This window comes from Abramis brama (assembly GCF_963993115.1).
Source record: "Abramis brama genome assembly, chromosome: 7".
In the NCBI taxonomy this organism is placed as follows: Eukaryota; Metazoa; Chordata; class Actinopteri; order Cypriniformes; family Leuciscidae; genus Abramis; species Abramis brama.
Genome location: NC_139969.1, coordinates 20,142,910 through 20,214,998, shown reverse-complemented (window position 1 = coordinate 20,214,998; position 72,089 = coordinate 20,142,910). Strand labels below are relative to the sequence as shown.

General features: G+C 37.0%; 1 protein-coding gene across 1 annotated transcript; it reads left to right on the top strand.

The window, feature by feature from the left end:
- The first annotated feature begins 13,864 nt into the window (after nucleotides 1-13,864).
- cdh10a (cadherin 10, type 2a (T2-cadherin)) lies at nucleotides 13,865-39,528 on the top strand. The gene is made up of 12 exons (XM_084118880.1): nucleotides 13,865-13,969; nucleotides 25,743-26,106; nucleotides 30,537-30,831; nucleotides 32,485-32,604; nucleotides 33,554-33,721; nucleotides 34,118-34,305; nucleotides 34,394-34,647; nucleotides 35,616-35,752; nucleotides 35,896-36,017; nucleotides 36,139-36,247; nucleotides 36,430-36,681; nucleotides 37,302-39,528. Exons 2-12 carry the CDS (start codon nucleotides 25,885-25,887, stop codon nucleotides 37,790-37,792), a joined length of 2,358 nt encoding a protein of 785 aa, XP_083975006.1. The 5' UTR covers nucleotides 13,865-13,969; nucleotides 25,743-25,884; the 3' UTR covers nucleotides 37,793-39,528.
- The last annotated feature ends 32,561 nt before the right edge of the window (nucleotides 39,529-72,089 follow it).

The following is a 72,089-nucleotide window of genomic DNA, read 5'->3' as shown; positions in this document are numbered from 1 at the left end:
GAGAGGGTAAGTTAAAATGTTCGGTTGTTGGATGCAGTAACCCACACGCTTCATTACACCATCTAATGTAGATTAACTGCTGCGCTTGTGACAGGGAGCATGTTTAACTGAAAGAACGAGCAGAGAGAGAGAGCCGGTCGCGCGCACACTCTCTCTCTCTCTTCGGAGCCAGGCGAAAGTGTAAACAAGACTTCACCGTCTCCAAACTAGACGCTGTCTTGCTCTCTCTCCCTCGCACATATTAATCAAAATAAATCGACACGGTGGTCAAAGGTCGGAAGACCAAAGTTTCATGTGTAAATACAGTAACACACCATTGCGATACATTCATATGAGGACGTTGTTCTGCAGGTTCGTCGTCTTCATTTTTATCGCGCTCCGGCTCCGACTCTGGCTCGAACATGTAAGGCTGGCTGGATAAGTCTTCCGTTGTTGACATTTTGTTAATAACGTGTGAATAAAACGTTTCTGTGCCGCTAGATAATCGTATCTCTGCTATCAAACTACAAAAATGTCCGAACGGGGTGGAGTTGAACCGAGTGTCACCGCTATACATACAACCGGCGTAGCGTCATAGAACGTCTCTGAAAAGGTTCACGCCCACTTTTAGGGGAAAACAATCCGGCGAGCGCCATACACAGTATCAGATTGAGGACGTGTACTAACCCTTACAAACATTTAATTTGTATTTAAAAAAAAAAAATTCACACAGTAGGCTACCCCTATTATGTATTTGTATTTAATTAAATTTTTCCACACAGTATTTTGTATTTTTATTTTATTTTAAATACATTTCCATGTATTTATGCCCATCTCTGCCTGCCATCATCATCAATATCTTGCTGTTATGGAAATATCATGAATTACGGATGATGCTATCGAAAGCTAAATCAGGCTAGTTGTATGGCTGGACAGAAAAGTGCACTCAGTAGCTACTCTAAATATAAAGACATAATATTATACATTTAAAGATGTTTACTTCTTAAAACCGAAGTAAAATCATTCACTGGCTATACCTGGTGACTCGATGAGGTACGAGTAAATGTCCGGGTAAGACACTTCTGGCCAATGGGTGGGGTTGTTAGACCAATTTGACGCTGGTAGAATGAAAGGGACATGTTTTTAAGTTGCCCAAATTAAGTTTATAAATGTATAGTTCACGCTCTATGGAAGGCAGGGTGGACATATAATTACTCGACATATTTCATCTAAGTGATTTCTCAACTTATACACGTCTGCCGGCTGTGTACGGATGTTGTTTTGTGCCGCTATTTTGTATTGAAGTCTGTGGGAAGTCTGGCTTGTTTTCCCCTAAAAAGGGGCGGTTACGAAATTGACAGTTAAGTTCCCAGATGTGCCGGTTGTATGTATAACCTGGAGAGGGGGCGGGGTATGAAGTGTCTCAATTGTATTTAAAGAGACCGCACCAAAACGAGTTGCTCTCAGACACACATCAGAAAAGGGGTAGAAAAGAGGCCTGTGGAGCTATAATAATGAGGAATTCAGACCCAAGCATTGCAGTTCCGCTTTATATAGACTACAAATGTATGATTTATATGTAAAAAGGAACGATTTAAAAGCATGATATGTCTCCTTTAAAAGTTGCTCAACTTAAAAAAAAAAAAAAAAGTGTATTATTTGTAATAATTAATCAGACTAACTTCGTACAAAATAGTTTGTACACACACTCCAAAATAAAATAAAAAATAAAACAAAATTGATGACAGTGTGACTTATATTCTGATGCAGCTGTCGTGAGTCTGTTTTGGTTACTGTGCACTTTAATCTTTACAAAGCCTGTGATTTTGCACTCGTGCTCAGCAGAAATCTGCATTTAATGCCAAGATGTCCCAGTTATGCTATCCTTTGAAGAAATGAAAGTAGAATGTTGTATTGGAGAGCGATATCAAAATCATTTTTTACAGACATTAAATTCTGCTGGCAAGCCTCTTGAGCAGAGCCATTGCTCTGAAAGCACTCTATTTAGCCAATCACTCTGCCTCTCTCTTGCTCTCTCTCTGCCCCTGCACATGCTGTTGAAAAATGCCAGTAAGTGCCTCTAATCAAATTGAGGATATTGTCATTTCTAATTACTTCAGACCTTTGATTGGCTACCTCAATTATAATCTCACATTAAACAGCAAATTCCTGGCCAGACATTGTTTAGAGAAATATTTTTCTTTCCATTTTAAATAAAAACAAAACCAAATGCATGTTGTTTGAATTCATTATCTGCAGTCTCAATTAGGGAATGAAATTTAAGCGAATGAAGACGATCAATATTATAGCATCCGTCATTTCTAATGATGGTGGACTAGAGGCTAACAATGACAACTTAACATGCAAAAGTAACCCTTGAACACTGTTCCCTGTTCCCTGTGTTGTTTTTGAGCAAAATGATTTCTATTAAAGACTTGGATACAAAAAATAAATAAAAAACATACATACACGTCATGATTTCGACACTTATAAAATAAAATATTTTGAGAAAATGATATCTAAAAATTATATTTTTTATTCGTATTATATTTTTATACAATAGATGAATTCTGTTCTGCTTATTTTTATGGTTGTTAAAAAAACAACAGGTTGTGATGTTTTCCATGTTTGCCATGCATATACTGTCAATTAAGAATCTGTTCAATATACAGTATGTTCAGCAAATATGTTAATGGTAAAATAAATAAATAAATGGTACAATGCCACAATAGATTTCTACTTCAAATGAACGCTGTTCTTTTAAACTTTCTATTCATCAAAGAATCACAGTTTCCACAAAATAGGAAACTGTTTCTGAAGGATTATGTGACACTGAAGACTAATGAGTAATTGCTGAAATTTCAGCTTTGCCATCACAGGAATATAATTACATTTTAAAATATATTGAAAAAGAAAACAGTAATTTTAAATTGTACTAATATTTCACAATATTACAGTTTTTACTTTATTTCCGAAGCATAAGAGACACAGCCTCTGTATAAACATACTATACCCATCCTGACATTTTCTGCCTGTAAGAACTGAAAGTCTCCATACTCTTTTAGGATTGTCCTTATCTGACAAATTAATCTGTGCTGCATATTTCCATGCTCAAGACTTCCCACAGATTCAGTTCCATACTGAAAATTAGCAGACATGTGGATCAACTCCGGCTGAAACGCTGCCTATTCGTTTGGCTCTAATTTAATAGAAATCTCACTCTCAAGAAACTTCTTTCCACACATTTCTGACTCTGTCTTCTGCACGGATTGTCTTAGGTTCTATGCGGGAGCGACATCAGAATTTGTGCATTTGTGCAGCTGAGAGGGAGCGTTGTGCATGAACCAGAGACTTAATGAGATCTTCGATCACCATTGTGGTGTTGAAAAGTGCACTTAACCCCAGGACGCTCCAGAGGCGGTGTCCATGCAATTAGTATAATATAAATCACTTTAGATGAAATGCTAATGACAAGTAATAAAGCCATGGAAAGACATATCAGGCTTGTTGGTTGAGAACGGTCCATTCAAAAAAATGTGTCCAACAAGTGTTTTCCTTCCCTTCACATTGACATGATTTCAACCTCCACATTCCTTATACATAATAAACATAATTTTAATTAAAATATATATATATATCAAAGGGCATGATAAACTCAAGCAATTAATGGTATTGATCATCACATACCAAAAGCCTCAGCTCGATAATGCCTTGCCTTCAGGGTGTACTTCAAATAAAAGATAAAGAGGAAAAATAAAGATAAATTACTGGAAAATCCTGATATTCAAAAATCTGCACTGCATGATGCAAACCATCAAGTACTAGGAAAGAACTTATAAAATGCAAGCTTATGTTATACATAGAAATGTTAAGTTAACAATAAATAAAGGATTCTATTGTATAGCTTGTTACGCACTACAAATGCACCACTGTTATTGCAATTTAGTCCTCTCATATAATTAGTCTTGTATAGCACTAATTTTAGGCTAGATTTTAAAGTTCAGCTTATCATTACTAGCCTCATACAGTAATCAGATTTTAAATTAATACTTACACTTTGAAGCTGTTTTAATTAAAACTGGATAGCTATGCAAATGGATAAAAGCTTCTATGTTAATTTATTTAATTTGTAAATAAACAGGTGGAAGAGATTCAATGTAGTCATCTGCTTGCAATACTTAAATGCGCCACAGGACTTATTATGAAGGGTCACTAGTTGTTTTATTCATTTAGGTGGAACAGAATTTAAAATACTGTTTTGGCATGCTAACCTTGAAAGATATACAGGGTTTTGAGCAAGCAGCCCATCTGCAAAGTTTATTATAAAACCTTTTGAGTTTTCAACATAGTTAATTCCTGATGTCTGACCTTGTGCCTCCATTAGGCGAGAAAACTACATTTCAGTAATGAGTAATTTGGAGGTGCAAGCAATTTCATTCTCAGCTGGACTAAGACTGGAATGGTGTGATTATTTCCAGGGTCATTATGTAGTGAATCTTACTATTAAACATAGCATGCATTGTGTGAAATATTGATGTAGGCGCTAACTGGTCTGGATTCAGCACATGAAACACGAGTAACTGGTACAGACTCTTGGGCTGTGTTCGAAATCGCCCTCTAAACCCTCATTAACTATACCCTATCAAGAAAAGATTTATCTTGAATTCTGTCATTGAAACTAGCATGTATAACATCTTAATGAAACAATTTAATAATCAAGTAAAAAAGAATTTATACCTGTATGATATTATACTGTAGCCACATTGGACCAGCGGTTTGTAAAATGGATGATTCAGCTGTGGGCGCCATGTTCTGGTCAGATGCGGGAATTAATTCGGCATGACTCTCACAGTGCATTATGGGTATTCTCCAGCCGTTGAGCGTACATCAGTTGTGCACTCGTTATCGCGTTGTATTGTGGGATTGAACGAGTGCACTCGATAAAGTCCACAATGGTTTCGGACACCAATCGGACACAGTCCAAACTGGGGTCAGTTAATAATGTGGCACTCATTCTTTTGTCGTATGTATTAATTTAATTAAAAAAGGCTTACATTAAAAATGCAATTCCAACATACCATGACAGAATACACCACTTCTATGAGCAGCAAATTTTAAATTTCCGAATTAAAAATCTTGTAACACTTGTATGTATTCAAGATTCAAGGAAAATATGCTATTGGTTTTTCTTTGGTTACATCACATGACATTCTTAGAGTCATTAAATTGATTCAAATACATGAATACAAAGATAACTTTTCTAAGAACTTGCCATTTGTTTTAAATTTGATTGTTTTTCTTTATATATTACGCCCCTATATGCTATTGACCCTGTATCAATTTGAACAGAAATTATGATAACAAGCACAATAAATAAGTAGACATTATCTGCCACCTATCTTCAAACTCCCTTCACGAAAACTCTTCGTAAATGAAGTTTATATATTGCTAAGGACAAAGACACGTAAATTACAGCCTTGGAGAATATAAAGTGGCTTTCCGTTCTGACCCCTAACATCTCAGCTTAGCCGGAGAGCATCTGAAGCGCCTTCAAGAAAGCATCACAACACAGTACAACATCATAGAACATTCAGAGACTGAAAAGGTCAATAACGAAAGATTTCATTCTATCTCTGAGGAATCTCTCATAATAATGGGGGCAAGCATTGCCGGCAGAGCCCGTGGTTCGCTTCAAGTGAGGACATGCTTTTTATCATCCTACGCAATGACTGACACAATAACCTTGTCTAAAAGCCTGAGTCTGCTGAGGAACAGATGACTGCAGAACTCTCTACAAAGCCATCGGTTTATGCATTTGGATGACCCCCTCGACCCATGAAGATGGGTCTGACCTTGCCGTAATCGCACTAGAGTAGGTACTAGAAGTAGGTACCTCCACTTCTTCAAAACTCAAAGTTGCATCTTCCATACCGGACAACCCCCACATTTTACATGAGCCACCATCAGAGCATGCAGTGAAGGACGCTTAGGGCAAGGGCAAGCTATGCTGAACAGCAGATGTGCACAAAATCCCCCAGAGCTCCTGTTGTGAGTGGGCTATGTTGTGATTGCCAGGCTGCACCACCCTGCCTCCATCTGGGAGAACATGAAAATTCCCAATGATTCCCTAAAAGATTGAAAGATTTTTCATGGTTCTGAGAACCAGCAGAGAAACCACTGAGGGATTACCCGCCTTAGTGCCCTTGAAGTTCTCACAAATTCACACATGTAGCCTTTTCTTCACTCCCATGTGCGGCCCACCTTAACCTTAAGCTGTACACATACCTTAATCCCTGACCGTGTGACTATGACCAGAATTCTCTGAGCTCTCACATCAGCGGTAGCATCTGATGGGATTGTATTCCGGATTCAAAACAAAGGCATGTGAGATACCACAGAGAATCTTTGTTGACATAATTCCAACTCCACACAAACAGGTGAACCATTTCAAATGATTACATCATTTGTGGGCTGTGTTCTTCAGTGAGGTCATAACATAGTATTGTGTAAGGAAACGCACAAAAATAAGTCTTTATTAATCAATAATCTGCCCTGTAAATTATCATAATTTGTGAATAGGAATAAAAGTTGTTGCTGTTTAACTCCCACGAGTGCCTATTTCACCTGGAAACTGCAGTGAATTGTAGTTAGAGGCACATTTTTCTAATAAGCCTACATACGTTCTCCATAAAATTCCATTAGACCATTTTAATATACTGTACTGATACTGCTCTTTTCCTGCCATGAAGTACCTGTATCTGCAAAAAGAGTGCTATTGAGTGCATCAATAGATGGAACAAACCATCAGCCCTGAACTATAAAGAAACAGCAGTAGAAACTATCTGACAAAAATAGCTATTAGCATCAGATTCAAAGCTGGGCAAAAGAGAGAGGATTGATCGACCACTAAGATGCTTGATTTAATCACTACATTACACACAGCTCACATTACCCTACAACACAAGGGCACAGATTATGGGTATACAACTTTAAGCATTACATTTTTATTGCACCTTGGGCAGAACACAGTAGAGTCAGATTGTCCAAACACTTCTGGTAAATGTCACGCAAATGACGCAACTTTTCTATTAATATATTTTAAAATGTAATTTATTCCTGTGATGGCAAAGCTGAATTTCCAGGAACTATCACTTCAGTCTTCAGTGTCACACAAACTTTTGAATGGTAATGTATACATAAGAATTTAAATTGTATGAATATACATACATTAAACTGTATATGAATATTAATATAATCATAACATGTTACAAAGAAGTCACAATATTGCATCATCAAAAAAAAGAAAAAGATTGATCTCATCTAGACTTTTGTTCAATTGTCTTTAATCCACCATTTTGTTTACAAAAATAATTTGCGACAAAAATTCCACACAAATGGTTATAAATCATGGGAAAAGTTCCATCCCCATTTTAAATTGTTTAACACAAGATCTACAGGTCTTTCCCTAAAGAGTCTTTCTCCATTCAAATGTCTACATGTTTCCTCCTTTCAGATTCACCTAATTAAAAGTCCCCAGCACTGCACTCCCTGCTGTGTCCATACTGGAAATCAACATGAAATTGACCCTATTTACTCTCTTAATACACTTTCCAGGTCTTATTGTGCATAATTCATCAGTGTATGTTATTTTAGAGAAAAAATGCCTGTCTTCGTACTCTTTCTTAAAAATGAACTTACTTCACTTCTGAATGCGGATCCTTTATAGGTGACATTACCAATCCTTTTAAAGCCACCCGCTCCATCCACCTGGCTCCATTCTCCAAGTAAGCCCACTTTTCATGATTCAATCAATTACAGACAGTTCCGCTCTATACTCTTTTCTTGAGTATCCTGTGCCACTCAGAAATATATCAGATTACAAGAGTAAAATGAGTCTGCCAGGCCCTTTCATCTCCTCAAAACATTTTCCAGCAGTTTCAGGCATACAATTGAGCAGCAACAGTTTATATCTTAGTATATTACTGATGTGCATTAAGTGTTGTGATATTCCATCATATTTTCAACAACATCGAATAGATTTGTTATTAAATTACTGTACCCCTCACTGATGAAACTGTAACCACAATCTGTATTAAAAAGCCAGCGCTGGCGGCACAGAGAGAATTCCTCCAAAACCCTCCCAAATGGAGCATCCATGATGGCCACGCAGACTGTGTGGAGGCCAAAGCCATCTGTTGCTCAAGTGTTAGTAATTTCCTCACCAGGCCTGTCAGCTGGAGCACTGCCTTGATTGGGCAATTCTGATGCTCATGGTAAACCACCAAAATGTCACTGCACCTGGGCTCTTTCTGCAAACAGACAATTATCATTTCAATCAATGGAGTATTGGGATCTTAGTGGGGTTCCTCTGTGGTGAAAGGATTGCCTCAGATTCTAATATAATTAAGCCCTGGCATGAAATGTCAAATTTAAGCGTCAAACGTAATGTAGCCCAATGCTCATCAGCCTGATTTATGAATTTACATCTGTAATTGGTTGTTCACACCAAATATTAAATATCTGTATTACCTTACAGACGGCAAACATTACGGCATGAATATGAGAATCGAGCAGAAGTAATCTGGCAGTAACATTCAGTCAGTCTGTTCGGAACAGCCTCACGTGAAGCCCTGCAGGATGGAGGAGAGAGACAGGGTGAGTCAGATCCACAGCTAATGCTGTGTTTCTGGAGAGGAAGAGGTCTTGTCAGCAGGATGCTACAGCGGTGCTGATAAATCGTGCTGCGTGACTGAAATTCACTAATAATAACAATCAGTCAAAATCTTCGACACCTATTGCCAGGCGCCAAACACGCCTTTGTCTGTGCACACATAACCGAACGCCTCTTAATTTGCTAATCAATTGGCCATGTCTGCTAAGCCTTGCAATTTATTATGCAAAGCCGCCACAACCTGTTGATGAGAAAAGCTCAGTGTCACATGAGAGCATTCATTTCCATTCCGGCTCAATTTTAAACTGATAAATCAAGACTATTGATTTTTAGAAAGATAATGTTGGACGGTAAGAATGATAGATGCAGGGTTCAAAACGGCATCATAAGGGGAATTCAAAGAGAATGAACTGTGCCGATGGCAGCGCTGTTTATTTGCACGTATGCTCTATGTGCTGTTTGAATGTCCAATTCAATAAAGGTTAATCGGGTAATGGCACAAACTGCGGCTCTGAGATCTGTGTTGAATGAAATTTGCATACTGCAAATCCTGATCTTGTACAGTGTACACAGGACGACCAGACATCCAGACTTATTTTTAGTGTCTTGACTTATCATGAAAAAAATAGTGGTTTTCCCGTATTTCTTTTTTCATAAATTGTCGTGTGTGTACATTTAACGAGGATCTTCAAAAAGAGTTTATCAAGTTATTATGCGCAATATGTTGTGAAAAAAGATTTCGATGATTTCACAGACAATGCGCAATCCCACATTCAGTTCTCTTTGCGCCTGGATGGCCAAATACAGACACAGTTGTCAAAATGCCCATCATGTGGACTATCTCACGTAAATACAGTCAGTTATGGTGAACGTAAACAGCTCGGTGAAAACCGGATGTGTGTCAGTATATTATTCATTCACTTAAAGTGACAGCAGCCTAAAATAACTGTCTGAGTCATTAATGTTATTCAAACAACAAAATATGTTAAATAAATGTATATGTTAAATAAACATAATTTATTTAATTTGTATCTCTGTACATCATGTACAATGTCTTTATACATGAAAATATATAGATGCCATTATATTTTAGGATCCCTTGCAAGATGATCATCACATTTGGGGGTCCTTGGCATCAAAAAGTTTAAAAACATCTGGTCTAGATCATGAAAAAGGGAAGAAAAGACTATCGCAAATTAGACCCATTCCCGGGTTAACATATTTTGGAACAACATTCCTGTCCTAAAAATTTAATCCTAACCATATCCCTACCCCTAAACCTAACCCCACCCATAAGTTATCCTTAAAATCAGAGGGAAATGATAGGTGAATTATACTGGTGTAGAACCACCTAACCCTGGTTGTAAGCCTAAACTTGACATAAACTTGTCCCTCAAATCTGATTGGATGATTGGAATGTTGTTCCAGGATCAACAAAGATGTTGATCCAGGAACATGTTGTACTTGGTGAAACTTCCGTTTCATGTCAACATAATAGACAAAATATGTATCTCATTTTATGAGTCAGATTAAGCATTTTGTGATGTGCTGGTTTTTTTTTTTTTCATGTTATTTACAAAGTACATTCACCCTTATGTGCATGAAATGAGAAGAAATTCATGAACAAAATCGCTTTTAGTTTTAGAGTTGTATGCACAAAACGAAGTGCTGACTTAACATTTTCGCTGACAAAATGCAACAGCCTTCTGTCTTAATGTGTTTGAAATGCATTAAAGTGCAATGATTAATTCAGTCCACAAAATTAGTCAGGTTACACTTGGAAACCCATAATTTAGAGCATTCGTCACAAAGTGTGCAAATATGCATTGGCCAGCACTCATATGAGAGAACAGTTTGAGGCCGTGTTAGTGAAGCTGTTCATGAGTTTGCTTACAATATGGATGTGTTTAGAATGACATTGCAATAAACTGCAAAATGTGCAAGAAACATGAGAGAATGCTAATATTATGAACGTACTGTATATCTATGCATTGGCTAGAAATGTTAACAGGTCCATGGGTGTGAAAAAAACTGCCCATGTGCAATCATTAGTCTTGGCAGAAGAACTGGCTAAGAGTAATGTAAGGGAAGGCACACAGGGAGAAAGACAAGGAGGTGGAGGCGTGGTACTGTCAGGAGGAAAAGGAGGAGGCGTTGTATGAAATAACACATGCTACAACATTGCAATATGCCAAGAACCAAAATAAGGAGGGATATAGTTATTATTTTGCTTTTGTTTTCTCTACACATTTTGTCTTTCTTTTGACTTTTAACTATGACATTCAATCATTTTTGCAGTTGATGCTTTCGCATTGCTATCTCTGTAATGGTGCCCAGACATGGGGTAAGCAGTTTGAATCTATTAACATTTCATTCACCATCCATCTGTCATCAGTTCTTGGTAGCATGTTTCTGCGCTGACAGCACTTCCAAGAGAAAATGAGCTAGTTACTTCAATCTAGCCTAATAAAAACTAAACCTTAAGTAAATTGTCCAGTAACATTACAGCAGTTTATAAAATGATGTAGCATTACCAGTAACAAGCTGTTTTTGCCAAGATTTTTTTTTTAAGTGCAGACCCAACTCCACAGCGACAATCGAGTCAATTCATCTAGATCAGTGGTTTTTTTCGTTGCGCACCCCACCCCAGATGAAATTGTGCATCACTTGGAAAGCATGTTTTGTGTATGACATTTGCCTATAAATATTTGTACATTTTTTTCACAAGTTTCTTTTTTTTTGTCCACCACAATACAAGTTTATCATTTAGTTTTGCACAATACTCCATCCTCTCTGTAACCTTTAGAACTAAAGGGGCCCGTTTTTGCTAAGGTAATTTATGCATAAGTCTTATGCATCACCCTCTTCATATTTGAAATGAGTAAAAACACTTTCTCACGGGTTGCAGGTTTGCCGTTGGGACCAATAAACAGTAGCTGGCACTGATCCATCCTTTAGTACATTGAGGCAGGTCCACAATGCAATCGGTGCTCAAATATGCTAGAAAAACTGTTGTGGGTTGACTGAAATGATCAGGGATATTATAAAACATAAGCTGTATACACTACTACCATTCAAAAATTTGGGGTCAGTAAGATGTTTTCAAGGAAAAAATGATCAAAAGTGACAATTAAGACTAACATTTTAACAAAACAAAAAAACAAAAAAAGAAAAGAAAAAACGTTCTATTTATCAAAGAATCCTGAAAAAAATGTATCATGGTTTCCACAAAACTAACAGGCAGCATAACTGTTTTCAACATTAATTATAAGAACCGTTTCTTGAACACCAAATAGCATAAAAGAATGATTTCTGAAGGATCATGTGACATAACCTTGAGACTATTGATATAGTGAGGAAACCATTGAATTGATACAGTCCTTGTATACAGTTAAATCAATGTACAAAAGCAAAGCAATAAATAAGGAGCAAGGTTTCATTTGAATCAGATATTAAATCAGTTACATTAGCATCTTTGAAGCACCTGGATTGTGGCAATTATAGTTTATCTGCGCTCAAGTGCGTACAATGATCCTTATTGTTGCAAACTGCGCAATGCGCATAGAGTGAAACAGAAACATACATTCTATTGTAAAAACATTGAGATCAAAATCAAGGCACATCCTGAAGGCACATCATCATTGAAGACACATCTTCACTCTTTTAGGTTAGATATAATAAATATTCTGGTACTAGCAAGCTCTGTTCAGCTGAAATACGCATCCTTTGAACTTTAAATGATGAGACTGTTAAAAAAGTCAAAACAAATGTTAATCTTGGCACGTTACAAACTTATTTGTTTATTATTTTGCAATACACTGACTGGAATTTCTCCTAGCATCGGTGCCGTAGGACAGACACATCAGTGTGGTCTTTGATCCACCTCATATAGCACATCAAAGCAGGGCTCAAATGAAAAGCTTTATTTGCCATCCCCACCTTGGCTCTTTCTAGCTGAGACAGTCAGAATGTATTCAATGCGCTCTCATCTCCACCACTTATCCATGGTGACACTTATCCTGAAACTGCATGCTATATATACAATAGAGGACTTGTATGTAAAATTTAAGCAATTTTGTACAAAGAAAGTGAAAAGCGGATCTGTATGAATTATACTGTTTGTAGTTGGAGAAAATCTACATACAGTAGACGCACGGTTTGATGCAACATTCTTTCAATTTTACATTCAGTTTTTTCATATTACCTCAGTATTAGATATTATCCTCATAGTTTTATGCTAAACATTCAGCTCAGATTGAATTCTAAATTCTATAATTGCACACATACTCTATGTACATATATAGGTAACATTTTACATTTATGCATTTGGCAGATACTTTTATCCAAAGCGGCTTACATTGCATTCAAGGTATACATTTTCAGCATTCCCTGGGAAAATCATCTAATGTTTGACCTGTAGGCTCGGCTTTTGAGATTTGTAGAATATTTGTAATTTTAAATAACTGTTTTATATTTTAATATATTTAATTGATTTATTCCTGTGAAGGTAAAGCAGAATTTTCAGCATCATTACTCCAGTCTTCAGTGTCACATGATCCTTCAGAAATCTTTCTAATATGCTGATTTGGTTTTCAAGAAAAAATTCTTATTATCATCAATGTTGACAATATACATACACACACACATATGCATACACACACATATGCATATACAGTATACAGTATATATATATATGTGTGTGTGTGTGCGTGTGTGTATTGCCCTTTCTGCATTATGAGTAATCTGATTTATGTATTCAGCAGAAAAATCCGACAGTTATGTTTGCTCTTATGTGTGCTATGAAAACAACTGCCCCTACAAAACTTTGTTAGGCTGATTTCGGATTTGCCATTTTTAGCGTGTCACAGATATGCCTCGGGTTCCTGCCCTTTACCAATGTTTTTAGTCCAAGATTTAATTCTTGAAAGTCATCATGCCTGCTGTGTTAAACCCACTGTCCTCATTTCAATGCCCTGGTCTGTAGCCAACACTGGTCTCCCCCCCTCCCCCCCAGTCAACTCCATCCCCAATCACAATCTTATGAATGGCAGCCAATCAGAGCCTGCTCCCCTCTGCAAACTGCATCCTTGTCCAGCAGAGCAAGAAAGAAAGGATAGAGCTGGAGAGAGAGAGGGCTTTATGTGTAAGTGAGGGAGAGAGAGAGAGAGAAAGAGAGAGAGAGAGGCAGCTGGAGTCTCACACACAACTGTAGTCAGTCTTGGAATCTGAGCGCTGCCAAGAGGCGAGCATAGAAGCCAGCGTCGTACTTCCATGAGGATGACATGCTCTCAGAAGAGCACAGGAGGCTGTTTTGTTAAGGTAAGAGCCTTATGCTTTTTACTCTTCAGATAACGCCAGCTAATCTAAATAGCATGGAAAAAGCATTGCAATTTTATTACTAGTTCCAAAATGTTGCCGTGGAACTGACAACAGTCGAAACTCAAATCTAAACCACAATACTTTGGAATGCTTCCATCTCCATTGAATTACATTTTTCCATTTTAACAACCTCAACAACCTCATCATGGACTTGATTTTTAATGTAATAGATTTGAATAGCTTTTGCCCTCTGTCATAATGCCACAGATCTGCCATATAATCTTACATGTCATATGATCTTACATGAAATGCCAGTCATCTGCCCCTTTGATTTGTGCTCTATCTATCCATCCATCTATCTAATATGTTTTCTAACCGATTTCATTTGTCATTGTAATTTGCTGTAATTAATTGGATTATATATTCAAGTATTGAAAATGAAATGCTGTTTATACTTGTGTGTGTGCGTGTGTGTGTGTGTGTATATATATATATATATATACATATATGGATGTATAATTACATTTATTTATGTGCAAACAAAGCGTGACATTCTTTAAACCAATGCACATATAGTTTAACTTTACCACCCACAGGAGTCATCACTGCAGCTAAAGTTTCTAAAAATCCTCCTCTATCCCTATGCGTTTAATCACCCCGTCGCTTTTTACAAGGTGTGCACACGTGTTTAGAGGTCTGTGTGCGGATTTGATCCTTGACATAAAACATATCAATGTCAACGCAGGGAAATTGCTTTCATGCACCACTGTCTCTGTTTGTGATCCTTAACCCAGGGTTTTAGCTATAGCGGTGCAGATTCTGGAGTGTGTTGGCAAAGCTGGAACACTAAACCTGCATAAGCAGCGCTCTGTGTTTAAAGTGTTCATGTAGGATGGACAACCATGAGCGTTTTGCAGCTTTCATTTCAATTGTGTGTACCACTTGTGACATTGGAAGTCAAATGTAAGACTGTAGACAAATCACTCTTGAGTGCAGTATCGCCAGTAAGGATTGTTTCTTGTCTGTGTGTACATATTATTACCTAAAAACGCCCTTGCACATTGACTATGTAAACCACTCTTGTTGTTAGACTTTAGTTTAGATCAGATTTTTCAGGTTTTGGTGCTTCTGAACTCAAGCCAATATGCAAACTTTGATTTATACATCTGACGTGAACACATAATGGCATGACTGTTTCACACAAATTAAAGCGCACACTTCCTCTGAGCCAGTGTCACATGTATAATTGCCTTTCAACACAGAGATAAATCATGAGATAAAGCCCCACATGCTTCCACTCAGGGCATCTCTCTCTCTCCCTCCGTTTCTGTCTCCTGATATCATCTCCCTCTATTTCTTTCCGCCTCGAAATGCGAGGCAATTTGCCTCATAATGAGGTGAAAGATCCAACCAATGTATTTCTTTTCAGGGAGGTACTATAATAACATTTACACCCTGACCTGAGGAAGTGACCTATAAAAAGGCATTTTAGGAGGTCAAGGACTGTTCTTCTAGTCTGAATACATCTGAATTGTAGTGGGAATGTCATAACAGTTAAACCTCTAGCACTGTTAGTGAGCATTTCTAGTATCCGCAACTGTGTATTGAGCAGCCCTCCCTTCCTTTTTGCCCTTCTCTGACAACACGCATCATTTTTTTAATCAGACAGGACCTCCGTCAGCTCCTGCTTTTGAATTCATTACATTCTCAGAGCCACACGAAATCAGAGAAAGTGTTCTGTCTAATAACTCAGAGTATAAATGATTGCCTTGAGTCTGTGAACCTGGCAGAATCAAAGCCGGTCCTCCAGGCAGGCTATCAACATGGTGCATATCTGATCTGTACCAAAGTTTCAAAACAAAGAAGACAGGGCATTAATATTGCAAGGGAGAGGCCAGCTGTGAGAGCCGTCCAGGATGAGGTATGGAGTGATGGGGAGATTCATACAGGGAAGAGAGGAGAGAAAAAGGTCTTGGGCTCCCCCAAGTGGAAACTGTTGCATCTGTGGCTTGTTGTTAGTGTCAAATGTTAAAGTACTGGATAAGAGTGCCTTCAGTCCTTGTAAATGTAAATATTTCTTACTAATGCTTAAATATATGCAGTTATGTAGGTGATTTAGGCTGCTGAACATATGGCAAGGACAGTCATGGGCATACAAAATTGCATTAGATTTCCATATGAACTTGTATAGCACCAGAATTCAGGCAAAATGAAAAAACAAGGCATTATGTGTCATTAGAGAGCCTAGATTTGGTTCCACAATAGCTTAGATACAAGGACTAAATGTACTTGACTCTGAGCTACGGGCATTAATGCTAATTAATAGGTGATATATGACACTGACCGAGAGTGTATCTAATGCCCATCTTTCTCTTTCCCTGGCCAATTCACTGACCATGTATACCTTAAAATTCATGAGATGTCAAAGGCTGCTTATTATGCGGTGCACATCTAGAATTAATATTCTAATAAGGTTCATGGAAAGAGTTGAAATTATAACTGCAGCATTTAATCATAATAATAATCAAAGTGGATTACATGTTACAAAACAGAAATGGTTTTTATGCCAGCCGGGGGCAAGAATAACAAGGAAATACACAGCACTTTATTAAACGATATTAAACAGTCAAATACACACACAGCCATAGCCTGATGTCATGCTGAATGATGAGTATAACGTGTAGTTTTAAGCACTCTGCAAAAATGTTAAACTGGAAGCTATTTTATTGAAAATTCCTTTCATATTGACAGAAAATTGGTTGATCTGAAATTACAGTGCACAAAGACAAAGGAAGTTGGAATGTGATGAATGTTCTGAGATGGTAGAGGTCAGAAATGAAGCGAATACCTGCTTCCGATTGGTCAGTCGAGGCATTCAGAGGATTGACATTTCCATTGCAACAGTCGGGTTCCAGAAGTAAAAAAAAAAATGCATTCATTTGCAATATGAATATATTTATAATTGATTTTTTTAACAATTACTTGTTAAAAATTAATAAACCTTTAAAGACAGACCTAATGAGAGTTACAATGTTGTTAATCATTGACATATGCTTTTGTTAAAGCCATCACAGCCTGCATTATTTTAACTTATTTTTTTCAAATAATCATATTTAACAGTGCAATTCCTGGTTGAAAAATTACATTAATCACGATTCTGCAAAGAAATGTCCATCAATCAGAGATTTGCTACAATCAAATCACATCTAAAGAACTCTTTAGCACCTGCCCACTCCCATGAGCACTACAAATAATGTAATAGTCTCCCTTTGCTCTCAAGTTACTTACACATTTGTGTGTGTGTATGTATGTACACTGTAAAAAATTTCTAACCCTCCCAAATCAAAAATTTCAATATATATATAAAATATATATATCATTACATCATTATATATTAAAGACTCAAGCCATTCTGCCACAGATTATTTAATACATTTTATTTACATTTTAACAATATTGTGAAAATACCTTAAAATGGTAAATACGGTGAAATTGTCTGCACAGTAACTTAAAATCATGCATTTAAATTTAGTATTCTCATCAAAAAAATACCTTAACATGCAAGTAACTGGAGAGGGTTAATTCAAATGTTCAGTGCAACTTCAATTGAATTGTTGTATTTTCACAAGAGGTACTTTGAGCACATGAAACTGCATATGAACAGTTTAACATCCAAAACATTTACAAATATTTGAAAGATTGCAAAAGTAAAGAAATAAAAATAAAAAAGGAAAAACGAGAAGTACTTCAGGGTTACTTCACTCAGTGTTTAGTGTAATTTCATGAAACTACATCTTACACTTCAAATATTAAACATGTAAACACATTTGCAAATATTTAGAAAGCTGCAAAATAGCATTCTCACAAAAGGTACTTCTCCCCTAAGTGATAAGTGAAATTTTACTTAGTTTTCTAATAATTTGCTCCTCAGAGTTTGCACTCTTTTGCTGCACTCAGTTCCCATTTTCAAAAAGACCTTCTGAATGAATTCGAAGGTACATTTTAAGTCCTTGTTGTATTCCATGTTAAGTGCGTAGAGCAAGCCAAAGAGGACAATGAACGCACTCACAAAGTCTCCCATGTTTTCCAGGACAACTTCCTCTTCAAGGACAATTGCAACATTTACCACATTGGAGAGGGATCTTGAAGTTGAACTGTTGCTGCTCACCACTTCAATAATTCTCATTTTCGTTGCAAATTTGTGATGCTCCAATGCCTCTGTACTCTGTAAAAAGTATAACATAGCAACATTAATACTGTGTCAACAAATAGTGAATAAATCCAGAACATCTTCACTGGCCATATCCTCACTATTTAAATTTTTTTTTTTTTAAAGTTCCAACTTTAATATATAGTATGACCTGCTGAAACTGATTTCTAAGAACTATACAGCATATACAAAAAAAACTACTTTCCTTCAATGTAAAATTTCATTTTCATTAAAAAAAAACTAAAAAGTCAATAATAAGATGAGAACAAATAAACAAATCGCAAACAACAGCACAAATAAATGCAATAGAATAAAGAGATATTAAATAAACAGCTTTAAGTTTTTCAGGTGGGTTCAACAGTATACGCAGGTAAGAAATACTACAGAAATCAAAGTAATCAAATGTAAAATAATTCATTGTAAAAATTAAATACAGATGTATGCTTACAATTACAAAAGTTATTCAGTCAAGAGCAGAGAGTGATTTTCTTTGTCCTTTGCTCTTTAATTATCATGACAGACAGCAGCAGGAATATTAGGCTGCTGTCACAAGAGTTTATGCACAGCTCCAATATACTGTTACATAACATGCGTTATATTTCTCAACCATTTAACTGACTATTTTAACTGACTACTCGGCCAAGACAGGTGTTTGACATAATTTTGTGCGTATTTGACCGTTTAAGCAGAGCAAAACACTCATTTTGGTACTTGCAATAATTTTAATATGATATAAAAAGTTAATTATGTCCACTGACCTACAGAATATGACAATATGGTTGGCAAAGGTGGACTATAAGGTTATGAAATGAAATATTTTACATTACCAACCAACTAACCAAGGAGTAACACAAAATGGCAGACATCAACTTCGTATGCAGCCTGAATTAACTTACGTTACACTGTCACATGTTTTAGCGGTCTCATTGCGCCTCAATAAAGAAACTTAACACAAATTACATATCATAAGAGCTAACAGTATTAGCCACAAATAAGGAATGAACAAATGCAATAACAACTCTTGTTAAATACTCACTGTGAAAGTCGTAACGTTAGTGGTTCCGTTTTCTTCACGAAGTTAAATGATACCTGAGTCAGACCTACCGATGCTACATTGAGAGAAAAAAAAAAGTTATAACAGAAACCTATACCTATGTCTCATAAATTTAATAGAATCATAATAAAGTTCGATAAAATTATTATGTTATGTAGGCTATGTAAAATATACTGTGTCCTAAAGTAAAACATTCGGAGAATCGTTCTATCGGTTTTATGATGAAATTGAGACCTGTCCAGCACTCAAATTAACGTACACAAAGACTTAATAACTACAGAGTTCAGTACTAATATATAAATTGTCTAATACTCACCATAACTTAAATGATGGAAATTCTGTCTGGAAATTCTGTTCTGTCGTCGTCCTTCAGCATCGACTCCTCTGCGTGCTCCGGCGCAATACATTTGAATCCACGGTTTCTCTTAGGCGCATGCGTATAAGTTTTTTTTGTTTGGTTTTTTTTGGGGTTTTTTTGCAAAGCTTATTTGGCAAACACAGATTTTTCACTTCTACTTGATAGATTGGCTGGACACAATTTCTTATGTTCAGTGAATATATTTTTTTAATTTTACCTTCAGACCTTAAGCTAAAATTACCACAATGCATCTTTTTGTTTGGGGACAATTAGTTGGAAGCAATTTGTTGAGTCAATATTTAATTGTATGTTTCCAAAATTGTTCAAAATATATATTTTTTACAGTGTATGTGTGTGCGTGTGTGTGTGTGTGTATTTAGTGTTGACAATCGATTAAAAAATTGATTAGTCACACATTTTTCCGTTATTAATCGCGATTAATCACAGCTAACATTAAAGTTTTTTATATTCTAATACTTTCACACTGAATCTCCAAAAATAATGTAGAAACAATAAAGTAACATAAACAACATAAAATATTACACTTTTAATATTAAACAAAAAATATTTAATGCCATCTTTTTACAAAGCACTATGAATGAAGGTGCACTGGGGTGCACTTATAATGTTAGTATGATTTTTACATAAACAATTGTCATAATTTAAAAAAAAAAAATTCCTACCCTGATTTTAGTACTCGGATTTGAACGGTCTGTTTGAAGGGGCGTGTCTGCTTTGAGTCCATTGCTATGATTGACTAACATTTTTGCATATGAAAAGCTAGAATGTGGAACTCTCTCAAAAACTTTTAGCACGCTTTTACTATTGCAGCTCTTAGTCAAGAGCAGTGAGTGATTTTCTCTGTCTTTTGTTCTTCGATTAACATTAATGAGAGCAGCAGGTTTATTAGGCCTGACGCACATGACGTGGATCTGGCACATCCTATTTTCTCAAAACTCTTTTCGTTCATTTAACACTTTTTAACTAATTTAAGACACTATTTACAAGGATACTCAGCACAGTCTCCAAGACGCTTGAAGTAACCTACCTGAAAAACTATGTGCAAGTCACGTGTACCAAAGACAAAAGCTTTTTAACCACAAAGGGTGGTCACTAGTGATGTTCAGTTCTTAAATGAATCGTTCTTTTGAGCCGGTTTATAGGAAGTAACCAGTCGTGCCGGTTCATGAATCTAACTGAATCAAGCTTTAGTTCTGGGTTGATGACGCAAGACGCACAAGCCGAAGTAGCACATCCGACTCAAAAAGACCCGAATGAGCCGGTTCAACCAGAGGAGTCTGATGAGCGAGTTGGCAATACTATGCAAGCCTGTGGCACGTATGTTATTAAACAAAATTGTATTCAAACGTGCAAAAACCTTTCTGATTAGAGATGTATATAAATTTTACTATAGTTTATTGTGCATTCAGATTATATTTTAAGTTAAGTAAAATCAAGGAGTTTAAAAGACTGGTTTATTCTTTCTATATACTTTAGACATGTAGAACATATCCGTGTTTATGCATGTCTGTAATGTGTTCTGTAGGAGTGAAACTTTTACGAATCTTATCCAAGATGTAGGCTACTCAATGTTGGTCAGTCATATCAGACATAAAGGATCCGCGAAAGAAACTGTGACCACAAACACCATTAACTTAAGTGAATGACAGGCAATAATCATCCATTTCTGTCAGGACCACTACTATTATCAAATACGATTGACCATTAGCATAGTTTGGATTGGCGGTATGGTTCTGTTCTGGGCGAGAACTCCCTACGCATCCATGCAGCCTAGCATGGATAAGAGCAGGGAGAGCAGCAAATAACCCCCCTTAGGGTAAACAGAACAGAACCAACATGAATGTATTGCAGATATCATTAATGTCAATATTTTAATGTACAACATAATTCGAGAATTTAGTCTGATTCAAAGGGGAATCAGAATGCCAAATCCTGACTGGACGAGAGGAGGAGCTGGGGATGGAGGAGGGTAATTAGCTCCTGAGAAATAGCCTGGTAATACCAAACTCATACCAAAAGTCTCACATGGCATAATTGAAAAGCGTTTTCTTTCTCGCGGAGGGGCACTTGTCTGAAGTTTAAAATCATTGGTTACCCGTAAGCCAATCACATAACGTTTGGTTATGGCGTGTGTTATGCGCATGCTCAGCCGCATCTAACTTCCACTGTAAACACATGTATGATGCGAAAACAAAACCATCGAGTGAAATACCGGAGTGAACATGGCTGTGAACGACTTTTGCAGACTATGTGAAGTAAATCTACGCATCCACGGTACAATCAGCGTCTACGTCACGGCTCTCAGCCCGCCCTCTGTTCGTTGATTGGCCGGCTGTTTTCAGGCCGGAGGAAAACGGAAAGCTCTGTCTCAGACTGAGTACAGAAGCAAAATGAAATTGAGCGGAAGTACGAAGTCTGACGTAGTCAGGCTACCTGAGAAATGCGATAGATGTTGATAATACTGAAGGAGTTTATATATGAATATGGTGATAGGCGTCGTATTCCTATAGGTAGACGTGGATTAGCTGAGAGTCAGCTGATGCGAGCTTGACTAACGTGACTTGCCAGAACTACCGCTATGCTTGATATGCGTTCCACAAATAACGTTTTATTTGAATGTTTCAAAATGCATTGACACAAATGACTTTATTTGAATGTTTCATTGATATAACACGGCACTGAGTTGTTAGAAAAGAAATGTGTAGTAACATCATTGTTTGATGATATAAAGAACCGATCGGTTTTTGAACCAGTTCATTGAAACTAACTGTCCGAAAGAACCGGTTCACAGAAATGAATCTGACTTTACATCACTAGTGGTCATGTCACACCAAATATTGATTTGATTTAGTTAATAGAAGTTAAATTAATAAATAAAATCTATTTTTGACAGCATTTTTGCACAAGTGCCTAAAACTTTTCACAGTACTGTAGCTTTGAGGGTAGGTTTCTTCAAGCGTCTTGGAGACGTTGCCACAGTTCTTCTGGATTTAGTCAGTTGTTTCTGTTTCTTCATAAAATCCCAAAAGGACTCGATGATGGTGAGATCATATCTCTGTGTGGATTATACCGGCTGTTGTCAGACTCCTTTTGCATAAAAAAATCTCACTGGATTATTACAATTAATGGCAAAAAGAATGTTTGGAAATGTAAACTGATATTTACTACTAACACACTGGGGGGTAAAAATACTAATGTGCCTAAGACATTTGCACAGTACTGTATAGGCCTACTGTATATACAGCACACAGTTGTAATATAAATTATTCAACCCCCATTGCAAATCAGGTTTATTGGCAACATTTACAGACTTTCAGCTGTTTAAGCAACACATAAGCACATAAGTAACAGCTTTAAATCAACAGTTTTATATTTCTCCATTTTTATTTTTATTATATTGTTCACAGTGCTTGATGGGATTGTTGTTCTTTCTCTTGTTAAAGCCATTCAGTACATAGTCTTGTGCCTTGGTCTTTTTGTCCGAGTTTCAAGTTTCCTATGTTGTGATTCACCTTGTTGGTTGGTTTTGGTTCATGCCATATAACTATTTCACAAAGAGTTTTTAAAATATTTAGGGGGAAAAAACTTCACCTGTCATGACACATCATGTTTTCCCTCAAAATCTGGTCTCCATTAGGAACCCAAGCGATCCCATTGGCTTAAAGAATTCTCTTCAGCGCCCGATTACTTAATACCTACAAAATGCAGACTTGCTCTCTCGTTAAACACAAATGCAACTGGCGCCATCTTGCCTCAGCAATCAATTGTAGGACTTTAGTATTAATGTTACTGTAATATTGTTGCTGTGTTTGTATTGCAGCTCGGCTGATAAACTCAAATCAATATTTACTGTACACATATTTATTTATTTATTTTGGTGTGTAGCATGTACCTTGACAGCTAAACTGAAGCCTGCTGGCCATGTTGAACACTGATGTGTATGCTTACAGCGGTTCAGAAAAGTAATAGCGGCGTTAAATATCTCTCGGGACAGACATTCAAACATTTAAGGACATTAAAACTCTGTTTGCTACATTTAAGGAGATGCTAGTGAAAAATGCACTCTAAAAGGTGAATAGGAGGTGAGTAATGTTTCACTTAATCCCAGTTAATTGAATGCATCTCACATCGGCTGTCATGCTTAAACACTCAGCCAGAAAGCTCAGGAATAAACATGGCAGGCCACTCTGCCAGCAGCAATCACTATTTGAGGCAGTGAGCAAGAGCTTTTAGGTCGTGTGACCAGCATTTGAATCCAACCCTAGTCATTCTGTGACATATAATCAAGGTCTGCTATTGATCCCGCTACGTACGTTGATTTCTTTTGGCTCTGATGTAGTTATAACACCCGTACTATAGTACTCCCTCTGGAAATCGATTTGGATGTGGAACATATTAAGAGGACAAGGGAATAAGAAGATACCATTGGAATAAGAATCAATTTGTGAATAAGGGTTGTTACTTCATTCACTTGCACTTTGTTGAATCATTGTTTGTGACTGCAGAAAAAAACAAAACACATGAGATGCGAACGTTATCTCGATCAATAATGATGATGCTGAGGGTCTCGACCGAATAACAGGAAAATAATTGGTCACTGTCACCGTGAAAGATTGGGTGGTCAAATTTCCATTATGTCATTTTTTCCATCATCATTTTTATTTTCCCATTAGCCTAATTGTTATTTTGGCATCTTTATTAACTCATGTAAATTTTTTATTTCATCATTTAATATTGTGAACGCAGGAATACGAACAGTCTATTCATCTATATACAATCACGACTGAGCGGGCAAGACAGGATATTATCATTAATTTATATTTGTGGTTTGCTATTGCTGTGATCTCATGTGAGTAACAGGTTGTCCCACCCTCTGGCCAGTAAACAAGTCATCAGAGAAGAGATGTTGCTGCGAGAGGGAGAAGTTAGTTTGATAAAAGATTATGAGGGCACATGAACTTAAAAAAATAATAATGATGTGCATAGATAAATCATAATAAGTACTGCAATCTTCCATAAAAAATAAATATTGTCATCTTTGATTTCATGGCGACAACACAAGTTACGTCACAAAACTTTGTTCAGTGAAATACATTAACAACTTTTACAATGGGAATGCTTCTAATGTAGAAAAACACATTAGACAATATATTGTATTTTTATCAATCGAACTGACAGACAGCATTTTTGATAGGCTACTGAGACCGCACTAGTAAAGGTTACAGTGAGCCTTTGAATTGCAAAATTATTCAGTTTCAAAGCGCTCAAAGCTTCGCACACTTAAGACATCTGATGGTTCAACTCATATGAATGCAACGAATGCATGTGAAATTACATGTTCTGCAAAACAATTGCAAGTGTCTTCATTCATTTGTAACCTAAAAATGTAATCTAATAACAGTAAATACCATTAAATATTAATTATCTATATTTAGGTTTGGGTATTGTTTGAATTTTAGCGATTCCAATTCTGAATCTGCAAATCGATTCTGATTCAATCCGAAGTCAAACATTTAGATAACAAACATTTATTCAATAAAAGTCAAATGTAAAATACCACTGCAGAGTTTTCTTTTTATAAATAAAATCTAGATTAATCCTTATTAAAGTTACAAAAGTTATTCAGTCAAGATCAGTGAGTGATTTTTTTTTTTTTCTCTTTCGCATCTTGTTGCGCTTGAATGGTTTAAACCCATTAAAATGTGCACACAGGAATCGATAGGCAGAGTCGAAATTTTAATTTTATAACAAGTATCTGATTCCAGAATGGGAATCAATTTCTATTCCCAACCCATATCTATATTATAATATATGTAGTCTTTTATTTTTGTTTATCCATTTTCAGTTAACCTATGATAACAGTCTGCCCTGTCTTTAACCCAGACCTGGTGCAGTCCAATGCAAGCATTTCTGTTAATTGCACGGGCATGTTATACTGTATGCAACGTTTTGTGTGAGGCTACGTGTTTGATCTTCTGTGAATAGAATATTGTATGAAGGCCCTGTGGGATACACTCCGCAAACAACAAAAGGATTACAGTAGAAGAAACGGGTGTTGCATCTTGACAAGGGCTGCAGTGACCTCCAACACACTGTATGTAACTTTTTTGCTTTGATTATTTTTTTATAGGGAATCAAAGGAGGATCAAAGGCGATTCTACAATGTCAGGGTTGCTGATGTTGCCATTTACATCACTTTCAATTCAGCACTGCCCACCCTACTTAGCTTATTCATAAGGAGTCGCTGTCATCGTGACGATCGATTGGCTGCAATGATGATGAATCACTTATTTTGGCTGCTTCCACTGGTCTTTCCGCACCTGAGCTCTCCAGTCATATTGCTAGAGAGGAATGATGGGAATCTCTTTCACAACTGGAACCATCTGATGGAAGGAGATAAAATTGTGCTGCACAGATCCAAAAGAGACTGGATGTGGAGGCAGTTCTTCCTGTCGGAGGAATACACAGGAAGTAACTATCAGTATGTCGGCAAGGTGAGAGTCCATGATAACACAAGCTCAGAACGAACGAGCCTCCTTGGCTAGCAAAACTGGGCTTGGAGGAGATGCAAATGCCTGATTGTTGCATTCCCATTTCGTTTTCCTGAGCTTTATATGGTTTGACACTGGATTTGAACACGTTCATGTGTGGCAGGCACTTCGGAAAAATTGATGCCATCATCAAAGAACATAAAGTAGCACAAATATGAATTACACACTCACTGAGGCATGAATATTCACATCCCAGAGAGACAGAAAGCGAATAAGAGTGGGAGAGAGTCGTTTCGAGACAGAATACTTTGTACCAGGGTTTAGTTTTTACTGCTTTCATTTCCAGGACAAAGTGGCTCCGCTGAGACCTGACAGGAATCAACAATTATGGGCTATTTCACTCACTCTTTTTCATTCACCCCATTGACTTCCAACCCATCTGCAGTGGCTGTGTGAAGGAAGGGACTGCAATTCATCAAGTCACAGTTCAGAGGCATGCTATATTTATGCCATTGCCACATTAAACATGAAAGAGGAGTCCATACTGACATTCAGCTGCACAGCCCCTGTTATTAAAACACTGACTGGGTTGTATACGTACAAACTTTGGAGGACATGTATAGAATAGACTATGACAAATAGGTTTAAACCGTACTATTTTTATTTAAATATTTTATTCTTGTTTAGCACATAGGCTACTAATAATGCTACCATAAAAGAGTGCATTTGCATCACATAGTCAAAAGTTTAGCTGTGCACATGTACACAGTTGGAAGCTGTCTACTAAACTTTGGGCAAGTTAACTTGGATTAAGTGGACTTGATATGGTAATTACTGTATTTGGCTAGTGCAAGTAGACAAGTGAGATCTGAATCAGTGGGAGTGTATAAAATTAAACTGCAAAGAGAACAAGTGTGCATCGATATCTCTTTCCAGTCAGTCATTGCAGTGTAAAGGAGTCAAGAGTCCAATGTTTGTATTCAGGTTGCCCACATCACATGCATTAAAGGGTTAGTTCACCCATAAATGAAAATTCTGTCAGTAATTACTCATCCTCATGTTGTTCCAACCGCGTAAGGCTATGTTCACACTTAGCGTCTTTTTTCAAACTGCCAGCGTCTGTTCTACATTATAAACCTATGGAGTAAACTGTTTTTTCAAAAAAGTCCTGCAGCTCAGAGCGTCTTTTTAAGTTGAAAAAAGTTCAACTTTTCTGAAAAGAACGCCCTACGTCAAGCGCCTTTTTGACAGCTGACCAATGACAAGCGAGTAGCGAGACCTGTCGTTTCCATAACAACAAGAACAACGGTCTCCCTGAATTTTGTCTGCGTTTTTGCAATCGATGGTGCAATGACTTGTAGCAGGTCTTCAAACTGACTTTTGTGTAGTCTAAAATATGCCACAAACCGTGCATCATCCAACCGGAGCTCCTGGACTAACTTGTTGTAAGCACCATACAGTTTCCTTCCCCGTATAATGTCGTGCACCCACAAACGTCTTTGTGAACCGACATTCTCCTCCCCGGTAACTTCAAAAGCCAACGCAAGAGCCAACTTTCTCTTTCTCAACATTTTTTGCATCACACAGCACTAGGCTACTGTTGCAGCTGTTGTTATAGCAACAAAAGAGGCGCTCGGCTGCTATTTGTAACCGAACGCTGCCAGCGTTTTTTTTTTTTTGCTAAAAAAACGCCGTTGTCAACTTTTTCTTGTCAAAAAAGACGCTAAGTGTGAACATAGCCTAAGACCTTCGTTCATCTTCGGAACACAAATTAAGATATTTTTGATGAAATCTGAGAGCTGATCACTTCTCCATAGGCTGCTAGGTGACCGAAACTTGCTGGCCCAGAAAAGTTATTAAAGAGATCGTTAATATACGTTAGTCCAAGTGACTACAGTGGCTCAATCTTAAGTATATCAAGCGACGAAAATACTTTGTGTGCGCAAAAACAAACAAAAATAACGACTTTATTCCACTATTCATTTCCTTTTCTCTGGGCCTCTAGTTGGTTCACGTAGTGTTTTTGCGCTGCGCGTCTGTGTTACACGTCACCACGTAGGCTCACAATTGGCCGACGCTGGTCATGTGTGTGATGCGTGATGACGTGTAACACAGACGCGCTGCGCAAAAACACTACGAGGCCCAGAGAGAAGGAAATGAATAGTGGAATAAAGTCGTTATTTTTGTTTGTTTGTGCGCACAAAAAGTATTCTCGTCGCTTGATATACTTAAGATTAAGCCACTGTAGTCACTTGGACTATATTAACGATCTCTTTAATAACTTTTCTGGGCCAGCAAGTTTCGGTCACCTAGCAGCCTATGGACAAGTGATCCAGCACTCACGAAGGTCTTACGCGGTTGGAACAACATGAGGGTGAGTAACGTTAATTACTGACAGAATTTTCATTTTTGGGTGAACTAACCCTTTAAGTAGCCTATAATACTGAATTTAGGTTACGATTCGATCAGATAAAGGCAGTCACGATTCGATTCCAGAACGATGAATAGGCCTACGTTTGTTTCCTATTGAGTAATTTGCCGTTAAAATGCAAAACGCTAAATATTTTGTAAAAACCGAGTTGACTGCATTCAGGTGACTGACGTCGTTTGGTTCGCAACACACAAAATGTCACTCACCTGTGCACTAATAGTGACTTCGGATTCCGTTGTAATGTAACGTTACGTTTATGCATCACATATTGACAGCCTTTTTTTCGGAAAGATGGCATCGCGGTGCGGTCTCACTGAAATAGAATCAACTCACATCGAGTCCCACTCTTTCGAATCTAGAAGCTTCAATCGCATGCTGACGACATCTGGTGTTAAATGCAACAAAAACACAGAAAAATATTTCACATTTTACAAATAAAGTGTTTTCATTAAAGTGTAACTGTAATCTAATAATATATAAAATATGTAGTCTTTTAATAATTTTGGTAGTGTAAAACCAATGGAGAAAAAAACTATGGCGTAGGCAACTAAATAATCCTCGTTTACTCAAATCACGTGACTTGGCCAGTTTGTATGAAACAGAAACAAAATTAATCAAAAAAAAAGAAAAAAGATTAAAGGTTTGGAAGTAATATGAACAAATTAAGTGTATTTATAAATACATTGTTTGAAATAAGTGCACTGCAACATACATAAATTGAGGGGGAGTAGTGTATGCAGTGAACACTCTTTAGGGTCTCTGTGGATCAGAACAGCTTTTATGTTAAGGCAAATAAAATGCTGCTTTTGTAACCTTTCTCTTCGTGGTGTTTTCCTATGTAATATCAGTTAGTGCGGATTATATAAAGTGTTTGTTATGAGATCCTGCTGACGCGCTGAGTGTGTTTGAGGGGTCAGCAGGTGGAATCAGACCATTGGCTCTTTCTAAAAACAGACTTTAGAGCCCAGGATAAATGCATTAAATGGCCATGACTCTGGCCAGATGCTGGACTGCACTCATAAACGCATGAAACAATTGCTTATTTGATTTTTTTTTTTTTTTTTTTATTCACTGAAGCCTGTTGGAACCCATATAGTCTCATCCCAAAGGTTAAAATTGAATTAAGCATCAGGCGGTGACAGTTGAACAGCTTTAGGGCAAATCAACCCATTTAAGGGAAACTAAATGACCCAACCGGCACTGTTGTGCCTGAACGCGTTTATTGAACGATATAGTTCATGAATTCTTTCATATTTTGGGCGAACGTGAACTGAACGTAGCCTACTGTATTACTGCCTGATGAACGTTACTGTGAACTCGTTCATTCTGGTGTCTGTGAACGGCACGCTCTCTCAAATATCCTAAAGCAAAATTTTACCGGTAAGTGTTGACTGACTACAAGCGTTATTGATTTGTTTTCTAACAAGTTACCAACAACAATCACTTTGAATGTTATACTATATAGAGGACAGTGATGAGATCCAGTTTAAATGGTAGGATGACAGTGTGGGCAAAGATGGAAATAATTACAATTCACTACTAAAATGAAAAGTCATGGAAATCATTCATGTACTAAAAGGCCTAACATTTCATATTTTTAGAAATGCAAATGGAAATGCAATAAAAACACAGTGGTAAAATCGGACTAAAAGCTTCATTAGTATTTAATGGAATATGTTCTAAAGACTTGCACTTTGAAGACTCTTTCTTTAAGATGTCTGTGGCTTTTATGAGTTTCTATTGTCCCTAGAGAGCTTTCCCTTTAAAAGATTCTTTTTCTAAGCTGCTAACCATGATCGAAAACAAGACTAGCTGAAGTTCACTGGTTAATAAAACATGGCAGCATATCATATTAACATTTTGCTGAAGGAAGGACTTTTATGCTACTCTACAAGTGATTAGAATGTTTGATTTAAAAAATATCCACAAACGATGTGGCAAATTTCAAATCTGTGCATTGCCACATGGTTAAGTCAAGCATGTCTGCTTTCTGTCCTTGCAGCTTCGTTCAGACAAAGACATAGGGGACGGAACTGCCAGATATGTTCTCTCCGGGGAAGGAGCAGGAACAGTATTTCGTATTGATGAGAAGTCTGGGGATTTACATGCTACTCAGAGACTGGACAGAGAGGAAAAGGCCTCTTACACACTGCAGGCCCAGGCTTTCAACAAGATCACGGGCCTCCCCCTGGAGCCTGCCACTGAATTCATTGTCAAGATACATGACATCAATGACAATGAGCCCAAATTCACCAGGGCTGTCTACTCTGCCAGTGTACCTGAAATGTCAGACGTCGGTGAGTGAATGAAAATTACTTTTTCTCCCGTTGTTGTTATTTGAAGTGCATTTACTGTCATGCTGGAATACTGCACCAGTGTGTGATATTCCTGTCACTGCAGTGTTTTTAAGGTCAAGGATGGTGCACTGCTATTGGTTGGAGTTTTTGAAGCATGTATTGTTATGGAGTGTGGCATTTAAACAAGTGAGCTGAACTTTCTAAATGTTTTGCCTGGCTTTGATTTAAGTCTTTATCATATTAACCCACAGTTACTCAACATTTTGTTTATGAATTATTTTATTTTATATTTTATTTTATTTAATTTTGTGTGCCCCTGTATTTAAAAGTGAAAAATGGGGGAGGGGGTGTTTAAGTACTGACATTTTCTATTTATTACTTGGTGTTTGTTGCACATAAGTAAATACAAATATGTATAGCAAATTAAACTAGTGCCATGGTTCTGTTAATAATCAGAAATAACCATATTACCTAAAAGTAGCAGTTTTCTAGGAATGTAGTACAGTTAATAATAATATGTACTGTAGGTAGTCAAATGCAAATATATGTAATCACTAAAAGCAGTGCCCGCAAGGATCTGCCTCTCTTGAGTCCTGATGTAGTGTCTAATGGAAGAGATCTTATCACATTTTCTATTTACATCTAATTCCCATTCGCACATCATCTATCACCACTGTCTCACACAATCAGTGGCTCTGTAGTGACACTGCACCATACATATTCACAGCGCATGAATATTCAGGAGATTCATGCTGTTTCTCAGTAATATCATAATAACCTCTGGTTATCCCGTTTCCAATCAAGTCAGTCCTCAAGCAGTCTGTTTGGTATCGTCTCCCCAAAGAAAATCTAATGATGTTCTTCCCTCTCTCATTTTCAGCTGGAATCTAATATAAGGGACTGTACATCGTATTTATGAAATTATTGCCCTCAATCAAAGTGAAAGTGTCATCATATTATGAAGCACTCATTACCCTCTGACACACAACCCTAGGACAAAACCAATTCAATATGTATTTTCTAATAAAAGGAATGGTTGTAAATCTAGGTTAGATGCACTGTAGCCTTTGAACCATAACGAATGCTAATAATTCAGTTCTGAAAACAAAATAATGACCCAACTATTTATTTTCTTTTCATGACTGTACCCCTTTTTTTGAGAGCTTGGTTCTTCACATTTGAGAAATTTAATATTATGCAAATATATTGCCAAACACACAACCCTTCCTTCCAAAAAAGTATTATATGGGCTCTAATCGGTTAAATCGTAATACTAATTAACTGTATCTTCTCCGCTGCTACCCAAATTAATATTGTATTGCTGAGAGGTTGGTCTTTCATAGTTCTACAGACCCAGTTGTGTTCTCAATTATGCTTGATTGAAATATTAACTTATCAGATGCTTATAAATTCCTTAATTTAAATAAATATTGGCATGCAGTATGATGATGCAAATATTAGAGTTCATACTGTAGTTACTTATTTCTGATTGCAGATTTTGGTATTTTGGCAAATCTGAGGACATTTTACAACATTGTTGATGTTTTTATTTTTTTTGTGTCAGCATAAAAGAGAAACATATGCATATCTCCATTTGCTCTCATCTCCATTCTCAAAACTCATTTATGTTTTTTCTTATAAATTTATTTATAGGTACTTTTGTAATAGAAGTCAATGCCACTGATGCAGATGATGCCACATACGGAAACAGTGCTAAACTCGTGTACAGCATTCTACAAGGGCAGCCCTACTTCTCTGTGGATCCTGAGACAGGTGGGTCTTCCAAACATTTTGTTGAAAACATATTCTCTGCTGACATACTACTATGATGTATGCCTGAGGCCATTTGACAAGGTAAGGCAGGGATGTTACTTTTTATGTGGAATGTCTGAAGCATGAAGATCACACACTGCTGTGCCTGGTTAAGATCCAGCTAGAATATTTGCTTTACACAAAATAGAATAAATCTTTGAAATAGAACAAATTACTAAGGCTTGTATTATTGCTTTTGCTGAGAAGAATGCAAGTTAAGCTTGATAAATGTAGCAATATAAAGGTTACGGATGCAAAATATTAAGATTAAGGCATAATCGCAAGCCCAAGCAGGGACAGAAAATACTGGCCCTTTAAAAAAAAGTAGTGCTATAAATCAAATAAATTAAAAAATATAAATTATTATATAAAATGAAAAATGGAAGTATAAAATTCTTTTTAGTATGCAATAAGTTCCCTGGGACTGAAAAAAAGCTGTCCTGTATTAAACTGTGAAAAATTTGTAGATAAATGAATAAACATTTTCTTAGAATGAAAAGGCAGAATCAGAAAATAAGAAACATTTAAAATTGTGTGTGTGTGTGTGTGTGTGTGCGTGCGTGCGTGTGTGTGTGGCCATTAGGCTACTCCAGTCTTTAGTGTCACATGAATCCTTCAGAAATCATTCTAGAATGCTGATTTGGTGCTCAAGAAACTTTTTTTTAAACCGTAATACATATTTTTTTCAGGATTCTTTGATGAATAGAAAGTTTAAAAGAAAATAATTTATTTGAAATAGAAATCCTTTGTAAGATTATAAATGTATTTACTGTCACTTTTGACCAATTTATTGTGTCTTTGCTGTATAAAATTATTTTTTAAACAGATTAATATTAATACATTTTACATTTACACTATGTTATTGATATGTTGTTTTATGATTGATGGTTAATCAGTGTTTTCTGTGCAGGAATTGTCAGAATAGCCCTTTCCAGTATGGATCGGGAAGTGCGGAAGGAGTATCAGGTGGTTATTCAAGCCAAAGACATGGCAGGACAGATGGGTGGTCTGTCTGGAACCACCACGGTCAACGTTACCCTTACAGATGTTAATGACAGCCCGCCACGTTTTGCTTACAGTAAGATGTCACTAATTCATAAGTGCTTTTAAAGTCAAAGTGAATTGCAACCCATCTACTGTTTGAATTGTATTTCTGACATATTTCCAAGAAAGAAGGCATATTTAACAAGAAAAAGTGTATGGTGGGACTTGTACAGTAAATAACATAATGGAATGTGAGTTCACTATATTGCTGCTATTGGTTATTAGTTAGTTATTAGAAGTTAATTAAAATATAATGAGGATATTTTTGTGTGTTAAGATTAACATTAGCAGAACCAAATGCATTAAGTAATCAAATAGGGTCAATGTTGACTTTAAAAGCCATAAAAGCCTTAGAATTAAGACTAAAATGGGCAAAAAACTAAAAATACTGCATATGGTTGAAATAAATGTAACCTCTTTTCTTTTCGAGGTTCTTACCACCTAAGCACTTATGAGTCGGCAGAAATTGGATCAACTGTGGGCAGAATAAAAGCCAATGATGGTGATGAGGGAGAAAATGCTGAAATGAAATACAGAATTGTAGAAGGAGACGGCAAAGAATATCTAGATATAATTACAGATGAGATATCCCAAGAGGGTGTTATCGTTGTCAAAAAGGTAAAAACCTGTATCATTATTTATGAATAGGTTATGATGTATAACGCAGTGAAAATATGTACAGCCACTCTTTTTGATCTTCATCCAGAAACTGGACTATGAAAGCAAGCGTGTGTACACTGTGAAAGTGGAGGTGACTAACACACACCAGGACCCCAACTTCTTTCATCTGGGCCCATTCTCTGACACAGCTATCATCAAGGTCACAGCCAAAGATGTGGATGAGCCTCCTATCTTCAGCAGGTCTCAGTATGTCTTTGAGGTCAATGAGGACACACCTAAAGGAACAGCAATTGGAACTATTACAGCCTGGGACCCCGATGCCACAGATTACCCAATTCAGTGAGCACTTGAAATATTTAATAATTCAACACTAACTGCAGGGGATTCACCAATGTGGTTTGCACCTGCTGGCAGTATTTTATTTGCACACACTGTCTGCATAGCACCTGAATCATTAAATTAATTATGCAAATCAGATAACGGCACAAACACGCCCCAAAAAAATCTGTTGAATGCAATTTGCATGCTGCAATTCTCAGTTTTGCATGCTGATTCTGCTCTAGGTTGTAGAAGGTACAGCAGATTACCGGGATCTGACATACTTCACTGGGGCTGCATTGCTCCAGCGCCTAAATCGAGTCTTTAAAATAACAAAAATGCACTTGACTGCAAAACTGCAAAAAAAATATAAAAAAAATATGGACATATGCCCAGTTTACACTCTTCTTCTTCATTTGATTATCATTTGATGAATTACTGCTGCCATGATGCCTAGAAAATGTACACAAACCAATAGTGCTGACTAAGTCTAATCTACATAGAAAGATTTGTGTGCAGTGAAACGAATGACAATTTAAAAACACTTGCCACAGTACTATATATGCAGATAGTGCATAGTGAAACTGGATTGTGGGTGGCTAGCAAATGAGATGCAGGTTTTTGCACTGAAATATAATGCAAAAATGGGGTGTAAACTGTTTGGTGAATTTGCTCCAGTGAGTTTAATTTAGTTTATAGCACAGTATAGTGCCCACTATTGGTTCTAAAAACTTGAAAATACTTTAAAAAGGTTACAATAAAAAAGAAAAATCACATTGTGAGATGCAAAGTTACAATTGTTCATGGAAATCAACATGATGAGAAATAAAAGTTGAGAAGTCATATTTTATATAGTCACAGTGCATTTCCTGGCAGCTGGCTGATCCAATTTATAACAACTGCTATGCAATGACACCCCTTCTTCAGACTTCAGGGAATGTCAGTGACTATTCAACTTATTTTTATTTATTTCTTAAACTTGCCCATAGATATGCAGTAGATCACCACACAGACCCAGAGAGACTCTACCACATCGACCCCAAGAATGGATCCATCACAATTCTTAAGTCTCTTGACAGGGAAGTGTCAAAGTGGCACAACATCTCAGTCCTGGCCAGTGAGATGAGTAAGTAAATACATGCATAAAGAAATAGCATGCCTGGTGACATATCACATATGATGTGTTACCAGGCTATTTATTTAAACCTAAATAAGTATGAGAAAGAAAATATCTTTCCTGGCTATTTTACACTGTGTCACTCTCATCAGATAACCCTCATCAAAGAAGCCGTGTTCCTGTCTTGATAAAAGTTTTGGATGTGAATGACAATGCGCCAGAGTTTGCCATGATTTATGAGACATTTGTGTGTGAGAATGTCAAAGCTGGGCAGGTAGGTAAAATTTATATATGCTTTTGACTGTGTGACCATGAAATGGAATTATTACATTATTAAAATGGTTGTAAACAGAACATATTATTCTGCATATTCAAAAACATGTCTTCCATTTCAGCTCATACAGACTATCAGTGCCATCGACACAGACGAACCGCTTGTGGGTCACAAATTTGTATTCAGCTTGAGTTCGATGAATCCAAACTTCACCATCTTTGATAATGAAGGTGAATAAATCTTTCCTTTGACCGAAAAATCTTGAAGCTTATGGAAAACGCATATTTAATATTTTTTTCTATTTTGGCACTAACAAAAACAGCTTTATTTTTCCTGTTGTTTGACTCAGCATGAGATAATATCTCCAGCTCTGACTGTTTGAATGTTCTCTTAACCCCCACCTCTCCCAAAGATAACACAGCCAGAATCCTGACCAGAAGAAGTGGATTTAACAGGCGTGAAATGAGTGTCTACTATCTGCCAGTAGTTATCTCCGACAGCGACTACCCCATCCAGAGCAGCACCAGCACTTTGACCATTCGTGTGTGCAGCTGTGACGCCACCGGCAACATGCGTTCCTGCAGTGTTGATGCGTTGCTGCTCTCTGCTGGCCTCAGCACTGGGGCGCTAGTGGCGATACTTCTCTGCATCCTTATCCTTCTTAGTGAGTTTTCACCCACTGTGTTACTAGCTAGCAAGTGGTACTGTATCCTTCTATGCCTCTGCACTTTACTCACGATTTATCTCAACAAGGGAACAGGAGAGCTGTCAGTCAATAAATGGGAAAACAAAGTAACTTGCATTACTTATTTCAAAAAGTAACCCAGATATTTGGTTGTAAATTTAAAAGTAATCCATTACTTTACTCGTTATTAAAACAGTAATCTGATTATGAAAGTCACATTACTTGTAATGCATTACCCCCAACACTGGTAACGGAATTAGTGACAGATCTTTTTTTCTGTATTGTGACATACATCTGAGTGTTGATTGGTTGTTGATTGGATAAAGGCAGATTTAATGTGAGCTTGCAGTCGATTGAGCTTGCAGTGTTTAAACATACTACATGATTGGTAAAGTCCTGCATGCGACACCAGAGAAAAGTCTGTAATTTCTCCAGACAGTCCAGTTATGACTAAAAATTACGAAAAAAAAAACATATGCATGGATGAATCGTTCACAATAAGATAACATGCATTTAGAAAAAAAAAAAAGATTTTAATTTCATGCCAGCTTTAACAATGATGATACTGACCACGGTCCCATCTGTTCACTCTTTTCCAGTGATTGTGGTGCTGTTCTCAGCTTTAAAGAAGCAGAGGAGGAAGGAACCGCTGATCATCTCCAAAGAAGACGTCAGGGATAACGTAGTCAGCTATAACGACGAGGGAGGCGGCGAGGAGGACACGCAAGCCTTTGACATCGGCACACTGCGCCACCCGGAGGTGATCGAAAGCAACAAGCTGCGGCGCGACATCATCCCTGAGATGCTGTTTCCCTATCACAGACCTTCACCCATGAAGGAGTGTGCGGATGTTAGAGACTTCATTATTAGCAGACTGCAAGACAACGACACAGACCCTTTCGCACCTCCCTATGACTCTCTCGCCACTTATGCTTATGAGGGCAATGGATCAATCGCTGAGTCACTGAGCTCTCTGGAGTCCTCTGTGACTGAGGGAGACCATGAATATGATTACCTCTCTAACTGGGGGCCGCAGTTTAAAAAACTTGCTGACATGTACATTGGAAAGGATACGGGAGTTGCCAACTAGGCTGCCATTCAATGACATTCATATTCTCTGTATGTACGCTTGGATCGCACTCTGGGCGGTGAGGCATAACTTGAAAGAAGAACAAAAAAGGATACTTCACACATGACTTATGTTTTCTACCAACACAAGCGGAATTTCACTTTTATGATGGATTTTTTTTTGTGGACAGTGTTGTGGTAAGGTGATTTTGTGTTAATTAGAGAAGTGATGGTGATTTTTGTTTTTTGTTCACTTGCAGAAAAAAAAAAAAAAAAACTTGACAGAGGAGCAAAATGAATGAATGAGTTTGTGACTTTAAAAACATGGACAGTGACAAGACTGCCTTTGTCTTATGACAGATTGTAAAGGACTCTTCCCTGTTCCTCTACGGCCCTGTCCCAAATGGAACCCTATGCCCTCGCGATCTTCCTCCAAGTCACACTTTTATGACGTAATGCCGCCTTGACTGTTGGGTAGACGTCTTGCTTTAGTGCGGCTTCGGTAAAAGTGTGCATCGTGAGCACATATCAGCCGCAAAGGGGACCCTTCTGAAACCTAAAATGACAAATGGGACAGCCTACGGTCTTGTGGACTTAACGGACACATGTTTGCGGCAGCCATTGTGTCCACAAGACCGCAAGTGCACATGAAGTGTGCCATTTGGGACAGGGCCATCCTTTGACGATGGTGGCGTATCCAGGAATTCAGCATCACAAATCACATTGTGCTACAATGCCATGTTTCATGGTTCCATGTCATCATGTGAAAATTAACTGGCGAAAAAAAAAAAAATGGGTGTATTTAAGTTCTATAAAGTCATTCTTCAGAATTTATGTCAGTCATACAGGTTTTGAACGACGGAAGGTAAATGATGACAGAATGTTCATTTTTGGGTGAACTGTTTCTTTACAGGACTTTACATAGAGGGATTTCAGTTATATTGGCTACAATTGAATGTGAGTGGAGAAATGTTACATCACAGACTCGGCCTCTTTACACATCTTGTGAAGTCCTCCCTTGTTGAAACATAATTGCAGCATTATCATTACAGCACTGAAAGATTACAGAGGAACAGGGGAGTATTTCTACATCTGTATGAAACGTTGTTCAATTCAACTTCATTTGCTTGTGTGAAGTTTGCTTAATTTGCAAAACTGCAGATTACACTAAAATCAAATAGAAGTGTCACAAAGAATGCTGCAGCACACTGAGCTTGTATGAATTAATATTGTCAAAGTGTTTTATATACACATTTTTTAAGTATATATTTTAATAAAAAATATGAATGCACTTCTGGTCGCCTAACTTTTTTAGGTCTCTATCTCTTTCTCTCACAAAAGCAAAGAACTAAAGATTAACAGATAATAGAGGATTGCTGGGAAATAGAAAACCTGTCACATTTTGAGTTTATTTGTTCATGTTTAGAGTTCATTTTTTTTAACCTCTTTTTCTGTTCTATTCATGTCTGTGTTTCCCGGTTATTCCATCTGGTTCAGTCTTCCTCTATCCCCTGCCTGTTTGTCTATTTGGTTACAGATTTGATTAGAGTCCTTAGTTCATGTGTCTAGTTAGTTTCTCCCTTCGTTTTCAGAGTATTTAAGCCCTGTGTTTAGTCCTGTCTAGTTGTCTGTCATCGTTGCTGTTTACTGGTTGTTTCTGGTCTTGTTTTTGGTATTTCTGAGAAGCCTGAGTATTTCTGTTAGTTTGATTTTGTTTTCAATAAAGACTGCTGCACTAAGATCCAGTTTCACCCTTTCTTGCTACCGGGAGTGACACAACCAGGGTTCACTGTTGGGGATCTTCTGAAAAATCTTTTCCATTGTGGCCTGCCAAAGTCTGCAACTTTGTCTTAAACTGGATCTTAGCTGTGAGAATTAATTTGAATTTCCCCAGTGGAAACTTAACACTTTCCGCATTGTCTAGAGCAATTACTGTATGTTCAATGCAGAATTTTTGCAAATGTTTAATGCCAAATGCTGCTGTTGTGTAATGATTCCTTTGTGTTGTCAACTTTGGTTTCACAAAGGCTTTTGTTCTGTGTCTACAGCCAACTTGGAACACAGTAAGATCTCTCTTTATCAAATATTATTTCATATTATTTGTGATGGTTTATCATATAAAGAAACGGCATGCACAGTATCATTCTGTTTCAATAATAAGACTTTGTTTTGAGGTAGAATTATGCATACTTTAAATAATTAAATTTCTGCAAGCAGTTACATTGCTGTGGTAAATTTAATACAAAGAAATAAACAACATTGCACATCCATTGTTTGCAATGATCCTACAATACCGGAGATTGTTTCAGGACGTCATTTGTAGGACCCAGGGTTATTTTTGTGACAGCGCCACCTAGCTAATTCTGCTCCATCAGAGGAGACCTGATTCAAACCTTAAAAAAAATAAAAATACAGGTGCAAAGACTAAACACACAGAAATTTTGAATTTGTATTTTCTGTCCACCATATTTTTATATAAGAGTGGGTGTGGCCAAGTCTTCCAGTGTCAGCTGCTTCCAGTTATTTAACTGTTTAAAAACCATTCAATTTAAATGATTAAAACTTTAAATAATTCCTAAAAAATAATAATACATAATTGAATAGTAAGTGCTATAAAATTTGATAAACCATTCCTTAAAAAAACTTCTTTCTTATACTCAATAATACACAAGAGGTCATGGTGATGGAAAACCACAGAAATTCAGTCCATGCCCCTTTTCCAGGATTTGAACCTATAACCGTTACCATGTCTATAGAGTTTGAAGCAGTGTTCACATTGACATCAATCTGCAGTGACAACGCAACCAGAACTCATTAACTTTCAATGAGTCCTGATGGTTTCTAGCAGCATAAGCATCAGTGACAGGATGGTGCCATGTCCAACAACACAACAAAGTAGATAAAAGATTAACTTTATGCAAATGAGCTGTTACTCCATGCAGCGAAAACCAACAGGAATAAAAGACAGTATTGCACTCCAGTGATCCATCTTTTGTGGGACACCAGTAGAGTGTCAGCAAGATGAAGATAATGTTACAGTGAGTGATTTCACTGTTCTATATGATTTGTTTCTACCCACATCCAGAATATAATAACACCATGGAAATCCGAGTCAGAAATTGTTGGGAGGGAGTTTGATTCGTGAAATCTTGTTCATGATGTATTATGCATCACTGCAATTTTTGTGCAGTTTTTCTGCAAATGCTTCCTTCTGAATAATATTCATTTTAAGCAGCTACTTACTTCTCCTGCGTCCTATTCTTCTGCAACCTAGATTGGCATCTTTGTTTGAGCAGCCTGAAGCTTATTTTATTTAACTTTTGGTGTGAAAGGGACTCTGCATTTGGCAAAACTAGAAGTTTTGAAGATGCAAGTAGACGTATGGCCGTTTGGACGGAAACTAGAATTTTACTTTGTAACGTGTTAATATGTAATATATTAATATTTTTCTTACATAAACTCATCGCTCCTCCCGGCATGGCTTTCCCTGATCCCCCTCACAGTGAACTACCCACCTCAGGTACACCGGATATTATTCCATTGGTGCCGTTAGTACGGAGTCTGGACGCGTGGCTAGCACTTCCCAGCCCATCACGCTGCCTCATCAGAACGATCTGGTTCGGCTATGCGATTCAGTTCTTCAGGCGCCCGTCCAGGTACAGCGGCAGGCTTCTTACCTCAGTACGAGGCAAGAATGTCGCTTTCTTCCAGGTGGAGATAGAGCCTGTCCATCTGGCTCAGATGAAAAAGGGGTATTACAGCCCTTGCTTTATCGTACCCAAGAAAGGAAGTGGGTTGAGACCAATCCCAGATCTGTGAGTTCTGAATTGGGCCCTGAACAGGCTCCAGTTCAAGATGCTCACATAGAAGCACATCCTCTCATGTGTTCAACACCAAGATTGTTTCACGGTGATAGACCTGTCTCATTGCGTATTCACGATTTTTCGCCATTTATTAAGCCCTCGATCAGACCTTACGTTTCTACGGACAGGAGTTCCCCTAGAAAAAGTGTAGGCATGTTGTTGTCACAACAGCATCTCCGAGACAGACTGGGGCACTGTATGCAATGGGCACACAGCCTCAGGCCCTGGACAGGGCTCCATCTGCACTGGCACGCCGACTGCCTCAAGTTGTTGGCAGTGCTGTTATGCCTGAAGAGGTTTTAACTGTTGATTCAGAGCAAGCACGTGTTGGTCCAGATGGAAAGACAGCAACAGTGGCATATATATCGCCAAAGGGCGGCATCCGCTCTCGTCGCATGTCACAACTTGCCCGCAATCTCCTCCTCTGGAGTCAGCAGCAGCTGAAGCACCTCAATCGTGCAGCCAATGCGCTCTTGCGACAGGTTATACTACATGGAGAGTGGAGACTCTGTCCACTGTGGTATTCCCTGACCAAGACCCCCTTAGCATGGACACACTGGCTCACAGCTGGCCCCAGAGCCGGCACAAGTATACGCTTCCCCCAGTGAGCCTTATTGCACAAATACTGTGCAAAGTCAGGGAAGAAGAAGAACAAGTCCTAATGGTTGCACCTCACTGGCCCAAATAGACTTGGTTATCAGAGCTCACACTGACGGCATCGGCTCCCCTGAGGAAGGACCTTCTTCTCTGGGGCAGGGCACAATCTGGCACCCGTGCCCAGATCTCTGGAAACTCCAAGTCTGGTCCCGGGATGGGATGAGGAGGAATTCAGAGGCCTATCACCAGCGGCAATTGACACAATCACTCAGGAAAGAGCCCCCACTACTAGGCAGCCCTATGCTTTGAAGTGGTGCCTCTTCACTACATGGTGTTCTTCCTGAGATGAAGACCCACAGAGATGTGGCATCGGGTCTGTGCTTTCCTTTCTCCAGCAGAGCCTTGGGATGTGCCTGTCAGACTCCACACTGAAAGTCTTGGTCACAAAAGCGTCTAACCGTGACATGGTGGGTGGCAGGTCCTTGAAGAAGTACGATCTGATCATTAGGTTCCTGAGAGGCGGAATTCTCCAGGACCTCACCTCCTCCCCTCTTGGGATCTTTATTTTGGTCTTACAGGCCTTACAGAAAGATCCATTTGAGCCTTAACAAGTAGTTAATCTTAGTGCCCTCTCTACGAAGACAGCCCTCCTGATTGTCTCACCTCCATCAAGAGGGTGGGGGACCTACAAGCCTTCTCTGTTAGTGAATCGTGCCTGGAATCAGGGCCGGCAGACTCTCACATTGTCCTGAGACCCAAAGTTCCCACGACTCCCTTCAGGGACCAAGCATACGCAGAGCTTCAGGTGATCTGAACAGAACTACTGATTTGAACTTCTGCTTCAGAGGTCAGCAGAAGGGGAAGGCTGTTTCCAAACAAAGAATGGCTCACTAGATTGTGGATGCCATTCTTATCTTGTTATTCTCACAAGGTGTACCGTGCCCATTGGAAGTGAGAGCTCACTCCGTGCCCATTGGAAGGGTATCGCAGCCACATCGGCTCTGGCGAACGGTGCTTCATTAGCAGACATATGTAAAGCTATGGGCTGGGCTACACCCAACACTTTTGCAAGATTTTTTAATCTCTGCATGGGAACAGTTCCGTTTAGTGTCTTAGGTAATAACAGGTAAATCTTGGACAAACTGGTTGGGTGTAGTGCTTGCATTAGTGCCTTTCCCCTCTCTGATGTGATAATGTGTGTTTTTTCAGGACCAGGTAGAGTTTCCTTTGAATGGTGAACCCCCGGCCACCTTTCTCTATCATTCAGCACTCTTACGGTAGTCCTGGTAGTGAGTACAGAGTCCTGGTTGTAAGTTCATCTGCTGAACTCATCTACCAGGCCCATTACTCATGGTATGCCCATTTTCAGGTGAGCCCTTGTAATCTGGCTAGTGCTCCGTATGTACTGGTTCCTTAAAAGTGATCCCATGTGATGTATTCTTCCACTGTTCAGTTTCCCTGCCAGTGAATCCAGTGTCTTCCCCTGGATGAAGATAGCTCCGTCACCAGTCATTGTGGTCGGTAGTCTCCCCCTCGTCAGGTGGAGCTCACCCACACTTTCTCTTACCTATGTAGTACCTTGTTTGGAACGCGGAGGCCTGGCATACAAATTTCACACGCCAATTCCATTGGCCTATTCTGTTTGGGTTCCCAAGTGCAACCTCTCATTCTACACAATGAGTTTCTCTCATTCTACACAACATCTCGTTCCTTCCAACAGGAAACGGAGTTGCAACGTTTTAAAGTATTGTAAGCTCTTTAATAAGCCAAAGTATCCTAATATTGATAGTGTTAGGCCTATCAAAATGTTCATTGTAAAATGCATATTTGTTGTGCTTATTTACTCATAATTAAAACAACAATTACAACATTACTGTAAATAATATAACCAAGGCAACATCTGTGGTATTACTTTATCTGGAAAAAAGTTAACAGTGACAGTCAACAGAGAGCTTACATATCATTTATATAAAGCTTGAATGATCGGTATCGGCTGATCATGATGACTTAAAATCAGTAGTTGGTATCAGCTGCAAAAATCCCTATGCTCCGATTTTTGCAGCTGATACCAACAGCCGATACCTTCAGCAATCAAATCACTGTCTGTGTGAACAAGGCATCATGTATAAATGTTATAAAATAGGTGCTTGATTCACTGAACTGAACTCACAAGCAATACTGTCTTTGTTCTTTATGGTCTGTACAGTACAGAAGGTGGATCAGCCTATAATATTGGTCAGCTAAACCTGATCAACAGGCCCATACAGAATCTGCTCCCACAGAACTCAGCAGAGAGCTGAGCAGATTTCTGAAAAATACCTGACACAAAGTTTTACATATTATCCAACATGTGCATATCCATCCCACATAATTACAATCACATAAGCCTTTGGAAACTCTATAACAAAACTGAATTATCTTGTTCTTTTTCACATACATACATTTAGCCCATACATGAGCAAAAGTTGAATAGCAAATATGGCCAAGTCTAAAGAGCTCTCACAAAAGCTATAGAGAACACATTGTTTTATTACATTAGAAAATCCATGGCTACAATGATATTTCCAAAACACTAAATGTTCAAAGAGCCACAGCTGGCAGCCTTATTCATACGTTTACATTTTGTTGTACCAGAAAAGCTTTGAGGGTGTTGAAGAAAAAACACAATTTCATAAATGGGAATAAACTGTTTAATCAGAGAAACTGAGAAAATACCACAATTTACTGCCAAAGACTTGCACGGTGACCTGATGAAAGGAGGAAAAAACATTTCAATGCAGAGCATAAGAAGAACACTAGACAAGCATGGCCTTTACTACACAGATCCGTAGCGAGATGGCTGCTCGGAGGTAGCTGCGTTTGGATTCCCCTCCTGCATGATTTGGTATAGCACGTAGTCCATGTGTTAAACTGACTCAAGTAAACTGCGGTAAAGGGCATATTTTGGAGACAGTTTTTTTTTAATGCTTTGGGGTATTTTTACATTGCATATGCCGCGTCAAACCAAAGTAATTCCACGACCTGCCGCAGAGACGGATAACACAATGGCGTCTACTGAAACGCTAACTTCACTCATCGAGACGCCACTTGAGAAATACTTCTCTAAAGCAGAAACAGCATCAAAGGAAGGATTTGATCAGTTGGAGCAACGTTTGGACTCACTTCGAGCTGACTTCTCAGAACTTGAAGAGGAAACAAAAGACAAGTCCTTCGACAAGACAAGAAAGACAAGACAAGAAACAAGTCCTTCTGGAGGCAAACATAAAATCAATGGCATGCATCGTAAGTGTGGAACAGACATCAACAGCCTTATCAGAAACAATGACAACAGTAGAGACAAAGTTAGCTGACCTAGAAGATCGGAGCAGAAGAAATAACATTGTTGTCCATGGCCTTTGTGAGGGAAGGGAAAATTCAAACGCCTTACAATACATCATGACTCAACTACCATTATGGTTTCCTACACTGAAAGACGCGCCACCGGAGATCATGAGAGCACATCGGGTAGGACCCCACCGGGGAAATGTGGCTTCAAAACCGAGGGTCATGATTTTTATGTGCCTCAGATACACTGACAGAGCGAGGATTTTGAAGGCAGCAAGGGACTCACCACTTGTGATTGGCGGAAAGGATATTCGCTTCACAGCTGATTATAGCCTGACAACACTGGTCCGGCGTAGGTCGTGTTATCCTGTCATGGAAAAGGCTCGGCACACTGGTTTCCAGGCTTTCCTACTCTACCCAGCAACCATAAAAATATCCAGAGGCCATGTGCACAATTTCTTTGATGATCCAGCGAAGGTGGAGCTGTTCCTCAAGACGTACGTTCAGGAGAATGCCGACTAGAGTCTATTGGAAAACTCAGTCGCTTACAGAATCACTGTTAGTTCCTTGTGATGACAAGAACTGTTTTGGTTACGCATTGTTGGTCGCGTGATGAATTCGTAGACGCTGATCACTGGGTGAGTGTTCTACGTAATGGGGCGCAGTAAACAGGGAAGCCAGTAAGCGGTGCTGTTTTGTACTTTTGTACTTTTTTACGATAGAATGTACGAGAGGGAGTGCACTGAATCTATTTATAAGATGGACTAAAATAAACTTCTCAGCAGGACTATGAGGGGAAAATTACTGTACTCACTTAATAATGGACATTGGGGGTGTGAATGGGTGGAATGAATGTGTGTGGATGAAGTTTCAATATTTAGAATTTTATATGTTAAGTCCTGGTTTCTATGAATGTGGAGATCATAATTATTCAATGGCTGAAACAATAAATGGTAATATATTGCAATATGGATAAATGACAATGGTGCTGTTCGCAAAATTGCCTAGGAAGGGACTAAAGTTGGGACATTTAAATATTCGTAGCCTCAGAAATAAAGTAATTGATATATCAAACATTCTATTAGAGGGTCATTTACACATATTAGGAATTACTGAGGCTCATTTAGATTCCACATTTGAAGATTCATTATTGCATATCCAAGGGTACAGCATATATAGGAAAGACAGGTATGTAAGTGTAAGGGGTGGCGGTGTTGCTATATACATACAGGAGCATACCAGTTAAACTGAGAATGGATTTAATGACATCTGAGATTGAAGCTTTATGGCTTCAAGTTCATATCCCACATTTAAGGCCCTTATTAGTCTGCTGTTGTTACCGTCCACCCAATGCCAATTCTGCATATTTAGAGAATGTATGTGCCATGATAGAGAATGTGTGTGATAGTCAAAACGAAGCATATATTATTGGAGACCTTAATAAAGATCGGAAATCATTACAATGTTCTTCAAGAAACAAGCTTTACTCTGTAATAGAGGCATGTGGCTTGGAACAACTTGTGACTGATCCTACTCGAATATGCTGTAGGAGCGATGGATCTACAACATCTACTCTAATTGACCATATGTTTACAAACTCTGGTGATTTCTGTAGCAAAGCTTTATCATTTCCAGTTGGCTGTAGTGATCATAATTTAATAGTAGTGGTGAGAAAAACTAAAGTTCCTAAGGGTGGACATAGTATAATTGTAAAAAGGTCATACAAACAGTTTATTGAAGATGACTTTATAAGGGATCATGTCCGTAGTATCTGTTGGGATGAGGTCCTGATGAGTGACAATCCTGATGATGCTGTTAAAGCATTTAATAAGTTGTTTTTAGAAGTGAGTGATAAACATGCCCCTTTAAAAAAGAGAACAGTGAGGAAAGTTAGCGCAGGGTGGATTGATAATGAACTTAAGGAGTGTATGCTAGAGAGGGATGTAACTAAATTAAATATAAAGAAAAATAAATTGTATTATAAAAATTTGATTATAAATGAGAAGTATGACAATAAGAAATTATGGAATGTCTTAAACAATATGTTGGGAAGGAAAGCTAAATCTATCCCAGCATTTATTGAATCAGAGGGTTATTTCATTACAAAGCCAATGGATATTGCCAATCATTTAAATAATTATTTTTGTGATAAAATCAATAAACTAAGGGGTGATATGGAGCAAACTGGAAATATAAAAGCAGAGGTCTTAATAAGGAACAGCATTATGCAGGAAAAGAACTGCAATTTTCAGTTTGGGAATGTAACAGTGCAAAAGGTAGAAGAATTACTATTGGAATGTAAGGAAAAACCTTCTGGTATGGACAATATTGATTCTAAGTTGTTTAAATTTGTTGCTAGTTTAATTGCTGTCCCTATTACTCATATTTTAAATTTGAGTCTAAATAAAGGGGTTTATCCTCAGGCTTGGAAAACAGCCAAAATTGTACCATTACCAAAAAATACATCTTCAACTTTCTGTGGATCCAACTGTAGACCGATAAGTCTGTTGCCTGCGTTAAATGGTTAGTTCACCCAAAAATGAAAATTCTGTCAGTAATTACTCACCCTCATGTTGTTCCAACCATGTAAGTCTTTCGTTCATCTTCGGATCACAAATTAAGATATTTTTGATGAAATCTGACATATTTCTCACTCTTCCATAGGCTTTCAGAGGGACCCAAACTCGCCGGCCCAGAATAGTTGTTAAAAACATCGTTAAAATAGTCCAAGTGACTACAGTGGCTCTACATTAAGTTTATCATGCGACGACAAAACTTTTTGTGCGGAAAAACAACAAAAATAACGACTTTATCCAACTATTAGTGTTCTTCAATGTGGGCCTCTGACGAGAGTTCACGGGAACACCAGGACGCATGCGCGAGAACTGAGATTACCGCGTTCTTCTTCTACTACTTGTTACTGGCTGCTCACTCCTTGGGAGTATTACCGCCATCTACTGTACAAGATGACGTCCCGACATTGCCGGAAGCGCAAAACGGTCTGTTTATAAGCAGAGGAAGACGAGCACTGTATATAAGCTATTGAATTCGACACTTATTGTGATTTAGGTCTCGATGATGTCGGGACCAAACACCAAAGTCCTGCACGGGTCCGATTTTGTAAATCCGCACCCGCCCGTACTTCAAACCGCATCCGACCCGTTATCCGTCAACAGCACTAATTAAAATCCGCACCCGACCCGATTAAAATAGAACCGACCCCCGACCCGCACCCGAAATAAAATCATTTTAGCCAATCACATTATAGACACAATTACAATTATTGCCAGGTCATACAGAAGTTATAACCACAATTAACACAAGGACAACTTAAGCCGAAGCTGTCAAAAGGCCGGTACATGAAGAACATGGCTAACGTTACCACAAAACTGAGTAACCTAACAGACGCGGCTACAACACTATATCCGCCACGCAATTTCGTCTAGCCTACATCAGACAATTTTGGGTTCAAACACGCCCTGCACACCACACATACTTAACAGTGTTACATTTGCAAAATACTGTTCGACAGAACTGCTTGGTTTGTTACCAGTTATCTGCGTGCTTCCTCGGCGATGAAGTTCCACATTTGCGGCTATAATCCAACACGAAACTGCATGCAGCAAAGCCTTTCACAATATGTTTTCTTCAGATAACTCCAAATTTCTCCACACACACTGGACTTGACTTTTGATGACGTATTGTTGACAACTTTACAATCTCCACTAGCTATTCTTTTCTTCAACTCCTCAGCATCCATCTCGACGACTGCAGTGCAAGCAGATCGCGCGCGCGGTTATGAGGACTTTTTAAAACTGAAAGTAGGTAACGTTATAGATTCCTGGAAGGCGTGGCAGCCTAACCCGTGCAGGACTCTAGTCGGGACATCATCTTGTACAGTAGATGGCGGTAATACTCCCAAGGAGTGAGCAGCCAGTAACAAGTAGTAGAAGAAGAACACGGTAATCTCAGTTCTCGCGCATGCGTCCTGGTGTTCCCGTGAACTCTCGTCAGAGGCCCACATTGAAGAACACTAATAGTTGGATAAAGTCGTTATTTTTGTTGTTTTTCCGCACAAAAAGTTTTGTCGTCGCATGATAAACTTAATGTAGAGCCACTGTAGTCACTTGGACTATTTTAACGATGTTTTTAACAACTATTCTGGGCCGGCGAGTTTGGGTCCCTCTGAAAGCCTATGGAAGAGTGAGAAATATGTCAGATTTCATCAAAAATATCTTAATTTGTGATCCGAAGATGAACGAAAGACTTACATGGTTGGAACAACATGAGGGTGAGTAATTACTGACAGAATTTTTCATTTTTGGGTGAACTAACCCTTTAAGTAAAATTATGGAGAAGATTGTTGTTGAACAAATTCAGGAATATTTTTCTGATCATAATTTAAATACAGAATTTCAACATGCCTATAGAGAAGGTCATTCGACCACCACTGCTATGGCTGAAATGACAATGAAATGATTGGCTAACAGCAGTAGATAATAAAAAGTTGGCAGGAGCTGTACTGTTAGATTTTAGCACTGCTTTTGATTTGATTGATCACAAACTTCTATTAAGCAAATTGCACTGTTATGGTTTCAGCTCAACAGCAACAATTTGGTTTCAGAGTTATTTAGGAAATAGGAGGCAAACTGTTTTTTTCAATGGAAGTTTTTCACACGAAAGAGCAGTTGACTGTGGTGTACCACAGGGAAGTTGCCTAGGACCACTCCTGTTTTCTATATATACAAATGACTTGCCATTGGTCTTAAAGAAAGTAAAAATAGCTATGTACGCTGATGACTCGACTATCTATTCATCTCAAGAAACAATTGAAGAACTAAAGTCTGTAGTAGAGTGGGTTACAAATAATAAGTTAGTCTTAAATGTTGGCAAAACAAAAAGTATTGTTTTTGGTACCAGACACATGTTGTTGAGTGAACCCAAATTGAATTTAGTAATTAAAGATATGTATGTTGAGCAGGTACTACAGACGAGGCTTCTGGGTATTGAAGTCGACAACCACTTATCATGGTCCAAGCATATCAGTATAGTTGTGCGCAGGATGTGCAATGGTCTTTTTATGGTGAGAAGGTGTTCTCACATGCTGCCTTTTAACATGAGGGCAGATATTATGAAATCACTTGTTTTGTCACAGTTGGACTATTGCTCAGAGGTTTGGTCATGTGCTGCTGTGACATATATAATAGATTTACAAATGGTCCAAAATAGAGCAGCGCGATGTGTACTTCAGTGTCCATTCAGAACTAATGTGAACACACTGTCCTGGTTAAAGGTAAAAGAAAGATTTACAGTTTCCTTGCTAAATTTAACAAGGAACATTATTTCAACTAAATGACCAAAAGTACTTTATCGTAGGCTATGCTTTAGTTCTGATGAGCATCATTATGCCACTAGACATGCTACAGAGGGTAGGTTTATACTACCCAAAGTAAAAACAAATTATGGAAAGAGGACTATGATGTATAGAGCCATGTCCGGTTGGAACATTTTGCCCAGAGACATTGTTAATGCACACAGTAAACATCAGTTTAAAGTCCTTTTAAAAAGGCATTTGATCATAAATTAAAATGTATTGCAAATGGTAAACTGTTATTCCACTATAAATTCTTGCTTATAGTATCATGACCAAATTGTACTATTGTAACATAAGATTATATTTTATAAGATTATGACTAAACTAGGTCTGGTGTATATGAGTGTGTGTTTGGATTTGTATGTAGGTATGTGTGAGTAGGGGTGTGGTGTTTTTAATTGCATTAGTGTTTTGTTTTGCAAAATGTAATGTATTGAATATTGGTGTAAAAGTCTTGTAAGCGGCATGTTGGATTGTATCGACTCCAGGAAGAGTAGTTGCTCGTGTGCAGCTAATGGAGATCGAAATAAATAAATACAAATAAATAAATTCATGTTGGGACATCTTGCTGAATGCCACTCTTCTCCAAGAAGAACATAAAAGGCTGACTTGAGTAAGCTAAAAATCCTTTGGATAGATCTGTGGAGTTCCGGAAGAATGTTTTATGGATGATTTGACCAAACTGGAAAATTTTGGACCCATGGATTAGCGGTACAGTATGTCTGGTGCAAAAAGGCAAAGCTTATAAGCAGTAGTTGTAGTAGTAGTAGCAGTAGTAGTACACCATCTCCATGGTCAAACATGGAGGTGGTCCAGTCTTATAGGGGTGCTTTGCTGTTGCAGGAAGTGGAAATCTTGACTGTATGAAGGACAACATGAATTCTTTAAAGTATCAAGCCATTTTGGCAAAGATAGTAATGCCTTCACTGCAGAGATGATCAATGGACTTTCCTGCAGGACAGCCATCCCAAAGTATACATCCATCTACTTAAGCTTGGTTCAGTGATCAGTCTGTTCTTGAGTGGCCTGTGCAGTCTTCAGATTTAAATCTCATTGAAAATATTTGGTGGAATTTGAAGAAAGCAGTTGTAATGTGGAAACCAAAGATGATCAAAGATCTAAAAGCTTTTTCAAGTGACGAATGGGCCAAGATTGCAGTATGAGAGGTGACAGAAGCTTCTAAGCACTTACAGGCAGCGTTTGAAAGTTATAAGGCATAAAAGATGCTGCCCAAAATTTGACTTTTAAGGGTTAAATAATTTTGTACATGAATGTATAGAGAGCCAATTCGATTTTTTATTTATTTATTTTTTTTCATCAACTTTACGTTCTCAGAATCACTCAAATGTGTATTAATAAACATTATATACTGGTTTACTGATGCTTTTGTTGAATGGTTTTCATAAAATTTTGCTCTTGGCAGCAAAATGTCTTGCAGGTTGAATAATTTGGATTGCGACTGTATAATATAACACGCACACATACTATATATATATATATATATATATATATATATATATATATATATATATATATATATATATACATATACACACACACACACACACACACACACACTATAGAGCGTTTGAGTGGTTGCTCTGATGGAAATGTAATCTCTTTAATTAATTATAGATTATAATGTCATGTTGTGGGATATGTCATTACATGGTTTGCAGATTTTTTTTCAAACAGAATGTGTAAAACTAAAAGCTAGAAGTCTGCTGTACAAAGACACAGAACATGTTGCGTAATCTCCATTAATGGATTACACAAACATACTGTACCTCTATGTCTGATTATATGGAGTACAGTATTGTGTGTTGCTCTTGAAATCCAAATGACCACTTCAAAGCAATGCAACATTTGGCGAAACCTTTTAGAGGAGGATAATTTATAATATCTGTGGATGACAGTTGTGCTGTACAGCATGTAGATAGGACATTTCAGAAAAATACAGTAATTGAGATGCTGTAGGTGGGATGGACTTCACTCTCTTTCAAACGATGCTCCATAAATAAAACCCTTCAGCTTGCTGTATGAAGTATCCTTCACAAACTTTCAATACAAGCTGCAGCTACCAGCACAATGCTATAATCATGTACTGGGACTTTCAGTATTAATTTGCAAAATGCTGAAGATTAAAGCAACTTTTAAAATGAGTGGGAAAAAGACCTTAAATATAATTTTCCTGCTACTTTATATAAATATATATATATATATATAGTTGTTTGCAATTTTTCCTTCTTTCATTCTTGGACTGAGAATGAATAATAGACCATCACAGCGCCTATATTTGTTTAGAATAGGATAACAAAATATGAATGGTAAAAAAAGGACAAATAAAAAGTGATTTGTTTAGAATAGGATAACAAAATATGAATGGTAAAAAAAGGACAAATAAAAAGTGATTTTGACATCTGCTTCAACTCCCCTTGCTGTGTTTGTGTGAGTTATATATATATTAGGGGTGTAACAGGTCACGTTTTGGTACCCTGGAAATCCAGAGTTCTCGCGAGAGCACAAGTTGAATTTGCTCAGCGAGTTACTCTGGTGTTGAGTAATGATGCTCATTAAATATGCCCTTGTATCCGAGCTGCACCAATCACATCGGGTTATCTGATATAGGCGGGGCCAGAGGCGAGCTAAACAGATGACGACAGCGCTGTGATGTCGAAGTCATTAGTAAACATTGCGAGATGGCTATGGATGTACACCAGTCGTTTGAAACGGCTTTGGCCGTTACAATGAACAAGTTAGACTTGGGTTTTTATCTAAAACAGGAACAGAAGACGCCGCTCGAATCGTTCCTTTGCAAGAAGGGCATTTTTGCTGTTTTGCCGACCGGATACGGTAAGAGTCTAATCTACCAGTTAGCTCCGCTGGTAGCTAAGCGTATGGGGCTTGTTGTGATTGGTCGTAGTGTTATCCAATTGCGTGCAGTGAGATTTTCAAATGCATGCTTGGTGCCGCCCCTCGAGCTGGACGATTTTCATTAGTCGATGCCAGACCATTAATCTTTCAGAATTAGGTCTGGATTTCCAGGCTAACATTTTGGTGCATGCATTCAGATGACGAATACAGTCAATCAAAGGCGATCCACAGTCCAATCCAGAAGAGGGTGCGTGCGGCAATGCAAAGCTGTTTATTAACCGCCAAAACAATAAAAAAAAAAGAGCAGAAGAAGAACAGCGCAAGTGTGAATAATGGCTGTGTCTGAAAACTGATAAATGCTGCCTTCGGAGGATGCATTCCAAGGTCGGAATCATCATGGCACGTCCGAATGCAGTGTTAGTTTCACTTCCTGTCTCCTGAGACATCTTCATCTGATCAATTTTTGAAGGCAGCATACATGTATCCTTCTCTGCCTTTGATTGATCCATTCATTGACAGTTGAGCTAGAAAAATAATATATATATATATATATATATATATATATATATATATATATATATATATATATATATTTATTTATTTTTTTTATTTTTTTTAAACCTACTTAAAAAAAATGTACACTGAAATCTGAAGTAATGACTGCTGAAAATTCAGCTTTGTCATCACAGTAATACATTACATATTACAGTATATTAAAATAGACAACATATATTTATAAAATGTATGAAATTCATATACTTCTGTATATATAATTCAATATTTTTGTTTCACTATATTTTTGAACAAATAAATGCATCCTTGGAGAACAAAAGAGACTTCTTTCAAAAACATTTAAAACATATTTCAGAACCCCAAACTTTTAAACTATAGTGTTTGTTTGTTTGTTGTTTTATTTGACAGCTCCAGTTATTATTCAATTTCAGTATCCTTTTGAATTAATAAAATAATAAAATCAATAAAAATAAAAAAATAAAAATAAACAATATGTACACACAGAACGGAGAGCAGCCAAGGTCTAAAGTCATATCAGAGCACCAAGTAATAACAAAAACATAAACATTACTGGTTTCATTTAAAGTACATCACATTTTATATGACAAAGTATATAAGAAGGCAACATAAGCACAGATGAACTCTGGGTGGCAGTATTACCTCACAAGTATTACGTGATTTTTGAGACCATTCAAAATCTGTGTTGAATAACATAATTGTTCCAGTTATGAAAAAAAAAATTCACTATTTAAATTTTTGTGTTGGAAAACAATTCACCCTACACCTCTTGAAGGGTTCAGAAGGGTTGAGCCTGATCAGTATGGGAGACCCCATTTAAGTGTTTTAGGGTCCAGCAGGGGGTGTTCTCCCTCCAGTCTGCATCACGGTCCAGTTCTGACAGGAACACTGTATAAAATATGTGTATAAAAAGGCACTGTCCTTCAGATGAGATGTTAAACTAAGGTCCTAACTGTGCCAATTAAAATCCCAGCAAGCGAGTACCTCCAGCCAAATTACCCCCATTAGTTTCAATTCATCACAGGTTCCTGATAATCCACACATCTAGTGCATGGATGCTGTTCACACAGATTTCTCTCTTGCTGTAAAACACTTTGAATGGAAGTATCAAGTAAAGTATTATACATGCAAGTAATTATAATGTGCACGTTGTTTTGTTTGGTTAGAGTGGCCAACACATTCTCATGGCATTTCATATCTATTTTATGTTTTGGCGAATTGGTGTCGTACAATTTCATTCGCATATAATCTGTTTACACCGCAGTGACAGTTATGTTTTGAGGGGGTGGACCATCATGCTTACTTTTTTTTCTAAAAATCGTATGTTTCTATATGATTCACAACGTACAAATTCATACAAAAGTGAAAGTGACATGTGAAGGGTAAGTATGGTAACCCATACTTGGAATTTGTCCAAGTTAGTGCATTAGAAGTAGTGAACACACACACCAAAAGCAGCGGACAGCCATGTTTGCTGCAGCACCCAGGGATCAATTGAGGTTATGTGCCATGCTCCTGTCAGTAGTGAGAATAGAACCAACAACCTTTGGGACAGCAGTCTGACTCTCTACCATTAGGCCATGATCTGAAGGTGAATTTATCACCTTGTAATATAGTTTTATCACCACCTCTTTTTCCCGTGAGATTGGGTTGGAGTGGCAGGCAATAAAGCGTAATGTTTGAATTAGAAATGAAATATTTCCCCCAAATCAATGCATTGATTTTTTTAAATAGGATTTTTTTCTTTTTTTCTTCCATGAATGAACTACTCACTATATGCATTGGTTATAGTGGGGGACTATGGCATAAGTGTCAAGATGAAGATGAGACATTAATGTGAGGCTTTCACTTGAGGACAGGAACAACAGCCCGACTAAAGCTTTACTGCTAATTAGAGCTAGCTTCAGCCTCATGGTGACATATTGATGGACATGGATGGGACTCTCTGGAATAAAAGTATGCTGTGAAAAATGTGTTTCTTGAAGTGATAACATTGATTGATTCAGGGTATGCACCAATGAAGCAGGCCTGCAGGATATAAACACTATAGCTTAATTGAAATGAGATTTGTGCAAACATGCTGTGTTTTAGAAAGTCACGTTATTGGCAGATTATCTACTGCACTAACAAGATCAAAGCTGCAGTGAAGTTTGTGGCAGATATTCAAAGAAACCTCTCTTTAAAGCAGTGACGGGTCTCTAAGAAATAAGATATGGATGTTGTGAACTATATAAGGGACAGCAGCGCCTACACTGCAAAAAAAAAATATGATCATTAGCCTAGACAAGACTTTGAACTGTTCTATAAGTCTTAGATTCACTGTTGTCCTTTTCCATAAATTGCTGGTTTGGTAATCTTAATGTGAAATATAAAAATATTCTATGAATTCTTAATAATTATTCATGCCCCAGTGCATGATGGGAACACCAGTATTAGAAAAGTTGAGTAGGTTTTACTTAATTTTATATCTTTAATTTCTACAAGCCTGAATGAGTAATATAGGATTTACTCTTGCCTGAACTACCTTTTTCATGTAGAAATTATATTTGGTTTTTTTTCCCCTGTAGCATTTACTTCACCACAGAATATTTTTTATCAGTTTTTATTTTTTATTTTTTAAATTGTTGTGTGCGTTATTTGTATGTCTATTACACGTTATTTATATGTCTATTATGCTGCATCCAAATCAAGTTTACTTGCTACATGTGCACAATAAATATAAGAAAAATACTATTACAAAATAAAATACAATCAATTATTTGTATCATCAGTTAAATATGTAAATATAGGGCCTAATTTAGTTAATTTTTTATTACATTTTTACATAAAAGCATATTTAATTATGGATGCTTGTCAGCATGCAATATATTACATACATATACTATGCTAGTATATGCTAGTATACTATTGCATTAATAAAAAGTTATTTCTAAATTAAGCTTTTTTTCAGCAAAAAATACTGAACATTGAAGCAATTAAAAAAACATTTACTCTATAGAATGCTGCACTGTAAACATTATATTGAAGGAAATTCTTCATGCAGTTAGGCAGGAGTGAGACACTCTTACTGTCCACTGCAGTATCCTGAAGGATTGTGACTATAATGTTATTCTTTTGCCAAGATATGTTTATGTCTCTATATGTATTCAATGTCTAGCCACCAACATCTTTACCTAGAAGTACCAATTGCTTTTATTTTATTTTCTCTATAAATAGTGTGGTATCCACATCCTATTCTCAAAACAATTCGTACAAACAGCACCACACATTGGATTACCTGCAAAAGCCTGTAACTTACTCAAAATCTTTTGTTCATCTCTCAAAGGTAAGTATTTATGTCAATGAACATATCAGTGCCATCAGAATGAAAAGTCCTTCATTGTTCACAAACAAGATAGTCAAAATGCTTAGTCATGTTGTCAATAAAACACTGCTCTTAGGCAGAACTTTGCTTTTGCATGCAGCACTGTATATATGCTTGCCAATTGAAGGTTCTTGAGATGCAACTTTGAGCTATTTCAAAGAACTGGTTTCTCATTGGTTGATCTACACGCTCTTCATTAGTGAAAGTCAAGATTCACTTCATCAGTTCATGGCACATTTACAAAAAGTCTAATAGAAATGTGTAGAAAATATGCTTGACAGTTTATGACAACTAGATCAACCATTTTGCATTTATAATTGTATAATCAAATGCATGAATGTACCAAAGCAATCGCAACTTGTTCAAAAGAATGAGACACTGCTTTATGTTGTGCACAAGTGACTATGATGTGGAGGTTGAACAAGTAGTTTTGAGAATGTCATTTCTGATCTGAGAAATGCACCAAAGCAACTGAGAAAAACTGTAAAATGATGTAGAGTGACATGATTTCTTAGCATGTGTGCAATCCACAGTGCAAACAGAATGAAATGCCCTAATGCGCATGTCCCTACAGAGCTATAGGACAAAAGCGACTATGACACACGCAAACGCCTCTGTGACCGTAAAAGATGCAGCTTGAGGCTGTAAGGTGACGCTGCAATGCAGTAGCCAGCTGCGTACCAGCATGAAGCACCAAGAACATGCACAAATGAGCTGGGACTGACTCTAAAAATATCCATTTTATAGATGTATGTAACATAAGATGGAGAAAAAACAGAAGTCATGAAGTTTCTCTGGTGTGAAACTTCATGAATATATGCAGGTACTGTATCTAGGCATTTAAAAAGTCTAAAACCACTGTGTAAGAAGAGCAAGCAAAACATAAACAAGAGCTTACCCTAATGAAAATGTTACCTATCGAAGCAGTGCCCTTCGAACTAAACATGTTCGCTCCCTTTTGGATTCGAATCTCACTCAGATGGCGGAATGCCCTCTGTTATTACATCCACTACGGTCGATTGGAACGCACTTCGAATCACTCTGGCGACTCATTACGGAGTAAAAGATTCGTTCAAAATGAACGACCCATCACTGGAGTAGATTGTATATTTTTACATTTAGATATATCATTATTTGTTAGCTATTACTGAATTTATGCTTTAAAAAAAGATGCCGCAGAATGTGACGTCATATCACGACCGTTGCAAAGTGCGGAGAACTGTCAGTAATGCGATCGCTTCCTTACTGTATCACCAGAAAATTAGATTATTATAGTTTAAACAATACACAAAACACCTCAGAATACAGACAATTGTAACATCTCACAGACTTAAAGCTAACTTTAATGGTAAAACTACTGATTTCAATGTCAACGGAAATGTTTTTTTTTTTTCACCATAGAATACAGCTTCGCCTAACAAAGCGTGCATAGGGGGTAAAATACTTATTTTAACTGTAACTGGGTAAGAAATTGCATTGTTATTGTTAGAAATGTCTTGAATAACGTTACTCACCCAACTTTAGCAGGATCCGTTGAAAGTTCTCAACTCCAATGGCGGCAAAAAAAAGTTTCTCGAACACAGTACAGCTCTCAGTGACACGCGCAGTAGGCGGGGTCAGGCCACAAACGTAAATTTCAGTCATTGATCCAAGTAAATTCACTCTCATTACATGTACAACCTAGGTAATTTACATTTCTTCAAAAAAAACAAAAATACATCTCCTTATAAATGTATCATATTTGAATTGATCTAAAATGAGTGATTTGTGTTCATCCAATGAATGCCCATGAGCACTTTTTTGAGTGTATATGAACAAACACTGTATACTGCACATAGATGACGAAATGATTCTCTCAGGCTCACTTACTGTAATAGTGTATCACATGAACCATTGCACACTATTATGAATATCTCACTACTTTCATAAGATCAGAGGCCTAACCTGTTAGTGGGAGTAATGAAAGGAGTACACAGTCATGCAGTATTTGCACAAACCGTTCAATCGAGTCTCCCACTGTGCAAATTACCAAATATATGTATAAAATGACAAGAGAACCTGAGAGAATTTTATGACAAGTGAACTTAAAATTGCCTAATTTGTTCTGCTTCGGCAGCTTTACTCTCTCTCACACAGTGTATTTCTCAAATAATTTTCTATCATACTATATATTTGTGAATCAACATTTCATTCTTTGCCAGAGAGGGGTGTTTTTTTCTTTCTTTTTTTTCCACTCCAAAAATGGCTTTATGATCACTGCTGGTGTTGTAGCCATAAGTAATCCTTAAAATATTGTGTATGAAGCACCTCAAAACACCTTCTTGAAGGGACAGTTCACCCTCTCGCCCCCCAAAAAATGACATTTCTGTCATCATTTACCCACCCTCATTTTGTTCCAAACATATGACTTTCTTCTTCTTCTTTTTTTCTTCTTTTTTTTATGCATATAACAAATGTGAATGGGCTCCAGTGTTGTTTAATGTTACTTTACTAAGTTACACTTTATTTTGATAGTCCACTTTAGGCATTCTACCAACTAAAAAGTTATGACCCCCCAGAAGTTATGACCCCCCAGAAGTCCTTACGAATCCCTGTTTGTAACTTGGTAAAACTAACATCATACTTTAGTTTAAACAAAAACGTTCTCTCTCTTTTTTGTGTTTCTTTTAAAATCTATACTTTATCCTCCCCAGCTCTTCAGTTTCAGTGTTGGTATGATATGAAAGTGAGGACACTCACTCAACTTTAATAATGCTGGAGGTGCATCACTCAGACAGTCTGTCTTTGTGAATAATAATTGTGTCATTGATAATACTAAAGGTTATTGCCATGCTTGACCGCAAGTTTAAATTACCTGCCTCCCTGCCTGAGACTTATCTGAAAAGAGCAGGGGTGTTATAAGTCACACTTTTTCTTGGTGACATTTGGCCCTCTAAGGACTTGATAGGCATCACCTTCTAGGCAGCGGTGACATTGCTCAGTATCATTTTCAAATGGGGAATTTCCACAGGCAGACTGTGCAAGACATTCACATGTTTAATCCTGACCGTTAATTATACAAGTATATGAATATCTTTTTAAAAGCATTCTGTAGCTGTATAAAAAAAGGCATTTTGAATTCTGTCTGCAAAAAGGTAGAATGACACCAAATATTTCATGCATGATTTCTAATATTTAAGTCTGAGATTGTGTGATTGTCATAATTGTAAGCATCCACATCAAATCCAGTGAGTAAACTGTGTCCAACATGATCACAATGTCTGATAGGAAACCAAAGCATGTCCGTGGACTGTTGAGCAGCGTACTTGTGCACTCTGATATGAGCTACACGTAATCTGTCTTGAAGTCTAAAACTTCCAACAGGGAGGCTGAAATTACCAGCATGAAATATGCATAAGATACTTTAATATGTTCTGGCTTGTTTTCAAAGTTAGGTAAAAAATATCCACTCAAGTCAGGTGGGAGTCAATATTTCATGAAAGTAGCCCCGAATGACCTAGCATCCCTGATATGTTGTATAACAAGCACCTGGTGGGATGAATTCAAAAGAGAAAAAGAGACATGGAAATACAACCCCTCCGGAAAACATTGCAATGTTCTAAAGCCCTGATATGGTACTTTTCTCTTTTTATCCTGGAAAATGGCTTAGGTGGATCTGAGCACTGGGGAAGTTTCCAGACTGAAGCATACATGGCATCCATTTTGGCTTGTGAAATCATGTTCCTTTGAGTTATGACTTTATTCGTCAGTCTAACATGTTTGCTCTGTTCCAAAACCTACTGAGCTTCACGACCAACTCAACTCACAAGTAAGTCCAATCAAAGTCCATTTTAAGTCATTTCACTTAACTAAACACATAATTAAAAACAATGGAGAAACATAAAACTACTCATTTACAAATGTCAAGTATATATACTGTATATATATATATATATATATATATATATATATATATATACATATTTATTTAGGGGTGGAACGGTACACAGAAGTCATGGTTCGGTTCATACCTCGGTTCAGACATCACGGTTCGGTACGAGTTTGGTACAATGGAGGGAAAAGCAAAACAAAAATGCAAAAGGCAATTTTTTTATTTTTTATTATGCATGTCTCAGGCCGTACCACGAAAGGAAAATAAATGTCTTAAGCCTTGTATTTTTTTAATAAGTTTTATTAATAAAGTAAAGGCATAGAACCAGTTTATTTGTAGTGCATTGACAATAGTTTTATATAATTAGTTTATTAATTAAATTAATAAAAAGACAAAAAGGCCTTGAGATATGTTTGGTAATTGTACCTGAATGAATTTAAAATTAATTTGCTATATTTCAGATCAATATATTTGTTTTCCTTAAAATTTGAATAAACACTAACTTTATTCTCATCTGAATTATAAATAATTTAGTTCTGTATAAAATAATACTACCAATAAACAGATTAGTGCTCTGTTTGGGGACAAGAAATGAAAACCAATGCAATATGATGAATGTTGGCACCCACAGACTGTTTTTAAATGGGGTTGGATAAATATTTTTTGCTTTTAAACTGTGTGTGTGTGTGTGTGTGTGTGTGTGAGAGAGAGAGAGAGAGAGAGAGAGAGAGAGAGAGAGAGAGAGAGAGAGAGATTATTTTGGTTGGGTGACAGCTAGGTTACAGTTTGACAAGAGTTTACAGTTTGACAAAACACAATGTTGTGTTTTATTGCGAGTGTACACAAATATAAGTAAACACTTTGCAGTTTGAATGATGTCCTCTATGAACAAAATGACGGATAACATATAATTATACAACAATATAATAACATACAATTATCAAAATATATGTGCAATAAACATTATCTGAAAAATAACATATTATCTTTTATCCCTGTCCTTCTCTTTTTTATTGATATATATATATATATATATATATATATATTAGGGGTGTCGCAATATACCGGTGTTGACGATAATCGTGATATTCAAAGCATGAAATATCGACATCGTGTTAATTTAGAGTGTGACAATATACCGGTATTGGCGATAATAACCACAATGTTTACAATGAATAGGACTCTTATGATAACATGACACGTAAATACTACAGCGCCAGTACCTGGTTGACCTCTCAAGTGGCAGTATTGCACCCGCGAACACCTGTCAAATAAGAAGACGACGCAGCGCTCGTCCGCGCTCGCGTAGCTAGAGTGAAACACTCTGTCCACAACCGAAAAAAGAAAGCTCGCCAGTAATAAGAAAAGAGTTCTTCGACTTCATCAAAGAAAACAGCACATTAAAGATGGTCGCACACCGGACGAGAAGCGCAGCGCCACGTATTTAAAATTAGAACACATTCTGTATGAGTGTACACCTTTTACAGTCTATGGTGTACACACCGGCGGCGCCCAGCAACGGCTCAGGACCTTGTTCAAAATCCTGCCGCGCCATTTACATCGTTTTATATTAAATTTACATTATATTTGTCTCAAATCATCCTAAATGATTTCACCCTGTGCTGCAATATACATTTAATTTTACATTTATTTACAGAAATCAGCTGCTTGAATGAAAATTGCTGATGTTATCGGATTTTCAGGTGATATTCTCAATGCATTCAGTTAACGGACGCTCTGAGGTAAGTGTTCAGATGACAGACTCAGCAACTATTGTATTTAATTGTACAGTATAATCATAACATAGTACAGACATTATCTCAATTCCATAATGTCCTTAAACATAATGATATTGCTGGCCATAAACTGAGAAAGTGGCGTCCGGTGTGCGATACCTCGAGTTGTCATAGACGCGACGCGGCTATTATTTTACTAGTCATGGAATGGGAAACGTGATATTAACTGTTAACAGAGGGTTTCTGTGTTCATATATTTAATAAAGGGTGATTATTACAATTAAGAACCCTGTTTTCTTTACTCATCTTATTTTTGTATTTGTATTTGCACTTGATTTTTTTGTTCAAATCTGCTATCTGCATGACTTTATTGGCAATAGGTTTAAGAGCTTTTCAGTTCTTCAGGAAACCTTCAGACAGTGTTTGGCTTCAGTTTAAAACCAGATAAACTTCACATGCTTGTCTTCCTTCACAAAAATTTGCCATAGATTGAGTAGCCTACGCAAGAAGTAAAAATTCATGTGCCTTGTGTTTATCAGTATCCTTATGTTTGTTGGGTAAAAAATAAAAACTATATAAACAATGTAAAAATAATGATAACTACTAACCCCCCCGCCCCATAGATTCTATAGATATCGCGATATATCGATATCGTGAAATCTTTTGGCCACAATAACCGTGGTGTGAAAAATCTAACATCGTGACAGCCCTAATATATATATATATATATATATATATATATATATATATAACAACATATATATATAACAAGTATAATAATAATAATAATAATAATAAAAACACACCACATACACACAAATAATTCTTACAGTCACACACACACACACACACACACACACACACACACACAAATAATTCTCACAGTCACACACACAAACCACACACACACACACACACACACACACACACACACACACACACACACACACACTCTCTCTCTCTCTCTCTCTCTCTCTCTCTCTCTCTCTCTCTCTCTGAACAACTTCTTTTTGCAGAAGCCTTCTCTTTTGTCTACCATCTCTATCTGCTGCCAGCTGAAGCCACCTTTTCATGGTCCCCTCAACCTCCATTTCAGCAGCACTGGCTGTGAGGTTTTTTTTTTCCGAACTGCAGCTTTGAAATAAAGGAATAAATATTGTTAAGCATTACAGTTTTTTACAGTTGCTAGGACCAATTATTCTCTCTCTTCTTTTTAAACTCTTCACACTGTTGTGCTCTCTTCACACTGAGAACACAACAGTCATGAAAATATGCTCATGTTTTGATGAATGAAACCAGGCTAAAACATTTTTTAATTCTAACTTCTAGATATCACACCACTGAACAAGTTGAGAGAAGTTCCAGTTGAGGAAAATGTGTTTTACATTGCAAATTTTCTTGATATTCTTGATATCAACCCTTTGTGTAACAAGTGTGTTATATAGACACTATAAGTCTCTTCTGCTCACCAAAGCTGCATATTTTGACGGCCTATTTGATCCAAAAAGTCAGCACAAACAGTAACATTGTAAAATATTATTAGGCCTACAGCTGTTATATGTGACTATAAAGTAAAGTGTAATTTATTCCTGTGATCAAAGCTGAATTTTCAGCATCATTACTCCAGTCTTCAGTGTCACATGATCCTTCAGAAATCATTCTAATATGATGATTTGCATATTTCAGAATCAGAAACATTTCTGATTATTATCAATGTTGAAAACTTTTTTCAGGGTCATTTGATGAATAGAAAGTTCAAAAGAACAGAATTTATCTGAAAGAGAAGCTTTTGTAACATTCAAATCTTACTGACCCAAACTTTTGAACGGTAATGTATAAAGAAATTAATCGTAGCTACTTTTTATTTAGCAAGGGTGCATTAAATTGATCAAAATAAATTAAATTTGATTTAAACAATAATAAATGTGCAAAGTATTTATATTATTTTATAAATAATTATTTATATTTTGCAAGTATTCTTGTATTAAATGTGATGAGCAGTCAAATGGTACTTTTCAAAATATAAACACTAAGATGATATTAAAATACCAAATTCAGTATACCTCATTGTTTAAACATACTATGTACAGGAAAGCAGATAAACCCCGAATATAAACACAAAGTGTTTTTCCATAAAACCATTAGGCCTACTATTTTGCGTTACGTTCATATTCACCTGCTTGCCTGCATATAGTATGCATCTTCAATCAGGTATAGGGCCTACTGAATTTGATCTTTTATAATCACTGTTTTACTACATTGAGGCACCTGTTTCGCACTGGGTGTTTTAGAACGTCATGCTGTTTTTATTAGTTGAAATACTGCAGCAGCTAGGTGCTGGATATGTAATACTGGCATTTTATTCAAATGTTTTTGACTTTCTTCTTTTGAAATGGAAAATTTACAGTTCCGTAATGCAGTGTGCCTTCCGGGCCTCCGTGGTAGTCACGTGACTGTAAACTAGTCTCGTGGACGACATAATAGGCTATGTAATTCAATGGGTCACAGAATGCTATCATAGGTCAATTTAAAATACATTATTTTTTACTGATAAGTTAAATGCCGTCACATAATTCGTAGTCGTAGTAACACAAGAAGCTGTAATTTAGGCCTACGGCTTGCCTAACGTTTTTCCGTTTCGGAGTTCCACAACAAAATAAATCAAATTTTTTATTTTTATTTTAGCACATATTCCTATTTTGAAATACTTTGAATGGTTAAGTGAATCAATTCAGACAGCGCTACGCGTAGCCTAGGCTACTATAGGCCTATGGCAGTCCGACAGTAGCCCATTCATTCAACAGATGAATCGACGCTGGCGCTGAATGAGCAAACACTCAAAATAACTCCAGATCATTGGATTAGCTAGTGCACTGGATACAGATAAGCAGTTATAATAATAAAACAAGATAATGTTAATTAAATTTACACGATGTTATGAGATCACGCTCATCTAGCCCATCTCAGTGGGTTTTCTGATATGTTATCATCACAAACGATCTAACTGTTATAAAGATATAAAAAAACAATTCTTCTTGACATTTAAAACATAATACAACACTATAATGAACATTAAATTAATTAAATTACTTGCCTTTTTTGCCGCTGAAAATGTTCCTCCCGAAAATGAAATCTTCTGCAGACTGCAGATCTTTGGCCGAGTCCTAGAATTTAACCACCAAAACTTTTTTTTCAGGCGGCTGAGTTCAATAATTCTTAGCCGTCTAAGCTAAAACAAGTCTGAATTTGGGCTGTCAGTGAAAATCTAATAGATGTCCAACCACAGCCCAAGAATAGACTAGTCATCAATTACACAGCTATTGAACTACTACATATACATGTAATAGACAACAAAATGAGGCTATAAATGATTATTTTCACTCAAATATAACAGGTTCTCATAAATGACAATCCATCCAAACAAATTAAATAAAGGTTTTATTTAGAAAAAGAACATTAACAACTTAGACAACTTTCAAAAAGATCCCAACATTAAAATGACCACATTAAATATTACAAATACAATATAAAGATGAAACAAAATATGGAAAACAACAACTTAAGATAATAAAAATATAAAGAATGACCAAATGAAAAGTAAATTAAAAAAACCTGTTAGTTTATAAAACAACGATTAATTGTTGGCTTTATTTCCATAACATAAAGGTCCTCAGAAAAGTTTTCCGCTGGAACTAGCAAAATAATAAAATTAAGAAATAAATAAGAAAAATCATAATAAAAGTTCTTCAAGCAAAGTTCTTTACACAGAATGCCTGTCATTCACCCACTCGCAATACGAGCAGTTAAGCTTTGGGTCTGTATTGCTCAAGGACAGACACTTTTTGCCATTAGAAGGCCAGTGATGGAAGCAGCAATGCTCCTCCAGCTTTTCTTAGGGCAAAAACAAATTAATGAAAAGGCCAATATCCATAACCACTTAGTTTACAGGGACGATTAATGACCTCACCCATTTTTGAATGGACCCTCTTCATCAGCTTACTCCCGCTGATATTTTTTGGTGCTAAAAGGAATAGTATTGGCATCAGTAATTATTTTTTACTTTCAAAAGATACATAACCAATTCTGAAAAACAGGCTAATTAAAAATAACTAATGTGGACATGGCCAAAATAATTATTATACTATAATGTTGTGTTGCGTACCTGAGGCAGTGTCAGCTTTGGAGGCCATACCATATTTGTTGGGTGGCACAGGGAAAGTACAAACTATAACATGAAATGAATATATTAAAATAATGTAAATGTGATGTAAACACTGATGTTTTTATCCAAAATGTAGCATTTCTTAAAGCAATCATATGCAAAAGCAATCAATGGAAGAGCCACAGCAGTCTGACTGACAGCACAGAACTTGGACTGTTACTGCTCCGGAAATATGTTCACATGCCATCCCATGAACTTTAATATAACAAATGAGGTGATTAAAATAGACTAGCTACAAATTTAAATGCATATAATTTTGTTATAGTACATCTTTAATCATCTGTAAAGTAGTTTGAAAAAAATAATTAACAGCACAACTACCCCGGCGGTTCTGTGGTGGTGGTGATGGCAGCAAGAACTCCGATGAGCTAATATCATAAAAATGCAATATGGCCATGGTATTATCAAATCAATTCTGAGATTTTGACCTGCATCAACAAAGTTGCAGTGGAAACTGAAAGGTGAAAATGGCACTTACCTTGGATGTAGTCTTCATAACTTTTCTTTTTTGGTGCACACCTCAGTCCTTGAGACATAATGGCCTGTGGATTGGAAAAATAAAAGATTTGTTACTAACCTTAATCAAATACAAGAATGATGAAACTAATTTTTTAGATTCATCGGGCATACGAGTCATTCAAGCTATTTTAAGGCATGAAGAATTTTTTTTCACAGGAAAAAATGTTTAAATATGTAGTTTTGGTGATCAAAGATGAGATTTAAGGGATAGAATTATTGACTAGGGGGACTTTAAAATAATATATATATATATATGTATATATATATGTATGTATATGTATATATAAAAAAACAGGTAAATATACAAGTATAGTCTGCTTAACACACAATAATACTTTTTCATGATTTTATTGAACACAATGTCAGCATTCACAGTAGAAGGTGGAAAAAAATACCTGAGCCTTTAAATTTAAAGGACTGATTGACTCTCACTTGGCGGCAATGACATGCACCGAATGTGTCCTGTAAATGCGGTTCGGACCTGCACAACAGTCTGGAGTAATTTTACACCATTCTTTACAAAACTGTTGCAGTTCAGCAGTATTCTTGATTTGTCTAGTGTGTGTTGTGCTCACTTGAGGTCATGACAAAGCATCTCAGTCTGTTTGAGGATTCCAGAAGGAGCATTTTCCTCTATTGTAGATGTTTTGTTGTTGATTTACTCCAGTACTTTGAGTCGTTGTCCTCTTGCATTATCTCAACTTCTGTTTCAGCTTAAATTGGTGGACACACAGCCTTACATTATCCTGCAAAATGTTCTGATAAACTTGGAAACATTTTTATTTTATTTTTCATGATAGCAAGCTGTCCAGACCCTGAGGCAGTAAATCAGAGCCAATGCATAGCATTTTGTCTTTTCCCAAATGTAGCGCCTCCTTCAGGTCACCAGGACACCACGGCCTAATGGGCACCAAGGTAAGTCATATAAGAGGGTGCGTGGACCAGTACTCTAGATTCATAGGGAGCAGCAGTGAGAGATTAAATGAACAGACAGACAACAAAGGTAAGTTAGAATAATGTTGCAAGATTTATATTAAAGGGGAAAAATAATGAATGAGATTAATTAAATTGTCTCTCTTTCAGGAAAGACAGAAATGGCAGAAAAGAAAAATGGTCAGTTGACTAACAATGAAACCACAGATTGTCAATAAATGCAAGAAAAATAAAACAATTGAATAAAATGGTTTCTAGGTTTTCTCTTTTTCCTTGTTAGAATTATTAGTTAGTTATCCCCTTTTTAATATCTTTCTTTTTCTTATAGGAGTTAGCCTATTTATTTCCTTTTAATCTCTTTTTGAAAGCTAATTTATTGCAAACTTTCTCTATTTTAACTCTTATTTCAATATTTTCTTTTTACATATTTTTCTTTTAGTTTTATAATTTTATAGGTCATTTGATGAATAGAAAGTTCAAAAGAACAGAATTTATCTGAAAGAGAAGCTTTTGTAACATTCAAATCTTACTGACCCAAACTTTTGAACGGTAATGTATAAAGAAATTAATCGTAGCTACTTTTTATTTAGCAAGGGTGCATTAAATTGATCAAAATAAATTAAATTTGATTTAAACAATAATAAATGTGCAAAGTATTTATATTATTTTATAAATAATTATTTATATCTTGCAAGTATTCTTGTATTAAATGTGATGAGCAGTCAAATGGTACTTTTCAAAATATAAACACTAAGATGATATTAAAATACCAAATTCAGTATACCTCATTGTTTAAACATACTATGTACAGGAAAGCAGATAAACCCCGAATATAAACACAAAGTGTTTTTCCATAAAACCATTAGGCCTACTATTTTGCGTTACGTTCATATTCACCTGCTTGCCTGCATATAGTATGCATCTTCAATCAGGTATAGGGCCTACTGAATTTGATCTTTTATAATCACTGTTTTACTACATTGAGGCACCTGTTTCGCACTGGGTGTTTTAGAACGTCATGCTGTTTTTATTAGTTGAAATACTGCAGCAGCTAGGTGCTGGATATGTAATACTGGCATTTTATTCAAATGTTTTTGACTTTCTTCTTTTGAAATGGAAAATTTACAGTTCCGTAATGCAGTGTGCCTTCCGGGCCTCCGTGGTAGTCACGTGACTGTAAACTAGTCTCGTGGACGACATAATAGGCTATGTAATTCAATGGGTCACAGAATGCTATCATAGGTCAATTTAAAATACATTATTTTTTACTGATAAGTTAAATGCCATCACATAATTCGTAGTCGTAGTAACACAAGAAGCTGTAATTTAGGCCTACGGCTTGCCTAACGTTTTTCCGTTTCGGAGTTCCACAACAAAATAAATCAAATTTTTTATTTTTATTTTAGCACATATTCCTATTTTGAAATACTTTGAATGGTTAAGTGAATCAATTCAGACAGCGCTACGCGTAGCCTAGGCTACTATAGGCCTATGGCAGTCCGACAGTAGCCCATTCATTCAACAGATGAATCGACGCTGGCGCTGAATGAGCAAACACTCAAAATAACTCCAGATCATTGGATTAGCTAGTGCACTGGATACAGATAAGCAGTTATAATAATAAAACAAGATAATGTTAATTAAATTTACACAATGTTATGAGATCACGCTCATCTAGCCCATCTCAGTGGGTTTTCTGATATGTTATCATCACAAACGATCTAACTGTTATAAAGATATAAAAAAACAATTCTTCTTGACATTTAAAACATAATACAACACTATAATGAACATTAAATTAATTAAATTACTTGCCTTTTTTGCCGCTGAAAATGTTCCTCCCGAAAATGAAATCTTCTGCAGACTGCAGATCTTTGGCCGAGTCCTAGAATTTAACCACCAAAACTTTTTTTTCAGGCGGCTGAGTTCAATAATTCTTAGCCGTCTAAGCTAAAACAAGTCTGAATTTGGGCTGTCAGTGAAAATCTAATAGATGTCCAACCACAGCCCAAGAATAGACTAGTCATCAATTACACAGCTATTGAACTACTACATATACATGTAATAGACAACAAAATGAGGCTATAAAGGATTATTTTCACTCAAATATAACAGGTTCTCATAAATGACAATCCATCCAAACAAATTAAATAAAGGTTTTATTTAGAAAAAGAACATTAACAACTTAGACAACTTTCAAAAAGATCCCAACATTAAAATGACCACATTAAATATTACAAATACAATATAAAGATGAAACAAAATATGGAAAACAACAACTTAAGATAATAAAAATATAAAGAATGACCAAATAAAAAGTAAATTAAAAAAACCTGTTAGTTTATAAAACAACGATTAATTGTTGGCTTTATTTCCATAACATAAAGGTCCTCAGAAAAGTTTTCCGCTGGAACTAGCAAAATAATAAAATTAAGAAATAAATAAGAAAAATCATAATAAAAGTTCTTCAAGCAAAGTTCTTTACACAGAATGCCTGTCATTCACCCACTCGCAATATGAGCAGTTAAGCTTTGGGTCTGTATTGCTCAAGGACAGACACTTTTTGCCATTAGAAGGCCAGTGATGGAAGCAGCAATGCTCCTCCAGCTTTTCTTAGGGCAAAAACAAATTAATGAAAAGGCCAATATCCATAACCACTTAGTTTACAGGGACGATTAATGACCTCACCCATTTTTGAATGGACCCTCTTCATCAGCTTACTCCCGCTGATATTTTTTGGTGCTAAAAGGAATAGTATTGGCATCAGTAATTATTTTTTACTTTCAAAAGATACATAACCAATTCTGAAAAACAGGCTAATTAAAAATAACTAATGTGGACATGGCCAAAATAATTATTATACTATAATGCTGTGTTGCGTACCTGAGGCAGTGTCAGCTTTGGAGGCCATACCATATTTGTTGGGTGGCACAGGGAAAGTACAAACTATAACATGAAAGGAATATATTAAAATAATGTAAATGTGATGTAAACACTGATGTTTTTATCCAAAATGTAGCATTTCTTAAAGCAAACATATGCAAAAGCAATCAATGGAAGAGCCACAGCAGTCTGACTGACAGCACAGAACTTGGACTGTTACTGCTCCGG

What these genes read in the sequence shown, in the direction of transcription:
- cdh10a (XM_084118880.1), top strand. Translation starts at nt 25,885, where the DNA reads ATGATGATGAATCACTTATTTTGGCTGCTTCCACTGGTCTTTCCGCAC. An exon ending in ACTATCAGTATGTCGGCAAG is followed by an intron (nt 26,107 to 30,536) that starts GTGAGAGTCCAT and finishes CTGTCCTTGCAG; the next exon opens with CTTCGTTCAGACAAAGACAT. An exon ending in CCCGCCACGTTTTGCTTACA is followed by an intron (nt 33,722 to 34,117) that starts GTAAGATGTCAC and finishes TTTCTTTTCGAG; the next exon opens with GTTCTTACCACCTAAGCACT.